This window comes from Miscanthus floridulus, chromosome 18, assembly GCF_019320115.1.
Source record: "Miscanthus floridulus cultivar M001 chromosome 18, ASM1932011v1, whole genome shotgun sequence".
Lineage (NCBI taxonomy): Eukaryota > Viridiplantae > Streptophyta > Magnoliopsida > Poales > Poaceae > Miscanthus > Miscanthus floridulus.
In genome coordinates this window covers 88093211-88164622 of record NC_089597.1, presented here as the reverse complement: position 1 = coordinate 88164622, position 71412 = coordinate 88093211, and the positions used below count along the sequence as shown (strand labels likewise).

At 44.9% G+C, this 71412-nt stretch overlaps 3 protein-coding genes and 1 pseudogene across 11 annotated transcripts; 3 read left to right on the top strand and 1 right to left on the bottom strand.

Annotated features, from left to right (window-relative positions):
- The first annotated feature begins 12782 nt into the window (after window positions 1–12782).
- LOC136521000 (uncharacterized) lies at window positions 12783–33914 on the top strand. Of its 7 annotated transcripts, XR_010775470.1 has the most exons (8): window positions 12786–12889; window positions 13027–13246; window positions 13814–13893; window positions 26442–26628; window positions 26772–26887; window positions 27524–27560; window positions 30118–31520; window positions 31590–31903. XR_010775470.1 is itself a non-coding variant. In XM_066514715.1 (4 exons), exons 1-3 carry the CDS (start codon window positions 29850–29852, stop codon window positions 30897–30899), a joined length of 474 nt encoding a protein of 157 aa, XP_066370812.1. In that variant the 5' UTR covers window positions 29303–29849; the 3' UTR covers window positions 30900–31520; window positions 31590–31903. The 7 variants fall into 7 exon arrangements, 1 of the variants encoding a protein (XP_066370812.1); XR_010775471.1 differs by having other exon boundaries at window positions 12783–13246; window positions 26783–26887; XR_010775469.1 differs by having other exon boundaries at window positions 12783–13246.
- A 1652-nt stretch (window positions 33915–35566) lies between these two features.
- Window positions 35567–43548, top strand: LOC136520013 (histone deacetylase 1-like). Its single transcript, XM_066513417.1, has 7 exons — window positions 35567–36222; window positions 36322–36762; window positions 37922–38152; window positions 39214–39305; window positions 39398–39461; window positions 43023–43103; window positions 43215–43548. Exons 1-7 carry the CDS (start codon window positions 35683–35685, stop codon window positions 43320–43322), a joined length of 1557 nt encoding a protein of 518 aa, XP_066369514.1. The 5' UTR covers window positions 35567–35682; the 3' UTR covers window positions 43323–43548.
- A 1359-nt stretch (window positions 43549–44907) lies between these two features.
- Window positions 44908–49247, top strand: LOC136524135 (uncharacterized; annotated as a pseudogene).
- Window positions 49248–52727: 3480 nt separating this feature from the next.
- Window positions 52728–59624, bottom strand: LOC136522006 (uncharacterized). 3 transcript variants are annotated; one of them, XM_066515785.1, is made up of 9 exons: window positions 59321–59624; window positions 58653–58704; window positions 57289–57362; window positions 57061–57150; window positions 56650–56793; window positions 55217–55268; window positions 54451–54524; window positions 53023–53159; window positions 52728–52942 (listed from the first exon to the last, which is right to left on the bottom strand). In XM_066515785.1, exons 1-8 carry the CDS (start codon window positions 59614–59616, stop codon window positions 53045–53047), a joined length of 897 nt encoding a protein of 298 aa, XP_066371882.1. In that variant the 5' UTR covers window positions 59617–59624; the 3' UTR covers window positions 52728–52942; window positions 53023–53044. The 3 variants fall into 3 exon arrangements, with proteins under 3 accessions (XP_066371882.1, XP_066371884.1, XP_066371885.1); XM_066515787.1 differs by having other exon boundaries at window positions 52728–52938; XM_066515788.1 differs by having other exon boundaries at window positions 53070–53159.
- Window positions 59625–71412: the final 11788 nt, after the last annotated feature.

Sequence of the window (71412 nt, the reverse complement as noted above, 5' to 3'; positions counted from 1 at the left end):
TTAAATTTAATACTTGTGCCATGCAAGCAAACATATGAAATGCACCATACAAGTTCATGAGCTTGCTCCCCCTACTTGTGTGCTCAAAATTTTAGTTGATCCCTTTCCTTTGTCATATCTCTCCCCCTATGTCATATCTCTCCCCCTATGTCATATATCCCCTTTTTCACTATCTTTGCTACTATCTTTTGTTTCTCTCCCCCTTTGTCATCAATGACCACAAAGGTTTTAAATATAGATAGTATTACTTGTAGGGTCGAGATTATCAATGCCAATCAATGGGGTGAGGATCATTTTCCCAAATTTGGTCTAATCTAGATCATTTGCCAAAGATATTTAACTCGGTTTGATCCAAGGACAAGCTTCTTCACACCTCCAAATAAGGGTTATCTTGTACCATGTTGAGTTAAACACTTATAGTTCATTTTCTAGATTAAACACTAGGTTTACAAGCCCTTAAACATGTCATATGCCATCACTAGATCAAGTCAAGCATAGAAGCAATAGTGATACCATATATACATCAAAATCATTTGATTTTCATGAATGAGCCTAATAAAATAGAACCACTTGAAAGGTCCTAATTAGATTGAAAATATGACTAGATGCACTAAACATGTCCTTAGCAAGGATGTATGTCATGCCAATCAACTTTTACCTTGGATTGCTCGAAGGAGAGGCATGTTATATGAGTGGGGGTGCATCAACACATATTTGAGAAATCCAATATGTTCAATTCATTCCTTAGCTTGCAAAACCTTTTCTTATCCAATGGCTTGGTGAATATATTGGCAAGTTGATCTTCGGTGCCTACACTCTCAATACAAATGTCCCCTTTTTGTTGGTGATCTCTTATGAAATGGTGGCGGACATCTATGTGCTTTGTTCTTGCATGTTGAACCGGATTGTTGGTCAACTTGATTGCACTTTCATTGTCACATAGCAATGGCACTTTCTTGAACTTGATTCCAAAGTCACTCAAAGTGGCCTTCATCCAAAGTACTTGTGCACAATAACTACCGGTGGATATGTATTTGGCTTCAGCGGTTGATGATGTAACACTATTTTGCTTCTTTGATGACCATGAAACAAGTGATCTTCCCAACAATTGACATGTGCCCGATGTGCTCTTCCTTTCAACCTTGCATCCCGCATAATCCGAGTCAGAGTAACCAACTAGCTCAAACTTTGCTACTTTGGGATACCACAAACCAACATTTGGTGTATGCTTCAAGTACCTTAATATTCTCTTTGTAGCCTTCAAATGACTTTCCCTTGGTGACGCTTGAAATCTTGCACACATGCATACACTAAACATGACATCCGGCCTTGATGCGGTCACATAGAGTAGGCTTCCAATCATGGACCGATATAATTTTTGATCTACCATGTTTCCACTTGCATCACTATCCAAGTTGCCATTGGTTCCCATTGGTGTGCTAATGACTTTGCTATCAATCATGCCAAACTTCTTGATCATGTCCTTGATGTACTTGCCTTGACTCACAAATGTACCATTCTTTAATTGCTTGATTTGAAGACCAAGGAAGTAACTCAACTCTCCAATCATGGACATTTCAAACTCATTAGCCATCATCTTTCCAAACTCATCACAAAATTCTTGATTTGTTGATCCAAATATGATGTCATCTACATAGATTTGCAAAACAAATAGATCTTTTCCAATCTTCTTGATGAATAGAGTGGTGTCAACCTTGCCCACTGTGAACCCTTTAGAGAGTAGGAAATCCCTCAATCTATCATACCATGCTCTAGGTGCTTGCTTCAAGTCATACAATGCCTTATTCAACTTGTACACATGGTTGGGCTTCTTGTCATCTTCAAAACCGGGAGGTTGCTCAATATATACTTCTTCATTGATGTAGCCATTGAGAAATGCACTCTTGACATCCATTTGATAGAGCTTGATGTTGTGGGCACAAGCATAGGCTAGCAAGATTCTAATTGCTTCCAATCTAGCAATAGGGGCATATGTTTCTCCAAAGTCAAGACCTTCAACTTGTGTATATCCTTGTGCTACCAATCTTGCTTTGTTCCTTACTACTATCCCATCTTGATCTTACTTGTTTCTAAAGACCCATTTGGTTCCAATCACATTGTGTCCCTTTGGTCTTTCTACTAACTCCCATACTTGATTTCTTGTGAAGTTATTGAATTCTTCATGCATAGCATTCACCCAATCAACATCCTTCAATGAATGACACAAATGAGAAGTGTTCACAAAATGATGCCAATCTTGATCTTGTTTGTACACCTCTTGAAATATCTCCAATTATAGTGTCCAAAGGATGATCTCTTGCAACATTGGTTGGTTGGAGGATTGGAACTTGATTGCTTGCACTTGCTTGATCATTGGGTTGAGATGATGTACTAGCCACTTGATCTTGTGCATTTTCATGAGATCCACTTGCACTAACTTGATTTGTATCATCTTGAAAATTTGAGTTAGAGAGCACTTGCACTTGATCATCTTCATCATCATTCACTTGTCTAAGCCTCAATTCACCAATATCCATGTTCTTCATGGCATTTGAAAGTTGAATGCCTCTAACATCTTCCAAGTTCTCATCTTCTACTTGTGAACCCTTGGTTTCATCAAATTCAACATCATGAACCTCCTCAAGAGTACCACTATCCAAATTCCAAACTCTATATGCTTTGCTTGTGGTGGAGTAACCAAGTAGGAATCCTTCATCACATTTCTTGTCAAACTTGCCCAATCTTGTGCCTTTCTTCAAGATATAGCTTTTGCAACCAGAGACCCAAAAATATGCAATGTTGGGCTTTCTACCATTCAAGAGCTCATATGGTGTCTTCTCTTTCAATCGGTGACAATAGAGGCGGTTGCTACAATAGCAAGCCATGTTGATAGCTTTGGCCCAAAAAGATTGACTCACACTGTACTCACTAAGCATAGACCTTGCCATATCAATGAGTGTTCTATTCTTCCTCTCAACAAGGCCATTTGATTGGGGTGTATACTTGGCCAAGAATTGATGTCTAATTCCAAATTCATCATATAACTCATCAATTCTAGTGTTCTTGAACTCACTACCATTGTCACTTCTAACTCTCTTGATGGTTGTTTCAAACTCATTATGAATGCCCATGACAAATGATTTGAATGTTGCAAACACATCACTTTTGTCCACTAGAAAGAATACCCATGTGTATCTAGTGTAGTCATCCACTATCACAAAGCCATATTTATTACCACCGATGCTAGTGTATTGTGTTGGCCCAAACAAATCCATGTGCAATAACTGAAATGTTTTACTAGTGCTCATCATGCTTTTCTTAGGATGGGTGTTTCCAACTTGTTTGCTGGCTTGACAAGAGCTACAAAGCTTATCCTTTTCAAACACAACATCTTTCAAGCCTTTAACTAAGTCATGCTTAATCAATCTATTTAATTGTTTCATTCCAACATGACCAAGCCTTCTATGCCATAACCAACCCATGCTAGACTTGGTGAACAAGCATGTAGATAATTTAGCTTCACTAGCATTGAAATCAACCAAGTATAGATTCTCATATCTAAAGCCTTTGAAGATCAAGTTAGAGCCATCTACACTTATGATCTCTACATCATCTACCCCGAATATGCATTTAAATCCAAGATCACACAATTGTGCCACAGATAGCAAATTGAAGTTCAAGCTCTCTACTAGCAACACATTGGATATGCTCATGTCATTGGATATTGCAATCTTACCAAGCCCTTTGACCTTGCCTTTGCCATTGTCGCCAAATGTGATACTATCATAACCATCATTGCCATTGGTGTTGATTGAGTTGAACATTCTTGCATCACCGGTCATGTGTTGAGTGCACCCACTATCAAGAACCCAATGCCTTCCTCTGGCTTTATAATTGACCAACAAAAGAAGATCAATTCTTTTTAGGTACCCAAACTTGCTTGGGTCCTTGAAGGTTAGTCACTAGGCTCTTTGGTACCCAAATGGCTTTCTTCTTTGAGCCCATCCATGGTTTACCAATGAACTTAGCCTTTACACCATTTGTACCCCTAGTAAGCATATAGCATGAATCAAGCTTAATGGAGGATACATTAGCATTTTTACTCTTGTTTTTGCATTCTTGCTCTTTATGACCAACTTGCTTGCAACTAGTGCAAAACCGACCATTGTTCTTCACAAAACTAGTCTTGTGAGGAGCAAAGGCCGCTTTGCCTTTCTTGGGGGTATAGCAAATCCCTCTTTGTAGAGAGAAGCTCTTTGGCTACCCAAGCACATAAGCAAGTGGTCCTCACCACCATAAGCCTTAGCTAAGGTGTGAGTGAGCTTAGTGACCTCCTTCTTGAGGTTCTCATTCTCAACCACTAGTGAGGTATCACAAGTGAGACCATCACTACTAGATGAGGTAGAAGTGGAAGTGCTACAAGAAGGGTTAGTAGGAGCAACAATGATAGGCATAGATAGTGATGTATCAATTATATCACAAGTTAAACCTACATTGCAAGTTTCAACATGCTTCTTTTTATTTTGCTCATCAAACAAAGAGGAATGAGCCTTTTCAAGCTTTTTGTGAGCTTTGCCAAGCTTCTCATTGGCTTCCTCTAGCCTCTCATGAGATGCATTGAGCTCATCAAAGGCTTGCTTAAGGGCTATAAGTTCCTTATGCAAGCTTTTGCATTCCCTTCTTTTGATGTCAAAGTGTTCTTTAGCATCTTCTAGCATGTCAATTAATTCATCCTTAGTAGGTTCATCATCATCACTATCACTATCATGTTCATTTTCATGTTCATTATCATCAACAAGTTCTTCATCACTTTCATCATCACAAGATTGTACCTTAGTGGCCTTAGCCATGAAGCATGATGAAGATTCAAAGAGAGAAGGCTTCTCATTAATGGCAATGCTTGTAAGAACCTTCTTCTTGGTGGTCTTCTGATCATCACTATCATCATCATCATCACTTGAGGAAGCAACACTATCCCAAGTGACTATATATGAACCATCCTTCTTCTTGAAGGCCATCTTGTCCTTCTTCTCTTTCCTTTCCTTCTTGTCCTTCTTCTTGATCTTCTTGTTGTCATCATCATTGTCACTATTGTATGGGCATTGAGTAACAAGATGATCTTTGCTTCCACACTTGAAGCACCTTCTTGACTCTTCTTTGTTCTTGGATGAAGACTTCTTTCTTCTAGCATGGTAGCCCTTCTTCACCATGAACTTGCCAAATCTCTTGACAAATAGAGCCATCTTCTCATCATCATCATCATCATCCCAAGATTCATCTTTTTCACTTGATGTTTCTTGCTTTGCTTTGCCCTTGGATGATGTGGCTTTGAATGCCACGCTCTTCTTCTTCTCATCTTTCTTCTCCTTCTTTTCTTCCTTCTCATCATCATCTCTATATGTATCATCGGTCATTATATCTCCCAACACTTGGTTTGGTGTCATAGTGTCCAAACCACTCCTTACTAGAATAGTGACCAATATGCCAAATCTTGAAGGTAAGCATCTCAAGAACTTATGGGGAAGTCCTTATCCTTCACTTCTTCTCCAAGTGCTTTGAGATCATTGATAAGCACTTGAAGCCTATGGAACATCTCTAGCACACTCTCATCATCCTTCATCTTGAAGCTTGCAAACTTTTCTTTGAGAATGTAAGCCTTTGCACCCTTCACGGCTTGGGTGCCCTCAAATAATTCTTCCAACTTCTTCCATGCCTCATGAGCCATCTCAATATTTTTGACTTGCTCAAATGTTCTTTCATCAATTGCATCATGAATAGCACTTAGAGCAATATCATTGTTTTGGAGAAGTACTTCTTCGGCCACGGTGGGATTCTCAGGATCTTCAATCTCAATTTTTGTTTCTACCACCTTCCAAACCTTCCTATTGATTGACTTGATATAAGTTGTCATCTTGGCCTTCCAATAGGGCTAGTTGGAGCCATCAAATTGGGGTGGCTTCTTGGTATTGTTGATTTGAGCCATTTTAACACCGTAGGTTGTTAAGCCTCAAATAACGGTGACCTCGGCTCTGATACCACTTGAAAGGTCCTAATGGCTAGAGGGGGGGTGAATAGCCTAATAAAAATTTCTACAACAACACTTAACAAAAAGGTTAGACAATTATGAGGCGAAGCAAGTGTTGCGCTAGCCTACTCAAAATGCAAGCCACCTACCACAATTCTAGTTTAGATAGTGTCTATTCACACAATAGCTATGACACTATCCTATGTTAGTGTGCTCTCAAAGGCTAACTAAAGAGCCACACCAACCAAGCAAGCAAGCTCTCACAACTAGCTACACTAAAGAGCTTGTCAACTAGTTTGCGGTAAAGTAAAGAGAGTGATCAAGAAGGTTATACCACCGTGTAGATGAAGAAACCAATCAATCACAAGGAGGAATAATAATGAAGACCAATCACCTCGGAATCAATGATGAACACAATGATTTTTTACCGAGGTTCACTTGCTTGCTGGCAAGCTACTCCTCGTTGTGACGATTCACTCACTTGGAGGTTCACGCGCTAATTGGCTTCACACGCCAAACCCTCAATAGGGTGCTGCACAACCAACACAAGATGAGGATCACACAAGCCACGAGCAATCCACTAGAGTACCTTTTGGCGCTCTGCCGGGGAAAGGTCAAGAACCCCTTACAATCACCACGATCGGAGCTGGAGACAATCACCACCCTCTGCTCAATGATCCTCGCTGCTCCAAGCCATCTAGGTGGCGGCAACCACCAAGAGTAAGAAGCGAAATCCATAGCGAAACATGAACACCAAGTGCCTCTAGATGCAAACACTCAAGCAATGCACTTGGATTCACTCCCAATCTCACTATGATGATGAATCAATGATGGAGATGAGTGGGAGGACTTTGGCTAGGCTCACAAGGTTGCTATGTCAATGAAAATGGCCAAAGATATGAGCCATAGCCGGCCATGGGGCTTAAATAGAAGCCCCCTCGAAATAGAGCCGCTATACCCCTTCACTGGGCAAAACACAGGCTAACCGGTCATGAATACCGAATGCGTCCGGTCCGCATACCGGACGTGTCCGGTAGCCCCCAGAATGCCATGTGTCCTGTTCAAACGAACTTAGCCATTGCTGCCCCTTCTGCTGATGACCGGACGCACACACCGGATGCAGAGTCACAAATGACCAGACGTTGAACCGCAGCGTCCGGTGGAGTACAGTAAGCACCCTAGCTCAACTGGCCGCGTCCGGTGGTACCGGACCGGACGCTGCCAGCGTCCGATCGGCTGTCCTCCGTATACTGTTGTTTCTGGATCACACCGGACATGTCCGGTGTGGCAACCGAGCGCGTCCGGTCGCTGAGTCTGTTGCTAAGATACCGAACGTGTCCGGTCACATACCGGACGTGTCCGGTCACTCTGTAACCAGCGCGACTAACTCTTCTTCGACTCTATCTTCTTCACCCTTGCTCAAATGTGCCAACCACCAAGTGTATCACCTTGTGCACATGTGTTAGCATATTTTCACAAACATTTTCAAGGGTGTTAGTACTCCACTAGATCCTAAATGCATATGCAATGAGTTAGAGCATCTAGTGGCACTTTGATAACCGCATTCCGATACGAGTTTCACCCCTCTTAATAGTACGGCTATCAAACCTAAATGTGATCACACTCTCTAAGTGTCTTGATCACCAAAACAAAATAGCTCCTATGGTTTATACCTTTGCCTTGAGCTTTTTGTTTTTCTCTTTCTTCTTTCCAAGTCCAAGCACTTGATCATCATCATGGTGTCATCATCATCATGCTATGATCTTTGTTTGCTTTGCAACTTGGAGTGTGCTACCTATCTCATGATCACTTGATAAACTAGGTTAGCACTTAGGGTTTCATCAATTCACCAAAACCAAACAAGAGCTTTCAAGCTTCTGATATGCCACGTCATAGCTGTGCTTAGCGCGAGGCTGCTCGATGGAGGTGATGACATTGTTTGGTCGATGGCAATGAAATTGCCCAGCCTTCGTGCTCTCCTGCCCATCTCGATAGTCGCGGCTATCATAGCGGTGGTCACAGTCATCATAGTGGTGGTCACGGTCATCATTGCGATGCGCTGGGAGGTCGGAGGGAGGAACTCAGGTGATGTCGTCCCTATGCCACTGATCGGCCTCTTCAGCATCAATGTATTGATTGGCCATCTATAGCATCTCACCAATCGTCTTCGGTAGCTTTTGAGTGAACTTGGAGTGGAGCTCATCGTGGTGATAGAGCCCTTAGATGAAAGTAGAGATGACTTTGACTTCACTGATGTTGGGGATTTGGTTCCTCGTTTCCTAGAAATGCCTAACGTAGCTGTGATGGAGTTCACTAGTTCTCTAGTATAATCTTTCTAGGTCATGCCTCATACCTGTTCGCTCATATGTAGCCATGTAGTTTTTGATGAACATCCTCTTGAGATTATCCCAAGATCCGATGGTGTTCGGCCCAAACTTGTGAGCTAGTTCATGGCAGTAGGTTTGAGCATGACAGGCAAATAATTTGCCATTATGTCGGTGCTTCCTCCAGCAGCACCCATAATAATGGTGTAACTTGTAAGCCATTGCTCAGGGTTGGCTTGGCCATCATAGGGTTCAACCCCAACGTTCTTGAAGCCAATAGGCCACTGGACAGCCCATAATCTTGCTATAAAAGCACATGGTCCCTTGAAATCACTAGCGACAGTGGCATTACTAGCAGTTGGAAGGATGGCATTACTAGTGGTAGGCTAGGCAGCGTTGTCGGCCGGAGCATCAACAGCTAGCAAAAGAGCATCATTGGGGTTGCCCCATTTGGCATCATACTCCTATTGGCATGCAACCTCTTGTTCATCTCAATAGTTGTGGTTTCTCTTGATACAGTTGCAAGCGTCGTAGAGATTGTTGAGGTGCTGACGAACGTCGCCACCGGGTTGATTGACCTCTTCATTAGCGTTTCTCGGATTGGGCTGAGCTAGGTGGGGAGCATGATACCCCAGTAGACTAGGGTTGACGGTGTAATTGCCATGCGAGCCCATCTGGATGTACTGACCATCGCCTTGGAGCGATTTAGGCATTGATAGGAGAAGTGACTCCCTCCCACATGATGAGAGTGGGCGGAGCAGCGGTGATTCATCGTGGTGAAGTGAAGGGAGCCAGGTCTCTATGGAAGTCATTGACTTGAACTTGGGCTGCTTTAAGCAACATGGTGACCTTGGCAATCTCTAGTGTCTGCTAGAGCCTAGATAGCTCAATGGCAGCCACAGCGAGGTTAGCGCTTCGTGTCTGCTGAATGTCATGGCCATCGACTTGGAGGAACTCATGATCAAGATTATGAGCGACTCATAGATTCCTTTGCTAGTCAGCCTTATTCCTGCTGGTGGCAGTGGCGTTTGCTTCATCTACACGGCGCTTGGTGCAGTCAATGTTTCTATTTTCCTGAGCAATGCACTAGGAGTTGGTCTCGTTGTCCTGGATGGCTCTATCATGGTTGACCATGAAGATTTCTCCACCAAAGCGCCTAGGGGCGATGGTGGAGCTATCAACAGTACCTATATAACCCTCTAATTCTGACCCAAGGTGCTCTTCCAAGATGGGGAGCAGGGAGTCATTGTCAAGCTAACGAATGTGCAACATGTTGACTGCTGGTGCAAACTGGTCGGCTTTAGGTAGATCAGGCTTGGTGAGCTTATAGATATGACCGATCTGGTCGGCGAAGCGGTCTCGCATGGCTTCCTAGTAGACAGTGGTCGTGTTGGTTAGCTCAAAAGGATGGGCGACCATGACATCTTTTGCCAGGGGCTCTCGATCAGCCTTAGGCAGATCGGATCTAGTGAGTGGTCGGCATTGAACTGTGCGCGCCTACAGAGTAGCCGTGATGATCAGATGTTGATCTTGCCTCCTCGGATGGCTTAAGCAAGCAAGGCGCTTAGCACTGGTTGCTTGGTGGTGCTGAAGTAGTGGAAATTTGTCGCTTGCGGTAGATCGATCTAAGACCGACTCCATAAGAGACAGATAATCGGCTAAGCCCTTGTCGACCTGATCGATAGATGCGATTAGATTGTCTTGAACGATGGGCTTCCTCGGTCGACGAGGCACCGAACAGCGAGCTCTTGGCGAGGAAGATGACCCTGGGCAGATCCTGAGATCGGACTTGCTAGCGCAAGTGTTGGCATGATTGGCATAGGATTACCTTGCATCAGCTCAATGATCTCCCCATCGTCGTTGGTGTTGTTGACCTAGGAGATGGATCCGACCGTGAAGGACTAACTGGGATTGGGGGAGAACAGAGAGCTTGAAAGACATACCATCTGGCTCACCATGGGATCAGCACGCATAACCCTACCTGGCGAGCCAACTGTCGATGGAATATCATCGATAGTCCACCGAGGGGTATACCTACGATGGTAGATTATATGGAGAGGTGCGCGTGAATAGGAACTAGATGGCAATAGAGACACAAGATTTAGACATGTTCAGGCCGTCAGCTTGACATAATACCCTAATCTTGTATTATGTTGGTTTGTATTGCTGGTTGTATGAGATTGAATATGTTTCAAGGGAGTCCTCTACCCACCTTATATAGATGAGGGGTAGGGTCATAGGTCGGTTAGATCTAAGTCTAATTGGGCAAGCAATAATCTTTACAAGGAATCTGATATTCGGCATATCCTAACAGATTGATCGCTATCTTCAGGATATCGCCTTGTTGTCTTGCGATGCATGCCAAGAAGTGTCATGCGCCACAAGTCTTCATCTTATGGGCTGGACTGCCCTTGATGGTGCGCCCTAAATCCCTTGCCATGGGTACCTAGGGTTATTCCCCCCACATAGTCTCTCTAGTAGCTTGTGTGACATAGTTGTTCTAGCTAAACCCGCTATTAGAATTATGTAGGAACACTTGCTTTGAAGTGAATAGGCTAGGCAAGTAGTGGATATTGGGATTGTCTCTTACACTTATCACCTTGCCTAGCATTGTTGTCTTTGTAAAAAATATAATAGGCTATTCAACCCCTCTAGCCATCCATAGATCCTTTCACACGGTCCATCAACGCTAAGCCCTCTAGCTTGCCCTTCACTCCGATAACCTGTTTCTTCCTAGCCAAGCCTTGCCTTGATCTTCACCTATATGGGACTATGCCATGTATCATATTCAACGAGCTCCTCCATCCTTTACTAGTTGAGCACTTGCATCAAATGCACAAGCCATCTCTCCTACATGGCTTCTATATCTTGCTCAACCTATTGTGTGTGGATTAAGTATCTGTTCATCTCGCATAAAATACTTTAGTCCACCTAAGGTTGTCACTCAATTACCAAAACCAAACCAGAACTTTTACATGTTCAAACACCTTTTTATTTAACATAGTTTGGAAGCTCAAATATCTATTTTAAATTATTTTATTTTGAAATTCAAATTTTTTATTTTTTAATGACTTTAGATGAAGAAAGATCTACACCAAAGCTCCACTAGTAAAAATATAAATTGTTTTGATATAAGAAACCAACGGTTATGGGCCCCACGAGGTAAAACCTCCACTAAAACCACCTAAGGGGTAGATTGTAGAGCAAACAATTTTTTGATAAATAAGGGGATACAATACCTAGTTTCTTTGGTTAGACGGTGGAGTAGCGACACTAATAAGGCCCTGTTTGACAAGGTTTTAGCTCTGGCTTCTTATGGTTCCTTGCAAGAAGTCCTACCAAACACCCATAGAAAAAATGGCTCCTCGCAAGGAGTAAAGAGGAGTCGAAGCCGTTTCTGTATAGAGGAGCTGGAGTTAGAAACACTGGTTTCTCCCAGCTACTTCTCACGAACCCAATACAAATTATTACAAAACTACCACTGCAGCTGTTTTTTAAACATTTTCCAAAACGGCTTCAACTCCACTAGATAACTACTCTACATGAGGAGTTAGAGTTGGAGTCTTTTTAGGAGGAGCCAAAACCCTACCAAATGAGGCTTAAATATCTTAGGGTTATAACTTTTTCAAACAAAATAAAGAAATTGTCTCTCTCAAATGATAAAAGTGTACCCTCTCTATCCCAAAATATAAGTTATTCTAACTTTTCTGGAGAGTCAAAGTATCTCAAATTTAACTAAATTTATATAATAAAATAATAACATTTATTATACCAAATAAATATCATTAGATTCTTTATTAATTATATTTTTATAGTATATCTATTTAAAGTCATAAATCTTTGTAATTTTCTATAATTTTGATCAAATTTGAGATGCTTTGACTCTCTGAAATTAATTATAATTTAGGATGGAGGGAGTAAAATTTTTAGAAGAGTTTGTCATTGCAGAACAAGTGTCATTGCGAAATGGCAATAAGTCTCTCACAACTAAAAAGAGTAAAGAGTGGACAAATTTTGGTGTGACAATCAAACGTCGCTACGTCATCCTGTCTCCGTGCGATCCCATGCGCGCCTCGCTCCGCTCCCTTGTGACTTGCGAGCGGCCTCTGCAAACCGACGCCTGCGCTCACCTCCCCTCCGTGAGGCAGGCCACCTATAGCCTATGTGGCTCCTCGGACGTGCGACCGCTCCGGGTGACAGACAGGTAGGGGCGCAGCCACGCAGGGCGTCTCCACCACCGCCATCCGCACTCTCCTCCATCCTCCCCACCATCGCCACCCCCGGCCCTCGCAATGCCTCCAACGACAGCGGCCATGATCTCCATCGCCGCCTCGATCCCTACCGCCCCTGTGCCATCGCTGAGTCCCATCGATGATGATCCCCACCGCTGTCGTGGTCGTGGAGGCCGGCCGGGCGGCAATGGAAGTCGGCAGGCTGCGTGTGCATCTCTCCCCGATCTGACTCATGTATTTTTCGGGCCCTTCACCGGTGATGAGCCCCGTGGCAGCGGAAGCCGGCAGGGCATGAGGAGCACCACCAGGTGTGCCAATCCCTTCTCTTCCCTTCCTGCTGTGCGAAACCGACCACCCAAACCCTACCTTAAGCTAATTGGCTATTTGTATTCGGATCTGATCTAATTACATGTATTATGCCTGCTAACTTGGATCCCTTTCAAAGGTTATCATCCGTACATGTGCACAGCCATGTCCTTTACTGGATCTGTGCCTGCAGATCTATGTTCTTGCACTGAACCGAGAACTTCTGCTCTTCATCCCCACCACCTTGGTGATATCTTTATTTTTAATATTTGTCATGTGCACTATGTTGCAGGTTAAGCAAATAGTTACTGTTTAATGTTTGGAAGCAAAGTTGGAAGCCATCCATGCTCCTGTTGTAGGTACCTCCCCGATCTTCTCTCCCTCTGTGTAATGTGTGGAAGGATTGGAATGGGTTATGACTAATATTTATTTCAGTTTATATTCTATTCGGTAGACTGTCTATGATTTGGCTCTTCCGGCATGGATGGCCAGGACGATGTTAGCATGAGTTAAAACATATTATTTTATCTTTTAACTTTGTACACCTTTTGGTTAATTGCCCAAGATACCTTTGTGTTTACAAACACGGAAGAAGTTTTTGTAATTCAGTGCATTGGAAATAAAAGAAGTCACATGTTTTCATGTATTTTCATATGTCCTCTTGGCGGCTTATGAATCTACATCTCATAGCCTTTCATTTAGCAAAGTTCTCCAGATATTATATTAGTTTTAGTGATTCAGTGATAAGATTCATAGGCTGCCTTTCATTTAGCAAAGGTGTCCAGTTATTACCTGATCCGTCCGCCCTTTGGTACTTATGCTGAAGTCTAAAGCAAGCATAGCAGATAAAAGTTCTTGCACTGAACCGAGAACTTCAGCTCTACATGTTTTTTTCTGATGGAATTTCTTTTGCACTTTGTGTTCAGTTGGACATTAGCCTAAGGAGCTGCACCAGATAAAGTAAGGGATTATGTTATATTAGTTTAAAGGGATTGCCTCTAGAAAGGTGAGGAAATAATGTAAGGTCAATGGACAGTAATGTGCTAGGCATATTATTTAACGAGAACATAAACAGTTTAGTCTTGCAATATGTCGGTGTTTTGGGTTCGGCGGGTCCTCAACCGACTAGTGAAAGTGTACTACGTGCCCCTAATCCTGGATGGTGATGCAAAGAGACACAAGGTTTATACTGGTTCAGGCAATAGGGGCCCTACGTACAGTCTGAGAGAGCGATCTTGTATTCCTTGCACCGAGGTGCTTGTAGTAAGGGCTTACAAGCTGAGCGAGAGAGGGAGCTAGTCCTAGGTCTCTGCGTGGAGTGGCGTGGGTTGCTTGAGATGTTGATCTCTTGCAGTGAGGAAGCGTGTGTTATAGAGCGTTGTGCGTTGCTTGCCCGTGTGTCTCCCCTCTCTAGAAGCGGCCCCGGTCACTCCCTTTTATAGTTGAAGGGAGGCACGGGGGCGGTACATGGATTTGCTACGTGGCATTTTGTGAGCAGAGGTGGTATGTCCAAGCCCTGCAGCTCGTTACTGTGGCGGCATGGTCGGTGGAGCGGCCTTGTCCTCGGTGCACTGGAGCGACGCGCCGGTCACGCCTGATGCTGTGCCACGTGGGAGCTCCTGTGGTGGCATGCGTGCCTTCTTTTGTTGGAGGCGTGCTGGTCACTGTATGTTTGACTGGCGTGGAGAGCCGAGGCTGGGTAGAAGCGACGGTGCGGGTGGGCTAATTTTGAGGCTACAGGAGCTTGGCCCTGTGCACGACGTGGGGGCTCCTGCAGCTTGACGCAGGGTATGGCGCGTACTGCAGACGACGTGCCGGTCCCAGAGTGCTGACAACATAGAGAGCCGAGGCCCAGTCGGTGCAGAGGTTGAACCATTGTGGGGGGGCTCGGCGAGCGCGAGTCCCGATGCTACAGGAGCCCGAAAGCGGGTAGCCGAGGCTCGGAAGGAGCAGTTGGTTTTGTACGTCGATTCTGAGGCTATAGGGACCCGGACTTGCCTTTCCACACCGTGCTGTCCTTGGAGCAGGGGTTAGGCAGTACAGTGCAGCACGGGTGTCAGCCGTGGGCACAGTGCCGAGCACAACGGCCGGTAACCCCTGCCCTATCTTGTCCCGGACGGCATGGCGTTGATGTGACTCTTGTCTCGTCGGCCACTCCGCTGCATCGTGCCATCGTTCGGCTGATGTCGTGGGGGTGGTTGGACGCGTTAGTTGGATATGATGTCCCATCAGAGAAGTCGGTCAAGGTGGTGGTGACGGGGTTGATGCCAAGCCAGCCTCGAGCGAGTCGGTAGCTAGGTGCTCATCCAAGGCCTCGTGTCGCGGGGCCTCGAGCGAGTCGGAGAATTGGTACCTTGTCTGAGGCCTTGCACGCGGGGCCTCGGGCAAGTCAGAGAATCGGTACCTCATCCGAGGCCTTGCGCGCGGGGCCTTGGGCGAGTCGAAGAATCGGTACCTCATCCGAGGCCTTGCGCGCGGGGCTTCGAGCGAGTCAAAGAATCGGTACCTCGTCCGAGGCCTTGCACGCGGGGCTTCGGGCGAGTCGGAGAATTGGTACCTCGTCTGAGGCCTTGCGTGCGGGGCCTCGGGCGAGTCGGAGAATTGGTACCTTGTCCGAGGCCTTGTGGTTTTGTTCTGGGCCGAGCCCGCTTCGAGTGAGCCCGGATACTGTTCGAGGTGGGCCGGGTGGTCTAGTCGGGCCTCGGATAAGGTGGGGGTTTGCCGGTGGTCGTCTCTTGGCTTCGATATTTACATGGTCTAAGCGATTTTTTCGGTTCTTGCTTAGGGGACCCCTTTTTATGGTACCCGACAGTAGCCCCCGAGCCTCGGGGAGAGTGTGAGCGCTCTCCCTAAGGTTTTGACGAGACTTGGCTGGTGGCAGCTCCTGGCGGGATGGTGTTTCATACTCGAGGCTTCAGGGGGTGCGCGTGAGCGCACCCGCCGGGTGTAGCCCCTGAGGCCCTAGAGGAGTGGATTTATTCCTCTAGGGGCTTCTTTCCTATTGAGTGAGGGGTTTTATTGCATTTGCCGAGCCCCTGGGTGCGAGTTCAGGTCGCTGGGCCTTGGCTTGGTTGCAGGAAGAGCCCTCGAGCCTCTGCTCAGAGCAAGAGGGCGATCAGGAGTTTCCTTATCTTTTTTATGCGACCCTCACGCATCCTTTTCATTCGGAAGGAGGGGTTGCCGGGCCTCGGCTTGGTTGTAGGAAGAGCCCCCGAGCCTCTGCTCGGAGCAAGAGGGCGATCAGGAGTTTCCCTATCTTTTTTGTGCAGCCCTCACGCATCCTTTTCGTTCAGAAGGAGGGGTTGCCGGGCCTCGACTTGGTTGCAGGAAGAGCCCCTGAGCCTCTGCTCGGAGCAAGAGGGCGATCAGGAGTTTCCCTATCTTTTTTGTGTGTCCCTCGCGCATCCTTTTCGTTCGGAAGGAGGGGTTGTCGGGCCTCGGCTTGGTTGCAGGAAGAGCCCCCGAGCCTCTGCTCGGAGCAAGAGGACGATCAGGAGTTTCCCTGTCTTTTTTGTGTGGCCCTCGCGCATCCTTTTTGTTTGGAAGGAGGGGTGGAGTATGCCAGGCTACCCTCGGTGGGCAAGCAGCGACACCTCCGGTGAGTTATTACCGGGTAAGTCCGAGTGGAGGCCCGTGCCCCATTCGATAGGGGTCGGCTAGCGGTCCAGAGACGCACTCCAAAAGTACCAGAGGGCTTCTCTAGTGGGTCCCAGGGCCATTCGATTGGCCCTGGGGGCTCGGTGCCTCCCTACGGTGGGATCCCATTCAGAGACCTCCCTGCCGGTCTTGGACATGACTTAGGGCATCCCAAGCAATTGCTTGCTTGGGCCTCAGCCATGTACGGGCTCGCCCATAGTCATCCCTAACTCTATTTGTCCTGGGGCGGCTGTCGAGACTCTCGGGGGCCTAGCCTTCGAACCCCTAGACCGTAATGGGCTCGGTGCCTAGTTCCTTAGTCTGAAAGGAATCGGGTGGGGGATATTCCCTTCCCATCGACTGGCGACGGTGGGTGCGCCTTTTGAGGCAGTTCCTCGGGGAGACGGAACGGCGCCTGCCGTTGCTGTGGTCGAATGTGATGTGACGTCTGCGGATGGGATGTTACTGTGTGCGCGTAGTTAATAAGGAAAAGGTGGATGCGTGGGCGGTTTGGTCGGATCCGGATTAACTGTGCTGGATCTAAGGGAAACTTTCCTAGTTTCATCGCCCATCCATTTTGCCCTCTTTCCTCCCTCATAAATACGTGATGAGCCACGCCCCGCCCCTCCTTACCTTACCTGCGTTCACCCTTTCTGCCCTTGAGCGGTTGCTAAGAATAGAGGAAGAGAGCGCCGGGGAGGAGAAGGGAGAAGGGGGAGGAAAGGAGAGAGAGAGAGAGAGAGAGATAGCGAGAGCACGCCTTACCGTCGTAGCCACATTTTCCACCACACCCATGGTCAGCGGCGCTGTTGTCCTCTAGGCAGATCCTTGGGGTTCGTCTGATGTGTCCACGGCAACGCTGCAATCGCTCGTCGACGATGGTCTCCTTCGCCCAGTCATCGACCCCAATAGACTAGAGTGGATTGCTCTGGGGGAGGAGTCGGAGCCAAGGCCACGCGATGGCTACATCGTGAGCTTCGTGTCCTTCCATGAGCATGGCCTCGGCTTGCCGGTGGACCGGTTCATGCGGGTGCTCCCACATTACTACAACGTGGAGCTCCACAACTTCAACCCCAACTCCATCGCGTAGGTGGCCATCTTCGTCGCCATCTACGAGGGGTACCTGGGCATCGCTCCCCACTAGGAGCTGTGGCTCCACTTCTTTCGGACGGGGCTTAACACCAAGCCGGCGGGTACGATGGGCACATGGAAGGCATTGAGGGCCGGCGGCTGCACTCTCTAAGTGTGCTAAGACAGGCAACCCTTGTACATCCTGGCCCAGCTCACGTCGTCCAACCGCCGCTGGTACAATAGCTGGTTCTACCTCCACAATGATGACGGCGGGCTTCCCCCCTATATCGGGCGAGTCGTGGAGAGCTAGCCAAAGAGGTGGAGGTACGGCGTCCCGTTGGCTGATCAGTCCAAGCTACAGCCGCTCCTGAAGGCGCTGGAGAGGCTGCGCAGCCGCGGCCTTACAGTGGCCGTGGTCATGGCGGCCTTCCACCACTGGAGGGTGCTACCGCTGATGGCTTGGCGGCAGCGCCTGTTCAAGATGACACCGGGTGAGCTGATCAATGGCATCTGGTTGTCTGCCGTCACCCTTTCCGATGAGGAGATTCTATGTCGGGTGAGAGAGACAGTGGAGGGGCGGTAGAGGAGCAGTGATCTGACCCCATTCCCGATGTGCCCATCATAGGGGTACATCTCTCTAGTGAGTCACGCGTCGCTGTGGCCCTCGAGGCCTCCTTGCTCCTTACGTTTTCAATCTGTTCCCTTATTTGCGTTTGCCATTCCTATAGGGGATGAGAGATGTGCGAGCCTCCCCACCACCCGTTCCCGAGGACGCAGAGCGGCGGGTGGAGAATAGGGCACACGTTGAGGCGTACAAGGAGCGGAAGGACGCCGAGGAGGCAAGGTGCAAGAGGAAGAGCCTCGAGCACGACGAACTAGAGAAACATCACCGGCAACAGAGGCACGACGGTCTCTCGGAGGAGCCATCTCCGTCATCGTCGTTGATGGATTCTTCGAGCGATGACGACGAGAGCGAGGCGGAGCGAGGTCCCCTAGACCATCTCCCTAATGTTAGGGAGATGGCGCCCGAGGCATTGGTGAGCGGCCTGGCATCTCCAGGAGGAGGAGGAGAGGATGCCTTGGGGCTGGCGATCGCCCACCCCGAGGCCAAAGCGCACCGTTAGCCCGATGGGCACGACGGTGGAGGTGGAGCGGGCGATGGTAGGGGCGACCCAACCGCCTTCGTAGAGGGTCGAAGAGGCGTTGGAGTCTGGCGAGGGCCGGCCAGTATCGGCGGACACGGGGGCTGTGCCACCGCTGCCGCCACCACCATTGTCGAGGACGAGGGACACGGTGCGGAAGCTATTGCTTCCTTGTTCGAGGTAAGTGTTTTGTCAGTAGAGTTTGCAGCATCTCCCACTCGTTCTTTGGTCATACGCAGACCTCGTGAGTGTTTTGTCTTCAGCCGGAAGCATCAGGCGGAAGCGCCCACCCTAGTGCTAATTAAGGCACTCAAGGTGAGCACCAGCTCCACCGCCCGATGGGTGGTGGACGCATAGGCCGCCATACAGCGTGGTGCGGCATCGACTAGGGCTGACCCAAAGGAGCCGGTCACCTAAGGAGAGACTACCGAGGCGGCCATGAAGCAGGCGGGGGAGGAGGCGCTAATGCCCCGTGAGGCCGAGGCCCTCAAGTCAGGTGAAGCCAAGGCGCCTTCAATTGCTGAGGCCACCGAGGGCGAGGTCGAGGCCCCTAGGACCTCCGAGGCCGAGGTGGCAGAGGTTGGGGCTTCCAGGGCTTCCGAAGCTGAGGTGGCGGATGCTGGGGCTCCCGGGACCACTGAGGCCGAGGTGGCAGAGGCTGGCCTAGGCGCGACGGAGCCGGCGGCCTAGGATGCAGAGACGGAGGTGGGGCAAGCTTCGGTACCACCCCCAGTCCAAGACCCGCCGCCGTCGCAAGAGAGCGCCTAGGAGGTGGAGGTTCATTCGATCTCCTCTAACGATACTTCCTAGGGGAAGGAGGTGGTGGACACCGAGGCAGCTAGCACCATGGAGCAGCCAGCTCTGACTTCTGGCCAGGGAAGCTCGGCCCTCATCCAGGTACAACCCGAGCCCCACGGGTGGGATAGCCCGCGTGTCTTATGGCAGAGCTAGGATGACCCTGAGGGGGAACCTCTATTAACCCTCGAGGACATGGACAAGGGGAGGCACTGGGGCTCCTTCAAGCAATTCCATCGGCTGGCAGAGCGATCGCTGTGGACAACGATGTCCGTCGTGGCCAACAACCTGCCCGGCGTTGCCTAGGTACGTGCTTTCTTTTCTCGTGTTGTGTCGTCTTTTTCCTGAGTTTTCTTGCAGTGCTTAACATTTGTTCTGCCTATCCAGGAGCTCGAGGCCCGGTCCCTCGAGAAGTCAATGTTCCTTCGGTGGGAGAGGGACGTCTGGGACCAACTCCGGTAGCAGAAAGACCTGCTCGCTAATGCTAATGAGCTTCTGTTGGCGCGGAGCACGGAGGTAGAGGACCTTCGCCTTCGTTGTACTGACATGAAGGCCGAGGCGGCCACGGCCCAGGAGCAGGCCGTCCCTTTGGCGGCACGGATCAAGGAGCTAGAGGAGGAGCTGACTCGGGTGGCCGGTGAGCGGGACACCTTCAGGTCCCGGGCCAAACAAGAGGTGGCCTCTGCCAAGGCCATGGCCAAGCAGCTGGAGGTGGAGCAGGGCGCGCACCTACTGACGAAAGGTGCCCTGGTGGAGGCTATCAAGGTGGCCGAGGCCTCTTAGGTCGAGGCCTTAGCTTGGAAAGAAAAGGCTGAGGGTGAGTCCTGTTGAGCCGTGCCCCTTGTTTTATTTGTTCTTATTGCGTTCGACCCCTAACTCCCTGATGTGATGTAGAGCTAGAGAGGGAGGCTTCCAGGGCGACCGAGGCCTCTTGGGTCGAGGTCCAAAACTAGAGGGAGAAAGCCGAGGGTAAGTCTCATAGGCTTGTGCCCCTGTTCGGCTTATTTTCTTTCGTGCTTAACCCTATCCCGCTTGTCTTGGCACAGGGTTGAAGAAGGAGGCCTCCCGGGCAGCTGAGGCCTTCGTCGTAGTGTAGGTGGTGCTCGAGGCCGACATCCAGGAGCACAATGCACTGCAGAGCGCCATCCATACCGCCTATGAGGCCCTGGAGGTCAGGGATCGAGTCAGGCAGCTTCCTCAGGAGTCGCTTGATCACGTTGAGCGGCTGAGTCCATGAGCGGCTCTAGGGGGCGCTGCATACGGGCGTCAAGTGCGCCCTGGCCGTTGTCTCCTCGCACTACACTAGCATCAACCTCGAGGCCGTCAGCGATGGTTACGTCATGGCTGATGATGACGAGAAGGCCGAGGAGGAGGTCATGAAGCTGGTGGAGGCGGCTGAGGCCCCTAGCATGGCACTGGCTAGGTTGTTCGAAGAGGAGGTGGTTCCTCCTACGCCGACGCTGGCGACCCTGAGTTTTGACCTGGGCCAAAGGGGCCATGTAAATAGATTAGGACTTTTATCATTGTACCATGACACTTATGGCCGTCGAGGCCTTTTAAAGTACTCGTGCGTATATGCTTTTTAATCATTTTTATTGTATTTCTGAGCCTCTACCCTCTGTCTCGTCTTTGAACATATCTCTTGCAAAAACTTCCTTAGAGCCTAAGCTGCCTTTTGGGCAAAAGGTGGTGAGGGAGTTGTCGTAGCCCAGAGGCATAGGCCGTCTCGCGGCTCGGTCGGCCTTTTAGCCCTGAGACAGACTTTCGGTCCTTAGGTTTTTTACAATCGATTTGTTAGAGTACGCGAGAGAGCTTGGCGTAGAAATTTTTTCGAAAAACGACTAAAAACAGTGTCTGGGACTTAGGGGGGTCCCCCCTTCTAGCCCCTGAGGGAGGCTCGGTTCTACAGAGGCAGAGCCGAGTCTTGTTCGAGCCCTGCGGTGGGCACCTCTATAGAGGTAGAGCCGAGTCTCCCTTATAGTGTTATCGTAATGCTGATCCCCCATCGATGGGCTAGGGGGTTTCTCAAAAAATTAGAACAACTAAAGAATGCTTCTTTATTGTATTTCGAGAAACAATGTATACAATGCTTGGAAATTTAAGGGTAGAAGCGACGTAGTTGTTCTATGTTCCAAGCGTTGGTGAGGATTTTGCCCTTCTCATTGGCTAGCTTGTAGGTCCCGGGCTTTAGCACTTGGGTGACGATGTATGGCCCTTCCCATGGCGGGGTCAGCTTGTGGCGGCCCTTATTGCTCTGCCTCAGTCTCAACACCAGGTCGCCCACTTTCAGGTCTTGGCTTTGAATGCGCCGAGCTTGATAGTGTCATAGGGCTTGCTGGTACTTGGTCGAGTGTAGCAGCGCAATGTCTTGGGCTTCCTCTAGTTGGTCAAGGGTGTCCTCGCGGGTAGTGCGGTTGCTTTGCTCGTTGTAGGCCTGTAGCCTCGAGGAACCATACTCCAAGTCAGTGGGGAGGATGGCCTCGGCTCCATAGACCAAGAAGAATGGTGTGAACCCCGTGGCTCGGCTCGGAGTGTTCCTCAGGCTCCAGATGACCGACGGGAGTTCGGCAAGCAATTTCTTGCCAAATTTCTTCAACCGGTTGTATATTCTTGGCTTGAGGCCTAGTAGGATCATGCCGTTGGCACGTTCTACTTGGCCATTTGTCCTAGGGTGTCCTACGGCCGACCAAGCCACACAGATGTGGTGGTCGTCGCAGAACGTCAGGAACTTGTGGCCGGTGAATTGTGTCCCATTATTAGTGATGATGGTGTTTGGAACCCCAAACCTGTGGATGATATCAGTGCCTAGACAATTTCCAAGTCACCGACGCTGGGCAACTCGGTGCATTGCTTAGAGAAGCATCGGATGAAGTCCCGGAGAGACTCGTCCGGCCTCTAGCGACAACTCTTGAGGTCCCAGGAGTTCCCAGGGCGCACGTATGTGCCCTGGAAATTCCCAACGAAGACCTTTACCAAGTCACGCCAGTTGTTGATCTGCAAGGGAGGGAGGTGTTCGAGCCAGGCTCACGCTGAGTCTGATAGGAACAAGGGGAGGTTGCGGATGATGAGCAAATCATCGTCCGCGCCGCCTAGCTGACAAGCCAGGCGGTAATCGGCCAGCCATAGCTCAGGGTTGGTCTCGCCGCTGTACTTTGAGAGGTTGGCCGGTTGCTGAAACCGGGCCAGGAAGTGGGCACCGTGGATGGCCTTGCTGAAGACTTAAGGGCCAGGTGGCCCAGGAGAAGGACTGCGGTCCTCCCCACTATCGTAGTGACCACCTCGGTGCGGGTGGTAGCCTCAGGCGGACCCATCGTTGTCATGGCACCGTCGCCTGCTGACCACATCGTGGTCGCCTTGTGCCTCACGTTGGTCGCTAAGGCGGTCGTGCACCGAGGGGGCCTTGTTGGCTGTCGGTGCCCGAGCTGGCTCGGGATGAACCGAGGCCTCTCTATCCTGCCGAGGTGGTGCCACGGGTAGTTCCGAGGCGCCCCTGCACCGTCGAGAGGCAGAACTTTCAGCCTGCTGTACCGCGGCGGTCTCGAGGAGGTCTCGGAGCTCGCCATGGACCCATCGCCCCTCCGAGGTAGAGGGCTCGGGAATTGTCCGGAGTAGCATCGCTGCTGCCGTGACATTCTGGCTAGCACGATTGAAGATAGGGGGTTGCTCGCCCCCTTCATTGTTGTTGATGCAGTGGTTGACGTCGCGAGCCCTCCGCCGGGCTGCTCCGCCATCACCGCGACCCCGCTGCTCTTACTCGAGAGTGTCTCGAAGCTGCTGCAAAAGGAGTCGGTCTTGTTTGACCTTGGCCTGAAGCTCACGGAGCTGCTCCAGGTCTAGGCATCGAAGTTCCTCGGGGGCAAGGTTCTTGTTTCGCGCTACCCGGGGCTCGACGCGTGGAGGTGTGGCATCGCCTACCCCCTCGTGGGGCGGGGAGTGATTGCCTGCCCCTTTGTCCTCATCGCTCGCGCTCGGCACCCCGAGCTCGATGTTGAAGCACTCACGAGTGGGATCATAAGTGTCTTCGTCATCGGAGTTGGAGTAGCCGAAGCAGTAGTCGCTCATGGCTATGAAGCGACGCATGGCTTCAGGGTCGCGAAGCCCGGAGAAGTCTGCTCCAGCCCACGCCTCGTCCTCCTCCGAGGAGTCAGCGTGGGTGTAGGTTGGGCTTGTGGCGATGAGGTCAAGGGCAAAACGTTGGTAGGCGGTGGCATTGCCCAACCCGAAGGGGTACGGGGATGATGTCATCGCCGGGCTCCGCTCCGCCGGAGTCGACTCCTCGGGAGGTGGCGGGGAAGAGCTTGATGATGGGGCGTTGCTACGCGCCACCGGCATCTTTCCCATGCCCAGGCTTAAGCTAGACAAGTCCCCAGCAAGGGACTCTGTACCAATAGCCAGGTATGGGATACTGGCGGAGCGCGGTGCGTCGCCCTGAGCTCGTGCGGTGTTGGGGTGGTCCCGCCCGCGTCGTGCCTGGCGAGCGTGACAAGAGCGGCGGCCTGGGCGCCGCCTACGCCTAGGCTACTGGTGCGTAATGTCGTTGTTGGTCGATGGGGCTCTGGGTGGGAGGAGTACCATATCGTACTCATATCCTAGAGACATGAACTCTAGGCTCCCAAAATAGATCACCGTGCCGAGACGTAGTGGTCGCACGGGGTCTGCCATCCGGAACTTGTTGGGATGACTAAGCTGACATGCAGTATGCCCCTACCTGGCGCGCCAACTGTCGGTGTTTTGGGTCCGGCGGGTCCTCAACTGACTAGTGAAGTGTACTGCGTGCCCTTAATTCCGGATGGTGATGCAAAGAGACACAAGGTATATACTGGTTCAGGCAATAGGTGCCCTACGTCTAGTCTGAGAGAGCGATCTTATATTCCTTGCACCGAGGTGCTTGTAGTAGGGGCTTACAAGCTGAGCGAGAGAGGGAGCTAGTCCTAGGTCTCTGCGTGGAGTGGTGTGGGTTGCTTGAGATGTTGATCTCTTGTAGTGAGGAAGCATGTGTTACAGAGCATTGTGCGTTGCTTGCCCGTGTGTCTCCCCTCTCTAGAAGTGGCCCTGGTCACTCCCTTTTATAGTCGAAGGGAGGCACGGGGGGCGGTACATGGATTTGCTACGTGGCGTTTTGTGAGCAGAGGCGGTATGTCCGAGCCCTGCAGCTCGTCACTGTGGCGGCATGGTCGGTGGAGCGGCCTTGTCCTCGGCACACTGGAGCGACACGCCGGTCACGCCTGATCCTATGCGACGTGGGAGCTCCTGTGGTGGCATGCGCGCCTTCTTCTGTTGGAGGCGTGCTAGTCACTGTATGTTTGACCAACGCGGAGAGCCGAGGCTGCGTAGAAGCGACGGCGCGGGTGCGTTGATTCCGAGGCTACAGGAGCTTGGCCCTGTGCACGACGTGGGGGCTCCTGCAGCTTGACGCAGGGCATGGCGCGTACTGTAGATGACGTGTCGGTCCCAGAGTGCTAACAACATAGAGAGCCGAGGCCCAGTCGGTGCCGAGGCTAAACCATTGTGGGGGGCTCGGTGGGCGCGAGTCCCGAGGCTACAGGAGCCCAGAAGCGGGTAGTCGAGGCTCGGAAGGAGCAGTTGGTTTTGTACGTCGATTCCGAGGCTACAGGGACCCGGACTTGACTTTCCACGTCGCGCTATCCTTGGAGCAGGGGTTAGGCAGCATGGGTGTCAGCCGTGGGCATAGTGCCGAGCACAGCGGCCGGTAACCCCTGCCCCGTCCTGTCCCGGACGGCATGGCGTCGATGTGACTCCTGTCTCGTCGGCCACTCCGCTGCATCGTGCCGTCGTTCGGCTGACGTCGCGGGAGTGGTTGGACGCGTTAGTTGGATATGATGTCCCATCAGAGAAGTCGGTCAAGGCGGCGGTGACGGGGTTGATGCCGAGCCGGCCTCAAGCGAGTCGGTAGCTGGGTGCTCGTCCGAGGCCTCGTGGCACGGGGCCTCGGGCGAGTTGGAGAATTGGTACCTCGTCCGAGGCCTTGCGCACGGGGCCTCGGGCGAGTCGGAGAATCAGTACCTCGTCCGAGGCCTTGCGCGCGGGGCTTCGGGCGAGTCGGAAAATCGGTACCTCGTCCGAGGCCTTGCGCGCGGGGCCTCGGGCGAGTCAGAGAATCGGTACCTCGTCCGAGGCCTTGCGCGCGGGGCCTCGGGCGAGTCAGAGAATCGGTACCTCGTCCGAGGCCTCGCGGTTTCGTTCTGGGCCGAGCCCGCTTCGGGTGAGCCCGGATACTGTTCGAGGTGGACCAGGTGGTCTAGGCGGGCCTCGGATAAGGTGAGGGTTTGCCGGTGGTCGTCTCTTGGCTTCGATATTTACAAGGTCTAAGCGATTTTTTCGGTTCTTGCTTAGGGGACGCTTTTTTATGATACCCGACACAATACATTATGTTGTCCAGTCCAACACTCATATCGTGTGTTTAATAGACAATGCTTATGTTGCACTACATTAAGGAGAGAAAAATAGGTGACTGGGTCATCTCTAAAATTGCCATCCCTTGTCTTGTTTTCGTATTGTCCCCCATTGTTGGTCATATACCTCCTAATAATTAGTTCACATTTCGATAGTTGTTTAATTAAAAGATTTGCTATCTGAGAATACAAACGGTTCGCTCCAGTTTTATCAAAGTAGGCAGACTGCAGTCGACATTTATTATTTTGTCTCCTGTGAAATAATTTCTCACCATTCTGATCACGCTGTCCATGGTCAGTTTTTTCCTGACATCATTTTCGTCATGTTGTTTTTTACTGTAAGTGTTAACATTAAGGTCATAAAAAGTTTTAAATGATACACTTTAGCTTGAACAAAATTGCTCTGATGTTTTCTTTAAGTTCAAGGATGAAACAAGAAAATCCCATTATTGTGTTTGTGGTTATATCTTCTTACTTCATTTTCTCTGTTAATGTAGATTCACCATACTTTCTTGTTTCTGGCGCCAACGCCGTACATTCTCTTGCCCCCGCACGCCTTCATAAACATCGTGCACCCGGAGGCCTCGTGCCGCGCCGCCAGGTCCGTCCTGCTCAGGTCTTCGTTGGGCCCTTCGCCATCGCCAGGTCGTAACCTAGCACTTTGCCGGTGAGGAGAACCACCAGGTGTGCCAACCCCTTCTCTTCCCTTCGTGCTGTGCGAAACGGAGAACCCAAACCCTGAAACTAATTAGCTATTTGTCTTTGGATCTGATCTAATTACATGATCCTACATGTATTATGCCTGCTAACTTTGATCCCTTTCAAAGACGCTGCACAGCCACCACGACACCTGATCCGCGGCACCAATCTATGAAGGGGGGCCTGCTTGTGTTGCCGCACGTCCACGACGCTCACCAGAGGCCAGAGCTGCAGGCATCGCCAGGTCTGTAGTTTGCAGAGTCAGGCACTGAGTTGCCATTTGCAATTTGCTATAGAAGAGTACTACTGTTTTTTGTGGCTTAATGCAATTTGTGCTACGGTTTTCACGCGCTTCAGCCAAATTAAGGTTTCAAAAAATTCGGTCCAGGCATAAGTTATCTGAAAATTATCAGTGTTCTAATTTATCACTTCTGTAGGTTCAAATTTAGACATATGTAAAAGTAGTGCCAAGCAGGTTAACCAATTTGCTTTCTGAGCACTATACTGCAAATGTAACCGAACTTGTTTTGTTGTCGGATATACCTTTGCATGCACCCCCATATCGAGCTCTCGTAGGTTGTACCAATTCAATCCACAGGGACGTTTGTTAACTGAATCTCTATATTGCTATGATTCTATATCTTTTTAGAGAATTATAATTTTTTGGTCAAATTTGAGCTATCTCAAAATTGATGTCATCAGCCATATGTAACATGTGCAAACTTATTCCTTTTGGGAAAACAATTTCATGAGGTTTTTATCCATTTATGTCTATGCATAATTCACTTATGCCTACATTCCTCTCTTGTCTTGTTTATGCAGACTGACAAGTCCTTGGTAATATTCACTTAACGTATTCTTCAATTTTTAATCTGTGCAGACCACTCTTCGTAAATACAGATCTCAAGCTTGTGCAGGTGCGTATTGAAACTTGACACTATTATATAAACATCTTTCAAATTCTTGATATATGACCAGTCATATGTGTGTGTTTGACCATCAACGATAGGCTTAGCTCTTTTAATCATGATGCCTTTTCACTGAATATTCCTATTAACTGAATGTGTGTGTGACCTTCTCACTGAATGTATAAGTATGCCTCATCTTACAGTAATCGCAACTTCACATATGTAGGAACACCTCTGTTTTAAGTTTCTTTTACCAGAGTGCGGCATGGTTATGCACAATCTTATTTAGGTTATGGTAGAGTCAAAAACTGAGTTTAAGTAATTTTATTCATTTGCCTGAAACTGCGCCTTTCTCATTCCTGTATGGGCTAGGTTGTTGTATATATATGTGCAAATTAGTTACTGGATCAATCTTAGATTTGTCATGGCTGCACATTTGATGAATTAGTGGATGTCTTGAGTTTTCCTAGATAAACAGAAGAACATCAGCTACTTAAAAGCATATCGGAGAAAGAAAGCTCATCCATCAGTTACTTAACGATATGGTCTGGTAGAGAAAACTCAGAGTTGTTTTTTCCTATGCTTACCTGTTTCTGAATCCACTATGCAGTAGCAGATAAGTTTGATGAGGTTCAGGTGCTTAGGAACATCCAGTAATTGGACAACAAGGCACTGCTTGTGCACTTGAAATAAGATTTTTTTAATAGGAAAAAACCACGAATTATTACTGTTCATAACCCTAGCTGATCTTGTAGTATCTTTCTGACACTACAAAATGTTTAGTGCACAAGCAATTAGATTCCCTTGATATAACCCCATTTCTGCTGCCACAGTGTCAGAGTTACTGTAGTTAGAGCATTCCCTTGATACAACCACCTTTCTGTTGCTTGTTGTAGTTTCAGAGTTACTGTAATATGCTAATTACAGTATGTGCTTGACGTATTCATTGTCCAATGTCAAGGCTGCGAGAATATCCTTAGTTCTGGAAGAAAACAACTTCAACCAGTCTTGTGCACTACTTTTGCTTCTGACAGTTTACTTCCAGTGTGGGGTTCCTTGCAAAACTGAGTAGGATATTAGTATGGTTTTGTCATAGGTCATGTCAGCCTGAACATATGGAAATAAAATATTTTCTGCAACCAGAACATATAAAATATTTGTATGATTTTGCACATTCTCAAATAGCCTGAAATATTTGTATGATTTTGTCGTCAGTTGCTGCTGTCAAATGAAATAGCAAGCAGCTGCATTAGGATGGTTTCACACTATTATTTTACATAACCGGGCTTTTTGGAATTCGACCATTATGAAAACTGGGCTTCGGTGATTTGTCATCCCGCAACGGGGCTTCGCCAGATTGCTATTATAAAACGCGACCCATCTGCCAGAATGCCATCCGAGAGCTTTGGAACCCTTTTCTTCTTCTTCTGCCCCTGTCCGTTTCCTCTTTCGGTCTCCGGTGCTCGCACAGACAGAACGGAGGGGCGCAGAAACGGATCGGCTGCTGCTGCTTCGCTGAGCACCGAGCGAGGCACCCCCACAACGAGCACCCCCCATCCACGGTAAGCCCCCCCCCCCCCCCCCCCCCCCACAGCGAGCACCCACCCCCACCCACGGCGAGCTGCCCCCCCCACGGCGAGCCCACCCAGTGCCCCCACGCCCCTAGCGCCCAGCGCCCCCACCCACGGCGAGCGGCCCCCCACGGCAAGCCCACCCATGGTGATTTGCTAGGGTAACAAAGAGCAATCAAAATCCCCATGGACTGTAGATGGAGTGATCTTATTCGGTATGATTCCTCTTTCTTGCAGTGTTTGTATTCCCGTAACTCAGTTTGGGAAGCCAATACAGTGACCTTGCCAAAAAAATTTCCAATTTCTCTAGGCTCGATGCGGAGCCTGAGGTTAGTGTAGATGCAGTAGAACAAATTGGAGATGTTGGTAGCAATGATAAGCCTATAGAACATGAAACATGTGATGTCCTTGCAGTTCACAGGCTGTAGAATGTTATGGAGGTGTTGATTGGGACAGACTGCAAATTGCTGATACAGTTGATGAAGAGGGTGAGGGTGTGCTAGATATAATTGATGAGGATCAGTTGTTCTGTCTTTTAGGTTAGAGAACTGATGATGATCAGCATGATAGGCCTAGTGAGACTGAGGCTCAGGCTGCTGCTAAGAGGGACAGCCCAGCTAGAAATAGAACTGCTGACATTGACATTGACACAACTGGTGCTGCAATTCCTGTTGATGATCATGTACCAGGGGAAAGACTCTATGCTTATGATCCTAACAAGGCTTGTATGGATATTGGCACCGTGTATCCAAACATGAAGGAGTTTAGACTGGCTATGAAGCAATTTGCAATAAATGAGGAGTTTGAACTGCACTTGGTCAAAATAGATAAGAAGAGATACATTGCTGATTGCAATGCAGATGATTGCCCTTGGCATATTAATGGGCAAACACAACCTGATGGGATAACCGTCAAGGTGTATAACTTTTATTTACTTTATGTCACCATTTTTTTTGTTGTAAATATCTAATATTTTGGCTATTGGCTTGTTGCAGGTTATAGCTTTGATTGCTCTGCATACCTATACTTCTAGCACAAGGAGGAGGACCACCACTCCATCAAGTGCTTGGGTGGCATCAAAGGCCATTCATCACCTCATGAAGGATTCCACCATAGGCACCAAAAACATGCAGAAACTGCTACAAGATGAGCACAAGTGTCAGATTCACTATGACACCGTATGGAAGGGAAGACAAATTGCCTTGGAGGAGTTGTTTGGCAGCTGGCAACAGAACTTCGAAATGTTCTTCAATTGGAGGGCAGAGGTACATAAGGCCACTTGCTTTTGGGTTCATAGATGGTGAGACAATAGATAACTAGACATGGTTTATGAGTCAGCTACATAAGGCCATAGGACACCTACCAGTACTTACTATTTGCACTGATGCATGTAAAGGGTTAGAAAAAGCAGTAAAAGATGTGTTCCCTCAAGCTGAACATAGAGAATGTTTTAGGCATTTAATACAGAATTTTATTAAAAGATTTGGGGGAGATATTTTTTCAAAGATGTATCCTGCAGCAAGAACATATAGGCCTCAAGTATTCAGATATTTCTTGAACCAAATTGTATAGTGGCAGCACACTGGAAAACCTTGTCAGCATGCCTTGGTCCTCATAACAGCACAACAAAGTTCTAAAGTTAAGATGAAAGACTTTGTTCATGATTATTACTCAGTGGAAAGGTTCAAGAATGCTTATAAGAGACTGATAGAGCCACTTCCAGATAAGACCCAGTGGCCTAAAGTTGTGCTTGAATTTGCAGTTCACGCCCCTTTAGCTAAAAGACCTGCTGGAAAGCCCAGAAAACTGAGAATCAAAGGATGTCGGGAGGGGGGGAGTGGTGGCATGAGCAAAAAAGATGCAAAGGATGCTGCCAATCAGGCCGATAAGGATGCAGAAATTGAAGCTGCTAAGGGAAAGAGGCAACTAATTGCAGGGAAAAGGAAGTGCAAGCGGTGCGGTGAACTAGGTCATGGAGAAACTAGCTACAAGTGCAAGCTAAATGGGACAAAGAAAAGATAACATCTTTTATTCTTCATTTTATTGATTGAATGCACCATGTTGTTTTATTGATTGATTGCAGGCAACTAATATTTTTTTCTCCCTGCAAGAAAAGAAAGCCCAGGAAAAATACTACTAAATATGGGCCAAATGCTAAAGTCCCAACAAAAAGGGCAAAGAAGCAAGACAAGGAGCCTGAAAACCCTATTGTGCAACCTGAGAATGCAACTGTGGAAGCTGAGAATGCAATTGTGCAAGCTGAGAATGCAACTGTGCAAGTCTTGAATGAAACTGCTATAGTCCCATTTGTTGCAGAAGATTCAATTGTAGTAACCAGCCCCACCAAACCGAATAATGAAGCAATCTTGCAAGACAGCCCAATTAGGCTGACAAGAAGGTAAACACAACCATGTATACTTCCTGAAACTTGATTGTATAGTTACTTAATTTTCTTCCTTTTTTTCAGCCGCTTGGCATTGTTGATTGGAGAAGGCGCAGATGGCCAACCTACTGAGACTGATGGGTCTCCTAGCACTACTCAAGGAACACCAAGAAAGAAGAGAACGACACCGAAGAAGTTGGTCCCAAGGAAAAAAAAACTGAGAAGCTATCATTTTCGTAACCTGTGTGTTTCTGAAACTGTGTCTTGTATGAAACTTGAAGAACCTGTGTCCTATATGAGTTGTATGTGTTACTGAAACTTGTGTGTCCTGTATGAGTTGTATGTGTTACTGAAACTTGAAGAACTTGTGTCCTGTATGAAACTACTACTGCACTGGAATATATGAAAAATCTGTGCTTTATGTTGGTGGAAAATCTGAAACTTGATGAATGACAGATAAATAACAGAAAAATCTATGCTTTATGTTGGTGGAAAAACTGAGAAACTTGATTGTATGCAGCTTAGTTGTATTCTGGGCTTTATTCTGAAACTTGATGAAAATCTGAAACTTGATGAATGACAGAGAAATGACAGAAAAATCTGGGCTTTAGCTGTTTGTGGTTTCCTGCACCTGGTTGCAACTGGTGAAGATTGGTTGCACTTCTCATCTTTATCTGTTCTTCTGACCTGCAGAGGGAATCACTGATTCACAGAGATGGGAAATAATTTGCAAGCTTCACACAGCATCGCAGAAACCAATCATTCACGGTAATCTCAAAACAAATAACAATATGCTTGACGCTGATTTGCAGCCCAGGATATCAGACTTCGACAGAACAGAGAATCTCATTTATTTACCAAATACACTTCGATAGACAAAATTTCATACATCAAGTGCTACATTCTGTTCATCTGACAGTTTACTACTACTGCAAACTTGATACATTGGCACACAAAATTGCTAATGTATACAAGTACACAAGATTCACTCACTCTTGACAATTGCATACAAATTGCTAATTAACAAAGTCCACAAACAAAAATCAAACATTTCAGCAGCATTACTATCTCCCTTAAGCTGCTTAAGTTGTTCTTCCTGGCTTGATTCTCCACAATTCGCCTTGTTTTCGACAATTAGGACTTGTTGCGGCAACTTAGTAGACTCGAAAACAGATTGATAATCTAAAGACACCAATTTATTGTCAACCAAGTATTGCTCATACCCCTCTTCCCACTCCCAAAATGGACAACCAGCACCTTCTCTCTGTCGCCAAATAAAGGGAAACCAATGAAATCAACTCAATCATCAAATCACACAAATACATCACACAAAATTTACAGCTAACTATTCTCACCGTTCGAGTTGGACAAATGTAGAACCGACGGCCGTAGTTCTTGTCCGTCTTCGCTGTCAAGACCTTGAGAAACCGGCACTTACAGCACTCGCAATGAACAAGAGGGAGTTCATTGTTTGAAATCCTTCGGCTTCGAGGTACTGAGTACCTGCTGTTCTCCATGGCCGACCTTGGAGGCGTTGTTGCCATGTTGTACTCCATGGCCCGCGTGGGGGAGGGCGGCGGGGGGCGCTGGGTGGGCTCGCCGTGGGGGGTAGCTCGCCGTGGGTGGGGGTGGGTGCTCGCTGTGGTGGGGGTGGACGCGGGGGCTCGCCGTGGATGGGGGGGTGCTCGCCATGGGGGTGCCTCGCTCGGTGCTCGGCGAAGCAGCAGCAACCGATCCATTTCTACGCCCCTCCGTTCCGTCTGTGCGAGCACCGGAGACCGAAAGAGGAAACGGACAGGGGCAAAAGAGGAAGAAAAGGGTTCCAAAGCTCTCGGATGGCATTCTAGCGAATGGGTCGCGTTTCATAATGGCAATCTGGCGAAGCCCCGTTGCGGGATGGCAAATCACCGAAGCCCAGTTTTCATAATGGTCGAATTCCAAAATGCACTACATAACCATATTCAAGCGCGTGTATAGAGGCTAAAACACATAGTTCCTCAAGTTGTCCCTTCCACTGGAGCCCACCAACTTGGAATAACACAGTCCAACACAAGAGATATATATAAGCCAATAGTTTGACATTGTTTTGACAGATTTTATTTTCTATGATTGGCAATGCAGAGATCATTAGACTTTGCTTAACAAGTAAAACGGCAAGCAGCAGAATGCCTTGCCTGATCTAGCCCTGATGTTTCATTTGCAGGTGATTTAACCTTACATGCTCAGTGTCATTTTCTCAGGTGTCCCTTGCACTGGAACCCTGGTACAACACTTCGATCAGTGGTCTATGACATATTGCTCTCAGATTCTCACTACGATCAATCAAAAATAATATCAGCACTTAAATTGACGTAAAGGGCAAATGAGTTAGCGTAGATAAATGTTTACAATGCTAGAAAGAAGCATAGATAAAAAGCTGCTTGACCTCGTGCTACCTTTTGCAGCGACGATGATGGTGCTATCCTAATTTTTAGTAGTACATAGGAGCACATAACCTTATTAGTTAGTGCTTGTAACCTTGTACTATTATTCTGCTACTTTGTAGAATTAGTTTGTTAGTACAAAGTGTACTACTCTCTGATCGTTATGCAATTGGCATGTTATAGTTCTTATTTTTGATAACTCATATGCTATACTGACTATGAAGTGCTTTCGCTCTAGAACTGGTGGTTGTCGGTTCCTAAGTCTTTATTCAGCACATTTGCTTTTTTTTTTTGTATCTTTCCGTCAGAAAAGCGGAAGCATAAATTGTTAGCTCAGTTGGCAGCAGCAGAATATGGGAGGCTTAATCTAGAGATGGCAAGTCACATGGAGCAACTAAAGGTTTAGTTTGATCCTTGATATTGATCAGGTAATAATTATTTTGGTCCATGGAGGCATAAGCTAATAGGCAAAATTTGTACGGGCAAATGCAAGTATTTTAAAATGTCTTCTCTGTATACTACTGATATTATTGACATTCACAAATATTTACACGGTGTTCCGTGGAGTGAACATTGTATCCATTTACCCAATCATAGCTCAATTATTGGACACCAGCCCCTCTTCTGTATTGTTACATATTTCTTGCTTGATTAAATGCCATCGTAGCAAGTTAGTTTACACCAGCCCCTCAGATGATGCTACCATATAATTACTTATGCACTCCTTTTTTATTTGCATGTGAGATTATTGATATGATTTTTTTAATAATATTAGAACACTTAATTCCATAAATATTTGTAGCTGATCAGCGACCTGTTCGTCCAAGATAGCAGCAGTGGTGGTGCAGCAGCAAGAGGATTGGTACCAGAGGGTCGACTTTCATTGTTGTACGTTGTTGTGAAGGTCTTGCCCCTGGAGCAGCTGCACGGGGGGCAGTGCAAGGGTCCTAGACGTCTTGTCCTTCGATTCTTGCAGGTTGATATTGCTTTCATTTTGTTCAACCAAAAAAAACACCTTCCTGTGCCTCCTCTTGGTAGATGCCTACATGCTGTTTGCTTGTTCATATACGATCGTAGATTATAAGCTAAAATAGTATTTTTTTCTCACACCAAACCAGCCAGCAGTAAATAATCCACAATCATTTACTGAACAGACCGAGTAGTTAATCTAAGCACTCAGTGTTCTAATTTATCACTTATCTCAATATATTACTATTTGCTTGTACCGACTAATATTGTTCTTTCATTTCTTCCGGATCCTATTCAATTGCAAGAGGTAGTGAGAGAGTAGATTGCATGAGACGAGGATCCTGAATGCAAGTCACCTTTTGTGAAATTTTGTATTCACTTAGCACTACTCTGTCACGGCAGTTTCGTGACTGCAGAAGGATTTAGTGAGGACTCCCTTTTTCAGTCCATAAAATTTATTGTCATATAATGAAATATCACCATAGTTTGGTAGTTTGGTTCTTTAGATTAAATATTGCTTTAATGTTGATATTTATTTTCACAGTGTTGTTATTTTATTATATCATCCGTATAGTTTTATTATAAAAGTTTAGTCGTTTCGTAGCCACTATGCTACAGTTAAATATATATGCCCGTACCCCATCGGATCCTACGGTCAGTCCCCAAGTCCCAACTCACACGCCGCCACCGAGCGCCTAGCGCCTAGCGCCTAGTGCCCGACGAAAAAAATATCCAACCCGAAAGTGCCGGCGGTAAGCGAAGAGAGCGCCGGCGCTAATCCGGCGATGGATGCGGCTGCCGGCGGCGGCGGCAACTCCCTGCCGACCACTGGTGCGGACGGGTCGAAGCGCCGCGTCTGCTACTTCTACGACGCGGAGGTGGGCAACTACTACTACGGGCAGGGCCACCCGATGAAGCCGCACCGCATCCGCATGACCCACGCGCTGCTCGGCCGCTACGGCCTCCTCGACCAGATGCAAGTGCTCCGCCCTCACCCTGCCCGCGACCGCGACCTCTGCCGCTTCCACGCCGACGACTACGTCGCCTTCCTCCGCTCCGTCACCCCCGAGACGCAACAGGACCAGATCCGCGCGCTCAAGCGCTTCAACGTCGGCGAGGACTGCCCCGTCTTCGACGGTCTCTACAGTTTCTGCCAGACCTACGCGGGGGGCTCCGTTGGCAGCGCCGTCAAGCTCAACCACGGCCATGACATCGCCATCAACTGGGCCGGCGGACTCCACCACGCCAAGAAGTGCGAGGCCTCCGGGTTCTGCTATGTTAATGACATCGTCCTCGCCATCCTCGAGCTACTCAAGTACCACCAGGTATTCCAAACCTCTACGAATTTTTGAATTTTTTTGAATCTGTAGTTGTATTGGATGGATAGAATTACCCATGTTTTGTGAACTGTAATTGCATTGTAGCGCGTTCTGTACGTGGATATTGATATCCACCACGGGGACGGCGTGGAGGAGGCTTTTTACACCACAGACCGGGTGATGACGGTCTCATTCCACAAGTTTGGGGATTATTTCCCTGGGACAGGGGACATTCGTGATGTTGGGCACTCAAAGGGTAAATATTACTCCCTGAATGTTCCGCTGGACGATGGTATTGATGATGAGAGCTACCAGTCGTTGTTCAAGCCAATAATGGGTAAGGTGATGGAGGTCTTCAACCCTGGTGCAGTTGTGCTCCAGTGTGGTGCAGATTCATTGTCGGGTGACAGATTGGGCTGTTTCAACCTCTCTATTAAGGGTCACGCAGAATGTGTAAGATTTATGAGGTCCTTCAACGTCCCGCTGTTGCTGCTTGGTGGCGGTGGGTATACCATAAGGAACGTTGCACGGTGTTGGTGCTATGAGGTATGTAACAGGGGAGTTTCCTTCATGGGAGAAAACCCACATTTGTTATGCCTTTCCACTTTTCTGTTCTTCTATTAATTCCAATAACCTTGTCTGATTAATTATTTGATGTTAAGTATACTGTGAGTGTAACACTTTGTAAGACTTCTTCCCCCTTACTGCAATGAAGTTATTGTAATTAATAGAATAACAAACAACAGTTGTAGCACTCACTGCCTAGAATATGCAGGGCGATTGGTACAGTGGTTGGAGTTTTTGAATACTCACATAAAAGTAATATTTCAAAGACAAATAAATATCCTTCTAAATCATGTTAGGCATGTGTGATACAAATGCCGTATTCTCCAACTTCATATGTAAGGTTTTTTTAGTACATGTGTGTTGTTGATTTGTAACTTTATCGGTAACTGATTTGCTAGCATTCCCTTTTTTTTAGTACATGTGTGTTGTTGATTTGTAACTTTTTTGCTGTCCATGTCTCCCCTTGTGTTTGTGCTATGAACCCAGTAAACACAATCTACCTTCTGTTTGTAAAAGTAATCTACATATTATGTTTGCTAGCTGTGTTCCAAATTCAGTTTCTTATTAGGATATTTTAATTTACCCTAATATGTTTTTGATTTTTAGGATATATCAGAGCAATATTTGAAATACCAGGATGATATTTTTTAAATTAGTTATCTATGCAGTACAATAGTTTCTGTAAAATTTTTTTGGCATGCATCTTCTTGCTTTAAAAAATTTATTCGTACCATGCCGTTGTCTACTTTGTACTTTCTGAGTGCTGACTAGTGTTGTTACCTAATTTTGTAAATAGTTTTCATGATGTGTTTTAAATTTAGTAATTTACTAAGATGTCACAAAAAATATTTTTTGCTATTTACTGCGTTATAGGCTCTTTGTATTTTTAACTATATATGAATAGGTTATGTGTTAACCAAACACTTATTTTTTTCTTCAAAGATTATCTCTTCCAAGTTCCAACTCATGCAGTCACTGCTCTAGACAAGACAATTAAACTTCTGCACAGTCCATTATATTTTTTTAGTGTTGTTGAGTGATTGAGGCCACTATTGTTATTTCTGATATGCTTTTTAATGTCACCAATTCAAAGTCTTTGAATAACTGTTCTTACTGTTTTATCATATTTCTTGAGCAGACAGGAGTTGCCCTTGGTCATGAGCTCACTGACAAGATGCCACCTAATGAGTACTATGAGTATTTTGGTCCAGATTACACTCTACATGTCGCTCCAAGTAACATGGAGAATAAAAACACACGGCATCAATTGGATGATATAAAATCAAAACTTCTAGATAATCTTTCAAAACTCCGACATGCTCCTAGTGTTCAATTTCAAGAGCGACCTCCTGAGGCTGAGTTACCTGAGGTGAGGATTCTGTTACATGCGAGAAATTAATTGGATGATGTTTCTTTATCCTTTAAAATAAATCAGGCACAAAGATAAGGCCATCTTTAGTAGAGTTGTTGTGGACAGGACTGAATAATTGCACAGACTAAACTCTATTGAATAGAATTAGTAAGAAAATCTGGAAATGTAGTGGAAGATTTATAGCTAAAAAGAAAAGAAATTTGCGCCATGGCAAAAATGAAAGCCCCCCAGGATAACTTGGACAGCAACTCCCAAGTAACTAGTGATGGGGAAATGGCTATTGACAATTGTGACTAATATATAGCACCACACTGTTTAAATTATATGGAGAATGACATTGCTTTCTTCTGCTTTCTTTCTGGGCAAATAACAAAAAATACTCTGGTCAAACAATCCTGGTCCTAAGGCCAGTATAGTTTTGTCCTGCTCATGCTGGCATAGTTTTGCAGGCATTTCTTTTTCTGCTATTTTCTTGCCTATTGTTGTATAGTTCTGTTTGTATGCCTGGAACTGCATTAGAAACCGGACTGGGCGTCTGGACCACCAGTTGAACTGCAAAAACTGGAAGAAAATGAGAAAAGGGGGCAGTGTAAAGAACATGTACTCTACCATGTCTACCCACAACGCAAACAGATGGAGGACAGATGAAGTCCGGTGTCATTCTAAAAGTGCAGTCCCTGCTGCAAAGGTGCAACTGTGTGGAGAAACTACACAACACCTTTGAAAGCAAAAATTACAACTCTGAAAAAGAAGGGAAAGATAAAAGAACCCTTAACATATGTGCAACACACACCCAAAGATAATCGAATTGCCATGAAGTGCATCTACAAAATTGGAACAACTTAAAAGTTTGGATATTGCAACCCAATAAATACAAAAAAATATAGCCTAATGAAATATGTAATTCCTTGGTGCATACAAATGAAAAATTCTACAAAAGCTTCATCCCATCTCCATGGCTGCCACTAGGAGTCTACGACCCAAGGAGCATTCTATATGTAACTCGCAAATAATTAAGTCAACATATTGTGACTCATTTGTGTTAATGTTTGGTATAGCAAGATGAAGACAAAGAGAATCCTGATGAAAGACGTGATGCTGATTCTGATGTGGAAATGAATGATGCCAAGCCTTTGGACGACTCTGGGAGGTATTTATTATTGTTTGGTCATGTAATTTGTAGCAGCAATTGCTTCAGGTGGTTATATTGTGTGTTCTATTTTGTGCACTTCTCTATCATAGGAGGGGCGGTATACAGAATTTAAGGATGAAGAAAGAATCTGCTGAGACAGAGGCAATTGATCAGGTACCTCTCTAATTTAACTCATGTTAATTTAATGATGTATCCATGAAGTTTCAAATGATTTTTTTTGGTATGTAAGGTGTACTTGAACTAGAAGGCATGTAAGAACTTCTTTTAGCCTGTGTTTGTTTTTGGGGACATTGTGGGATGGGACGGACTCAACCCAATTTCTAGGGATGGGCGGTCCCTGTTTTTGTTTGGTTGAGGGGATAGGACAATCCCTATTTGGGCGCATGTGTCAATCTCTTTTCTTTTTTATATAAAAAAAATCTTCCTCCCAACCCCACGGTCCTGAGCGGCATCGCCGCTACGCGACCCCCATGGACCCAAGCGGCATCGCCGCCATGCCCCCACACCGCGCATGCCTCCCACATAGAGCTTGAGGATGAGGACGCACACGCAAGATTGGGCTTCCCTTGCGAATTCCAGTCGCTGTGAGCTCGGGACCTGTGAGCTCGTCGAGGAAGGGGTGTGGGAGAGCTTGGGACCAATGAGCTCACACGGGGAGGCTTCCGCCCGCGCCGCTCGTCGAGTGCGCGGGCGCGACTGTGAGATGGACAAGGACACCGTCCAAAGAAGACATGCCCATCTGGTCGTTTTTTGGGGATGGGGATGCCTCCCGCATCTGAGGGGAATATTCCCCTTAGGGACGGTCCCGTCCCGAGTCGTCCCAGAACTAAACACCATCAAATTGGGAATCAACCCATCCCGTCCCCAGTCGTCCCCCCAACCAAACACATAGATCTGTGTGTAAGGGTCTAATTGATATGGATATTTCCTAACCGTTCCACTATTCGAATAGGGTAGAATAATGAATTGGATACCTTTCTCGGGTATCTAGATATTTTCTCAGGTACTAGATATGAATTTGGATAGTTTTCTTCAAATATCAGATTCAGATATAAGAAGGGTTATTGGATATATGATTAGATAATCCGGATAGCTAGGTGGACATTGGATTTCGGTAGTTGTATCACATATCCATTAGGTGCGGCTATGTGGGGTGCCATTTTATTAAAGCCCAAGAAGAATTTCATCTGAAGAGATTAAGAAAGTGGAATTGACTCTTCTTTCTCCTTCATTCTACACTGTAGCAGCTAAAAGGGGAACTCTCAGATTTAGCGCATCCTTGCCGGTTCCCTGCACTTCTGGTGGCATTCTTGGCTCCTGGGGTGTGGGGAATCGGGATCTGAAGTCTGGTTGTATGTACCCTCTCCTAATGAGTAGCTTTATATGTAAGTTAGGGTTAGTTCTACCCATGGCAGTGCAGACAAAACGTTCCCATGGGATTTCTGCTCCTTCCTCTGCTTCTACGGTGAGGATGTGGCATCTATCGTCTTCTTTGACGAAGTTGTAGTAAGGTATGGTTTGCTTCCCCTAATCATGGGCGGGGTGGTGGTCAATCTGCTCCCCTGGTTAAGGTTACTCTCCGATCTGCCGGAGGTGCTGTTGCTCATACTTCCTCAAAAAGGGAAGGTTTCTTCTACCACATCTAGTGAACGTGTTTTCAACTTTGAGGCGCTGCTGGTAGTGGCTTCAAAAATTGTGATGGCCCTTCATTGCCGTGCGTTGTCAGCTGAGGATGTCTCAGCTCCGCTTCCTTCGACCTAGCTTGTCGATGGTGATCGGAGAGGAAGTACTGGGGTGTTGTTGGACAAGTCCTGTGGTAGCACCAATGTAATTTTATTTTTTATAAGGTTCCTATACGTAATTTGTACTCGTTATGGGTATTAATGAATGAAATCACCCCTTATCAAAAAAGTGGAATTGCTTATCTTTTTTTTAAACTATTGTGTGAATTACAAAATAAGTTCAAATTCTAACTTCACTAAAACGTTCTACAACAACAAAGCCTTTAAGTCCCAAACAAGTTGGGGTAGGCTAGAGTTGAAACCCAACAGAAGCAATCAAGGTTCAGGCACGTGAATAGCTGTCTTCCAAGCACTCCTATCTAAGGCTAAGTCTTTGGGTATATTCCATCATTTCAAGTCTCCTTTTATTGCCTCTACCCAAGTCAACTTCGGTCTTCCTCTGCCTCTCTTCACGTTACTATCCTGACTTAGGATTCCACTACGCACCGGTGCATCTGGAGGTCTCCGTTGCACATGTCCAAACCATCTTCACTAAAACGTTCTAATAAACTTAAATAAATCTAACAATATAAATGGTCAGTTAATACAAAAAATCTTTTTTTAAACAAGTTTCAAATTTGAGATGTTTGACTAAGAATTAATCATGTTTTCTTAATATGAGAGATTTTATATAATTTTTTATATTTTAGTGCTTTTCAACCAATTGGTTTGCCATTCCTTTATGCGACTATCAAAGAATATTTTTGTAACGTGTTAAAATGTCATGAACAGATGTTGCTCTGATCTTTAAGTATGATCCTGAAGTTAGCGTGAACAAGTTCTATTTGGCACATTTGTTTATATTTCCTGCCTCTGTGTCCTGGCTTTTCATTCAAGTGTTGTACAACCCTAGGAAAGAGGTATTGGAAATATACTTGGCTGAAAAAAATTGAAAATGTGTGACATGTAATTATATAGGGTTGTCTATTTTACTCAATGTCAAGAAATATCCGTGACCAACATTGTCCGCGTCTGTCTCATCTAGTATTCCACACACAAATATAACTGAGACAATCCGAATTCGCATTCATATTTGTATCCAACGTGACCATGTATGACTCTGATTTTGAAGAAAAATGTGAAAACAGATATGGAGCGAGTAATATCTGTTTGTATACTATATTGCACCACTATGCTGGTGTAACATATACCAATGCACATGGTACAGTTCTACCTTTGACTGTTGGGATCAGGTACCCTGAAGATTATGCAGGGTACAATGTGTTCATGTAGTATGACTTGACATGAAACCTGACTTGAGAGACAAAAATGCTGTGCCAGGACCAAACGGGATTGGAATCAGCTCCTTTGTGGCAAACTGGGGCCAGTACTATGCCAAATACCCTTATGACTTGATGACCAAACTGTAGGGCAGCATCTTTGCCTTGTTTTGCATTGCCCATGTAGTTATGAATCTGGAGATGACTTAGATATTAGTAGAGATGAAAGTGGAGATCGTCCAGTATCTACCCCTACCATGTTGCTTTCTCTCATGTACAGTGTAGCAGCATCTGATATAGGCGCTGGGCAACTTATGCTTTGCTAATTAGGTTTCTGAGATTGATAGGGCTATGCCTATGCAGTAAAAGAGTTACAGTAAAGAGTAGTTTCTGTTGTGATGCTTGAGATTGATCGAAGTTTTTTGCAAGTTAAATTTCTCGAATATTTGATGCTAGTAATATGCTTTACATAGGATGTGGTGTAATGGTCTCTAACATCTTTAGGTTAGTGTTTTCTCCCCATGTGCTTTAGCAATTCCTATGTTTCCTGGCAGATCATGACTCCATTTTTCATTCATCTATTTTACTGATTCTTGTTGGAGCAATTATAGGCTTGTAGCAAGAACATTATCCTAATTAACTTTTCTTTTTCTCTAGTTATATATCATTCTCCATTACTGACTTTCTTGTTTTCTTGTTTTTGTACTCTGCAGGATGTCAATAGTGTAGCCGCAGAACATTCTAGAGGTACTGGACCTGTGGCTGATGGAGTTGATCCCTGGAAACAAATCTTTGTAAGTGCCATTTATCAGAACATTAAATATATCAACAGCTTCATGCTCATATTACTTAGTGTGGTCCGGTGTACCAAAGCATATTTCTTATGAAGTTATTGTTGCATGCAGCCGAATGACACTAGTCCGATGGCCATAGATGAACCAAACGCTCTGAAAGTTGAGCAAGAGAGTCCAAACAAATTGCAGGACCAACCAACGATGCACCAGAAGCCATGATTAGTCACCTTAACTTAGTAGCTAATGTCATCTGTAGCCTGTCGATTCTTTTGTGCAAATTCATTTGACTGTAGGCAAACCATGCATGTCACAAGGCTGAAGCAGGGAGCAGAAGCAAGTGCTAGACCAAGAAGTTGTGCATCTGAAATCTCTAGTGTTTTGCGCGTTACATTTGTATTACAGACAGTTGCAAACGATGGTTTAATCATGAAAATTTTGTCTTCCACACTTTGCTTCTGCAGAGGAAGGAATTGATATTGTAGTATGGATCAATTAAGCAGTGCTTTTGTCGCAGATGCCCATGTGATTGTAATGTGCAGGAACTAGAGCAACTCCAGCAATAGCTCATAAAGTTGGGGCCTTTACTCTCCAACTCTAGCAACAATCCTTAATTATGAGCCCCATACTTTCTAATGACATGTGGGACTCTTGTTATTAGTGATACATTTTTCCTTTTCCTTTTCCTTTTCTTCTCTTTTATTTTCTCCCATCTTTCTTCCACCGGTTCGACCATCTCCTCTTCCTGTACCTTGCCATTACCGACACCGCCTCTCTACCTGGCTTTTGTTATATCACCTCTTCTTGTCTCTGGAGTGAGAGCTACGGGAACCTGCTGCTGTGAGAGCTCTGCCCTGTACAACCATCAGAGACGGTTGTGCAGCTAGGGGGTGAGTGATCATAACAAAACGTTCCGGAGTGCCTTTTCATGCGCTGCTGGGCCTCGAATCTGGAAGAAAAAAAAAAGGGTGTAGCCTCCCTGCACCGGCGCCTCTGTGCAGGCCCATTGGGCTGAAAAAAATTGGGTGCAGCCTCCCTGCACCACCTTGCAGGCCCACTCGGATGGATGCCACGTATCCTAGCAAATCCATCACACGACCAGGAGGTTAAGTTTTCAGTTGCATATTTTTAGAGTATACTGAGGAGTTTTTAGTTGCCTATTTCTAGAGTATTTCTTGACCGTGTGATGGATTTTCTGGGACACGTGGCATCCATCAGAGTGGGTAGGCGTCCGTGTAGAGAGGCCGCACCTAATTTTTTTTACCGTAATCTCTGCCTGCTCCTTCTACTGCGTGCTGACCGTATGACTCAGAGATTATATTTGGGTCTAACCATTTTATTGGGATTTTTATTCTACTGTTAACCACAAACATGTTTGAGATACCACAGATGAGTGCAACTTTCAGGATTTTTGTCTGGGTTTTCTAGCTTTCGTCTACCTACTCTTGAGAGACTTGTCTGCCCTGTCCACAGCCCCAGGTGATTTTGTCTACGCTTCCCAGAGCTCATTAGACGTTCGGAGAGAGTTGTCTGTGTTAGACAATAGGATTAGTATCCTTGATACTTGTATATGACGCAAGGTCCAGAGATGTTGGGCAGGCGTGTTAGTTGAGATATTCTCTCTTGTACATGCATTAGGATAGATACGATCTCCTTGTTTATTGTAACAAACCCAATTTGATGTAACGCCACATAGGGGCTGTTCCCTATCCTATTTAACATGCACCGAGAGACCCAAGATCGGGTCATCTCGTTCCCACTACGTTTTCATGGTATTCAGAGCCACTCTCCTCATGGAAACAAATCCATGGCGCACTCTACCGCCGCCGCAGCAACTTTCTCCTTCGGCTTTCTCCCTCCCGTGACAGAGAAGCTCACCCGTGGCAACTATGGCATGTGGTACGCCCAGGTGTCGTCCACATTGAAGGGAGCTCAACTCGCTGGGTACATCAAACCCTCGGCGAAACCTCCGTCTCCGTTTCTCGAAGACTGGACGAGCGATGACAAGAAGGTGGAGCCGGTCCCAAATCCGGAGTATGAGAAGTGGGAGGCAAAAGACCAACAGGTTCTGAGCTACCTGTTTGGATCTCTCTCCAAAGAGATCTTTGCTCAAGTGTCGACATGCACAACCATAGCCGAATTGTGGGCTGCAATCCAGGCACTTCAGGTGTCGCAATCTCGTGCACGCGTGATCTCCACGCGCATGGCGCTTGCAACCGCGACCAAGGGGACGTCGTCCGTTGCGGATTACTTCGTCAAGATGAAGGGACTTGCCGATGATATGGCCTCAGCAGGTCGGAAGCTGGAGGATGAAGAGCTGGTCTCGTACATTCTCACGGACTCGGTGAGGACTCCGACGCCGTCGTCACATCGGTGTCAGCAAGAGTTGAGCCAATCACCGTCCAGGAACTCTACGCCCAGCTCACCTCATTCGAGCAACGAAAGGAGCTGCACGGTGGAGGCGTCCAATCCTCTGCCAACGTTGCCTCGAAGGAAGGTCATGGTGGTGGAAATTCCAACAATCCTCGCGGCCGTAGAGGTGGAAACCGCGAAGGCTTTGGACGAGGACAGAAGGGTGGTCGTGGCGGTGGCAGCAGTGGCGGCCGAAATTTCCTTCAAGGTGTGTTATGCCAAGTTTGTGGCAAGGAAGGACACATGGCGTATCGTTGCTATAAGAGATTCGACCGTGACTTCTCCGGGCCACCGCAAAAGACTGCTTCCTCAGCGACAACTTCATACGGGGTTGATACAAATTGGTACGTGGACTCTGGAGCCACGGACCATATCACTGGAAATCTTGAGAAGCTCACGTTGCGTGAGAAATACAACGGAGGTGATCAAGTCCACGCGGCAAATGGCATAGGTACGGAGATTGATTATATTGGTCATAGCACTTTGCATTCCCCAAATAGTGTTCTCCGTCTAAACAATGTTCTCCATGTTCCCGCTACTTCAAAAGATCTTATTTCTGTTAATCGTCTTGCACGTGATAACAATGCTTTCCTTGAATTTCATCCAAATCATTTTTTGATCAAGGAGCAGGGGACAAAGAAAATCCTCCACAAAGGCACATGTGAAAAGGGGCTTTATCCATTCAGGTCTTCCACCAATAAGCAAGTGCTTGGAGTCACCAAGCCATCGAGTTCCTTGTGGCATCATAGACTACGTCATCCATCTAGTCGTGTAGTGCAACAAGTCCTTAGTCGTCATCAGTTGCCTTTTATTCATTCTAATAATGATACTATCTGTGATGCCTGTCAGCAAGGCAAAAGTCATCAGTTTCCTTACCCTAAATCAACAAGTGTATCATCGAGTCCTATGGACCTTATTTTTTCAGATGTGTGGGGGCCTGCTCCAACCTCCATTGGGAAGCATGAGTACTATGTTTCTTTTATTGATGATCACAGTAAATATACTTGGATCTATCTTCTGCGTAGAAAGTCTAAAGTTTTTTAGTGTTTTCATGACTTTAAGAATCTTGTTGAAAGGCAATTTAATCGCAAGATCTGTGTAGTTCAAACTGATTGGGGTGGGGAGTATCAATCTTTGAACTCCTTCTTTAAACGCATAGGCATAGAACATCATGTTTCTTGTCCTCATGCACATCAACAAAATGGGTCTGCAGAAAGGAAACATCGCCACATAGTAGAGATGGCACGTACACTTCTTGCCCATGCTTCAGTCCCTTTAAAATTTTGGGATGAAGCTTGCCTCACAACAGTTTTTCTAATTAACCGTCTTCCTTCTAAGGTTATCAATGATCAAACCCCATTTGAGCGCCTATTTGGTCATCAACCAGATTATTCTTTTTTACGCACTTTTGGCTGTGCGGTATGGCCAAACTTGCGTCCCTACAATAGTAAGAAACTCCAGTTTCGTTCCAAGCGATGTGTTTTTCTAGGCTACAGCAATTTACATAAGGGTTTCAAGTGTTTGGAACCGAATGAAGGGCGTGTCTATATATCTAGAGATGTAATCTTTGATGAGAATGTTTTTCCTTTTGTGGCCATGCATCCAAACGCTGGAGCTCGCCTATGGGCTGCAATTTCCTTGTTGCCAAACTCTCTTTATAGTCCTAATGCCACTTTTGGGGATGCGATTTTGCATGATCAATATTCTTCTCCATTAACCACTAATGCTTTGCCAAGCTCGTCATGTGAAGGAACAAACACAGGAAGAAAATCGGGGCTAAGTCAAGCAGACAACGGTGCTGGAACGCCCTCAACAATCTCATCTCATATGATGGAAGAAGACGACAACCGTGGTGCTGACTCTGAGGTGGATCCTCCGGCAGATCATCCTCGGACTGACACTGCATCCACTTCGAGTTCAGCGTCGCCCGCGTCCTCTCCACTGCGTATCTCCGTTAGCTCTGGCAGATCTTCTACGCCCATGCCAAGCGGATCTTCGTCAGCTCCGAGCTCAACCATGTCACAGTTGGATCCCGCACCAGACGCTGCACCTGCAAGCGGATCCTCTGTGGACGGTGCACCTGCAGCATCACCTGCACCCTCACGACCGACAACCCGACTCCAACACGGTATATCTAAACCAAAAATATATACTGATGGCACTGTTCGTTGGAGTACCCTCGCTAGTTCCTCTACAGGAGAACCTACCTCAGTTGCCGATGCACTATGTGACACACGGTGGGTGGAGGTGATGCACAATGAGTATCAAGCCTTGATAAGGAACAAAACATGGTGGCTAGTACCACCTCCATCCAAAGACAAGAATGTGATCGGTTGTAAGTGGGTTTATAAAATTAAGCACAAATCTGATGGATCTATTGATAGATATAAAGCAAGGCTTGTGACGAAGGGATTCAAGCAACGCTATGGCATTGATTATGAGGACACGTTTAGTCCAGTGGTCAAGGCGACCACTATACGACTTATCTTGTCTATTGCAGTCTCCAGGGGATGGTCATTATGACAACTAGATGTGCAGAATGCTTTTCTCCATAGAGTACTAGATGAAGAGGTGTATATGCAACAACCACTGGGTTATGTTGACAGTGCTCATCCTAACTATGTCTGCAAGTTAGACAAAGCACTCTATGGGCTGAAACAAGCTCCGCGTGCCTGGTATGCTCGGCTTTGCAACAAGCTTATTCAGCTTGGCTTTGTTCCTTCAAAGGCGGACACTTCTTTGTTCTATTATAACAAGGGTGGATATACTCTATTTGTTCTTGTGCATGTTGACGATATTATTGTTGCTAGCTCATCTCCTACAGCCACAACAGCTCTATTGAAGGATTTGCAGGCGGGCTTTGCTCTCAAAGATCTTGGTGATCTTCATTACTTTCTTGGTATTGAGGTCAAGCGGGTGGAGGACGGCTTAATTATGTCACAACAAAAGTATGCCTCGGATATTTTGTTGAGGGCAGGTATGAGTAACTGTAAGCCTGTTAGTACACCTATATCTATTTTAGATCGGCTCAGTGTCAATGATGGAGATAAGCTAGGGCCTGATGATTCCTCCAAGTACCGTAGTCTAGTAGGGGCACTACAATACCTGACATTGACTCGTCCGGATATATGTTTCGCTGTGAACAAGGTTTGTCAGTTCCTGCATGCTCCTACTACGGTACACATGAGTGTGGTCAAGAGAATCCTACGGTATTTAAAAGGATCTTGGAATACTGGGCTTAAAATTTGCAAATCACAGTCTATGCTGGTTAGTGCCTTCTCAGATGCAGACTGGGCAGGATGTATAGATGACAGGCGTTCAACAGGTGGCTTCGCTGTGTTCTTGGGCAAAAACTTAATCTCGTGGAGTGCCAAGAAGCAGGCCACTGTCTCACGATCGTCCACTGAAACTGAGTACAAGGCACTAGCAAATGCTACGGCTGAGTTAATGTGGGTGCAAAAACTGCTACATGAGCTTGGCATCTCTCATCCTCCGTCTGCAAGACTATGGTGTGATAATCTTGGGGCTAAATATCTCACCACAAATCCAGTATTCCATGCCAGGACAAAACACATTGAGATTGACTTTCACTTTGTGAGAGAACGTGTCGCTCAGAGACTCTTGGATGTTCGGTTCATCAGTTCTGGAGATCAGTTAGCAGATGGTTTCACTAAGCCGGTCATGGCTGGGAAGATCAAGCAGTTTTGTGCCAATCTCAACCTTGTTAGTGGCTGAGATTGAGAGGGGATGTTAGACAATAGGATTAGTATCCTTGATACTTGTACATGACGCAAGGTCCAGAGATGTTGGACAGGCGTGTTAGTTGAGATATTCTCTCTTGTACATGCATTAGGATAGATATGATCTCCTTGTTTATTGTAACAAACCCTATCTAATGTAACGCCACATAGGGGGCTGTTCCATATCCTATTTAACATGCACCGAGAGACCCAAGATCGGGTCATCTCGTTCCCACTACGTTTTCAGTCTGACCTCTTCAGAGAATTCAGTCCGGGCTGCACAGAGTCCTGCCACTGGGCTGTGTGCGGTGGAATCTGTTTGGTACTCGAAGATGGAGTTCACTTGCAAGCAGCTTTGCTGATGTCGTCCAGGGAAAACAGAATGGATTTGTTTAATAGCCAATGCTGATTTGACCATGGTGTAGGTGAACGAGGCAACATCAAGGTGTATGTGGCGTACTTGGCTGGGAGTTTCACCGAGCCCGAATACATTTCTACAAAATTGATAATATGGCCGGTTTGGCGTAGGAAGTTCTATTAGACTTTGGAGTCTTACGTAGAAAGCGACGACCGATTGACATAACACATAGTTGTACTCCATCCGTCCAGAAACAAGTGACGTGTTTAACTTTTTATATCATGTTTGTCCATTTGTCTTATTCAACTTTTTTATGCACATTCTAAAATAAATAAATTATTATTAAGTATCTCTAATGTTAAAATAAGTCATAACTAAACAGATAATATTTATACAATTTTTTTGAATAAAACGAATGGTCAAACAAGACATCTAAAAGTAAAAAACATAACTTATTTTGGATGGAGGGAGTACAAGTCAATCTATTACGTTATTTTACATCTACTATTTTCTCTCTAGTTTTTGCTTCTTATTTTTCGTTGCCATCTACTTAGTTGCTACAGCAAGCATAAAGTCATAGGAATGATCAGCCCAATCTGGGCAGCCCATCGTTATAGGTAATGCTTGGTTGAGGGCGTCGGTCGGTCCGAACGGATTGACCCGCACGACGTGATGATCAAGAAAAAAAAAGAGGGGCACGTGTTGCAGGCCTGCGCCCGTCTTTTCACGTTGGCAAAGTGGAGACGGACGACCCATGGGAGCACGTGCGACCACTCGCTCGGCATGGGGTGTATGCGACGCGTTGGGCCGTGCATGCGTGGTGACCAAAGAGAGCTGGGAGTTCATGAGAGGGGTGCGGGGTCTGCATGTGCATGCACCATTTGCTGCTCTCGTGACGGGTGACTGTGGGTATCGAGCTCCGCGCCGACGTATGCGTTTCATATGTATGTTTCATGTTGCATATGTTTCATCTGAATATTTATATCTCTTATAAAGTTAAACCCCACTACAAATTTATCTCAACATGTAAGACATTCACAACATTTCTCACTACCTATCCACATCACCTCCCACTAATAGTGGTGTCATCCGCTAATTTTCAATCTCTCCACTACAAGTTTATCTCAACATGCAAGACATTCACATCATTTCTCACTACCTATCCACATCACCTCCCACTAATAGCCATGTCATCCACTAATTTTCAATCCCTTAATGTAAGCTGTTCACACCATCTCCACTAAGCGCAACTTAATTTTAATGTATAAGAAATATATAGGGCATTCATATATTGTTATTTGTTTTGCCATTCCATCCTCTTATAATTTGATCTAATTCCGTTAGTTTTTTTATTGGATTCTTTCATTGTTCACTCCATTTCCACTAAGCATAATTTAATTTCAATATATAAGAGATATAGGTATTCATATATTGTTATTTGTTTTGCCATCCCATCATCTTATAATTTGATCTGATTCTATTAGTTTTTCATTGGATTCTTTCATTGCCCTGTCTAATTTTGGTTAGAATGGAACATATATGTTTAACTTATACATGCAACAATTTTATTTCTAAGAAAGTTTCATAGCAACGCACGGTGTATCCTTCTAGTTGCATATGTTACAATGGCTATACACGTATGTTGCAAGTATATCTTTCAAATATTTCAACTGTTTCATTTGGATGTTGCATGTTTTATCTGGATGTTGCATATATTGCAGTGATTATACGCGTAAGTTGCAAATGTATGTTCCAAATGTTTCAGACGTATGTTCCAAGTGTTTTAACTGAATGTTGCATATGTTGCAGTGGCTATACACATATATTGCAAAGCGTATGTTTCAATTTGTTTCACCTTGTTTCAGTATATTGCAGCAAATGCTACTCCCCATGCGCTTTGACTCGTGGGCACGCACGGGCTGCACGTACCCAGCCAGCGTTGTTTATCTTTGTCATGTCAGACAACTCCAACAGTCAGATGTGGCTCACGCAACGGGCGGTCAGTGCCCAAACGGCCGAGCACTCCCTAGTCAAAGTGTATGCACACATGTAGATCGCCAGAGCGGGCCAGCACGCAACGGACGCAGAACCAAGCACCCTTCCCCCAAGAGTGCAGCATGCAGCCAGATCAACACATGAGTACAGCATCCAGAGGAGGTACTGTGCCACCTGTGAGGGCACAACAACCTTGTGTCTGGCACCAAAGGAACTCCAAGAGCTATTGATATTTGCCCTCTAGTCAGCTGGGTGAGACTCACCGGAAAACATAAACTGAATGGAAGACCGGTCTTGAGGAATCCAAAGAGTAGCAAAGAAAATTCTCACCCAGTCTGCAATATATCTGAGACCTCAGGCAAGCAAGGCATGTAATGTGTGCCCTAATTTCTTCCTCACTTACTCCTACAGATGTTGCCAGGATCTCAACAGTCATATCCCTATTGAAGAGGGCCTGCAAATCAGTCCAGAAGGGTACACGTGCTGTCTTCCTTGGTTTTGTGAATCATTCGTCTTGTGACACAAATCTTAAGTTCTGAATTTTGTTTCCTCTAAGATCTAGAAGCCGAGCAACTATGGGTAGAGGAGATCCGGCTGGCTCTGGCTCTCTCCTGCTCCTGCTCCTGCTCCTGCCGCCTCTAACGCTCCCTCTGTTGAGCCCATTGAGTGCCCTCCTCACCAATCACCTCAAACTCGGTGCTCTGCTACTGCTACTGCTGCTTGTACTGCCATACGAGTTTCTCTAGAGATCTTTGGTTTCTTGATTTTCTTTTGAGGCACAACAACCTTCCCTGTCCCTTTCCTGTCCCCTGGAGGGGGCCTCTCACCTCCTGATCCTCCTGCTGCTGATCTGATCATTGCTGACACTGATCCTGGCATGCCAAGCTGAAGATAGTGCCCTGCTAGAGACTACTGAACCTTTAGATGCTTGACCTCAGTCCATTCTCAAAGGGCTTGGCCCTGAGCTAATCTGCCCAAATGACTGCTGACACCGAGCTGCTGACTCCTAGTGCATCATCAAGTGTCTAGTGCATCATTCAAAATAAAACCGTCACTTGATTTTCTAAATTGTTTGCATTCAGGACCACGACAATGATGACAACAAAAGGAGATTACTGTCCAAGCAATTTAAATCAGAAATACAATAAAGAACTTCAGGTTACAGTTTCATTTTGCAGAGAAGTCAGCACATGAGTTATTTTATTCAAAGCAAAATAACTTCTCTAATTGCTATCCTGCTGTCCCCTTAATTGTGGTACCTTACATATAGACAGAAGGAACATTTTAATATTGCCAGCCAAGCTGCACATACAACTTCAATGAATTTTCAAATCTTCCTACATTTCAAACAAGTGAATTATGAATGGAAAATCAATGACCAGATGACAAGCTGAAGTTTAGACAGCTGTAAGCTAACCAGGATCATAGAAGATGAATTATCACAGTGAAGTTGAAATTCCATACTTGCTGTGAGAGTTCAATAGCACGTGGTAGATTGGATCTTGATATGACACTTTGAAAAGTTGGAGGACAATGTAGCCGCATGTTGTGATGCTAATGCACAGAAGGGGGAAAAAGAATGAAGGTCAATAAATTACTTGAATAAAATCATCAATATGGCTCACAACTTTGTGTAACATGTCACTGATATGAATGCATAATAACCAAAAGGAAACAAAATATGCACCCCAAATGCACAACTGATCCTTCACATACTTCAGTTGACAGGGTTAAAGCAGCTTTATATATTGTACTATATCAAATTGTTTCAAGGAAAGCACCACCCACATATATGAATCGGGCATAACCCTGTGGGAAGATATTCCTAGAGAGAAGTATTACATAATATTACAGTACTTAACGTATGAAAACATATACATATCATGATAACAAACTAATTACAGACATCAACAAAACAATGCTGGTTAACACATAACAATTAATTACAGCATTTAAGTGATATAAATTGAATAGTTACAGCTTATGTTAAGATTTGCAATTAGAAGTATTCTGACAATCTCTTTGCAAACATGGGACTCTCCAGAAATAATATTGCAGGGCAATTACTAGTACTATTTATTCACAACTAGATTTGCTAGCGACTATATCAATTTGGTTAGTTTCTGTAAGCAAGATATCACACGGAAGGTACACATATATGTAGGCAAAGTGTTGCTGGCAAAGTCCCACATCTACAATAGGCCCACCTTGCATGCATGCAAGAGCAGACCCAATTATGATACTGTCATGGGTGTGTGCACAAGCTGTGCCAAGATGGCAGCAAGAGCAGGCGGACAAGGGCGGTGGGCAGTTGTCCATCTGGCCGGCCACATGGGACCAAGGTGCTGGCACAAAAACAGCAATATTTTCTCTCTATAAACGCTAGTACCTGAACACCTTCCAGATGAAGGGCACCCGGTAGGGAGGAGAGAACTCAGGAAAGAATGATACTATATTAGAGGACAACTTCGTTTCTATCATTACCTGCCATGAATGACATGGCCATTGCTCTTAAATAAAGATTACTTCTAACAGAATGAGATATGCTACACCAATTGACAAACTGAAGATAAGATAGAAACGACTTGGCTAACGAAGTGTTGCATCAAAATCAGCACACAGTAAATGGATTCTACTCCCTCCGTTCAAAATTGTAAGTCGTTATAGCTAATTCTAGGTACATAGCTTTTACTAGGTATCTAGATATAATGTATATCTTAGGTGCATAGAAAATCTATGAACTTAGAAAAGCCAGAATGACTTACAATTTGGAACGGAAGGAGTATTAAAGTAAAAAAAGTGGTAAGAAGTTGGTGCTTGGAGCCCCAAAAAGAGATTTATATACCTTCCTAAGCATATCAACAAGACAATCCAAATGGTAGTTGATATCCAAGACGACTCCTTGTGAGTAACCCAGACCTGTAGGCATATTATATTATCAAATATTAACACTTGGCCATAATGCCTATTAGGGAGCAAAATATTAATGTCAAAGTGTATCCCAATCTAGAATAATCTTCGCCCGGTAAGAATTCAGAAACCATAAATAAGCCGTATATATAATGACCATTAAGTTAAAACACAATTGTTGCCGAACATTTTCTATCAGGGTCTACAAGAGAGAAGTGCAGACCAGGATATCAAATGTAAATATTATGAACAAACTCTACTGATTACATTTCCAGTGAAAATACATGCTCTCTATGATCAAAATGAAACTAATAACACTATCAGAAAATTTCAAATAAAATTCATGTAATCGTTATAAAAATGTGTTCTCCATCCTTTTGGACAAAGTAAACATAAGCAGTAAATTTTCACAGCTCATCCATGCACACAAATTATTTTAAACAAATACAAAAAGTTAAGTATGATTGCATCTATCTCATGACTTGTACTCCCTCTGTCCCAAAATATAAGGCGTAACCTTTTTTTATTCATGTCCCATAATATAAGGCGTGCTCTCTCTAGACGCACGTATATCGATGCAATAGTACTAGTATTGTGAGAGAATTAAATACGTTCTTTGGTCTTTGAACCAGAGGTGGTTACGCCTTATATACTGGGACGGAGGGAGTACTACATAGGAGCCAAAGTTTAAGTTGTCTTACCGATATTGCAAAGATATTTATGTAGAAATCAATTAAGGTTGCCGCCATCCACCTGAGTGCACAATTGAAACATTAAACTTGATATTTATGTTTGATAAATGATAAGTATGCTTTGAGTAGAACTATGCATCTAAACCATCCAACACATGTATGAGCTTTCCATTTTAATTGTTGGATACTGAGTTGTACTAACTCTTGCTTTTAGTACACATGATGAACAGAAATCTATTCACTTGCCACCCTAAATTGTTAAATCAAGTAAATATTTACAGATTTTTTGTCATAACTTTTAAAAATACTAACAGGCAAATACCAAAAAATTAGTTGTCTGACTTGTTTTTTTGGGAAAAAACATTTGTTAAATTCATCACAACTTTCAACCCCCCCCCCCCCCCCCCCCCCCCCTCCCCGCCGTGCCAAAAAAAAATTCTCTCTCTTTAATCCAGCTGTTATGCCCTGGTGGAGGAATTGGCGGTGGAGAGCCAAGGCTTCTTAGGTGGTAGTGGTGATCAGCCGGCTGCCGAGGCTCCTTGCCTCATCGCTACCAATCTATGTTGGCCCTGAGAGGTAGAGAGAGGATAGGAGGAAGATTGTTTCATTGCTAGATTTCCAGAGTACAACGTCCGGGATTACATAGGCAAACAAGTCAACCAGTTCTCCTAACTTTTCTCCCAATCTAACTAATCAGTTGACTAAACCGATCAACTTCCTTTTCTCAACCAATCACTAATCAATCTAAGATTATGCTGCCCTCTTGTTCCGGCAGCTGTAGGTGACAGCCCCACATGACAGCAGCACTCTCTCGTAAAGAAACCACCATAGTCATCTAGGTTGCCACAAGCCCACAACCTATCGCCATGGCTTGCAACTGCTGCAGCAGAAAGGAGTGAATGAGGCCAAGGTTGTGTAGCGGTGTGGGAGAGACTGAAGCTCACATGTCAATACATTGGGACATGGTACCTCCTAGTCAGATTACACACTAGTATTAATACATTGGGACATGGTTTTTTTTTTTTGGGGGGGGGGGGGGGGGGGGGGGGGGGGGGGGGGGGGGGGGGGGGAGGGTGCGTAGACCAAGTTAACTGGAATATCTGTGAAACTTAACCTTTTTTTGAGGGATCTGCGAAACTTAACTAGGACATGCAGTTTTTTGTTTATCGTTCTGAAATCCTACAGTTTCATAAAAAATAACTCGATATAAAAGTTTAGCAATTAAAAAATCTTGACTATAACTTCAGTGTATAGCACGATTCCCATATGTCACATTTACTCCATATTTGGAAAGTTAAAACAACCTAGAACTGTGCGGTTATTGTTATTGTGATGCTGCAATCTTATAATTAGTTACTCTTTTCACACTTGCATCAGTTACATTGAGCTCAATGGGCTTCAGAAATCAGCAAAGCAACAAAGTATGAACTGTATTCACTTACGGTGTCAACAATTCCTTCCTAAAAGGTAGTCCATCAGTGATGACAGTATATGTGACAACCGCAGCCATGAATATTCCCAAAATGCTGAAAATAACCCTTCCAATTACAATATAAGAGCACTTTCTTTGGGATAGATTACCTTGCCTGAAAATGTTTCAAGAATACATGTCAAGACAAACTAGTATCAACTTAATTTTATTGGATATCTCATTCGATCAACAAAGTCAGCATGTGGGGCTACAATATGCAGAGTAGCAGAAAGGAATTTGGTGGAATGAAATTTGCGGCTTCAGTATATTAGATAACATCTAGATTCTAGAATGCAACTAACCCGGGGCTTTAAGTATGCTGGTTAAGTAGCCAAAGGTATAGAAATCTAAAGAACTAGTCGCAAAGATTTTGGCACTCTACCTGATAAACAGAAGATCAAGTGGATCTTGGGATGACCCCACAGATGTTACTTCAAAAAGTTTCTTAACAATATAAGCGCAAGTAGCAGCACTGAAAAGATAAAAGAATAAAAAAAATGTGGATACCATCAAGTCAATAAGACTCATCCAGTCAAAGAGAAGTATAGAAGCACAAAAAGAAGCTACAAAACTAAGAGATATAAAATATTAAAGATAAGGAGTCAAATACCTGCCAAAGCAACACAACAGAACCACCCACACAGCAGAACTAATCCAGTTTGCTTCCTTGTAGACAACCCAAGCCTGAAACACCACACAAGAAGCATCTCTAACTTAAGTCAAGTTAGAAATGAAATTGGATCTCCATAAATGTACCAAAAATAATAAGATCTTGTAAATAGGTAAGAATTAAATTATTCAACATTCTAAGGCTCAATCCCCAGACCTATTTGGCCAAGTTTAACAGGAGCATTTACTCTTCAGGAATTATTCAAGCTAATCAGAGGATAAGATTCACTTGGGATATGACAGAAAAAATGATTTGCATGATAACTTTCTAGTCAGTATGGACAAAGGTCAGAACTGGGGTTCAGGTATCTGCAAAACTCAAAATAGAAAGTTTCAACACAAACTGACAAAGGATAATATATCTAAGACAGATAATGGCACAGAGAATTCCTTATTATTTGGACACTCATTTCTGAGATGCAAGTATGCAACCAACATGCAATCATGAGTTCACGATGACCTGAACAAAAATGAACTAATGCAAGTTAGGCATGTATTTGGTTTGAGTAGTAGGATGGTGATGGATCATCCAATCTAACTCCCGAACCTAACATTGTTGTTTAATTTGAGGAATGGAATGGGTCAATCCATCACCACCTCATCTGTCAAAAGCAAATGATTAGTAAAATGGTGAGGAATGGGTAGATCCCACCAAAATTCATGGGATGACCACATGATCGTAGATAGGTTGATCCCTCAAATTAAACATTCTATTAGTTAATCATGTCATACAGATCCCACCAAAATTCATGGGATGACCACATGATCGTAGATAGGTTGATCCCTCAAATTAAACATTCTATTAGTTAATCATGTCATACAGATAAAGGGGAAATGCCAAATAACTGGTAGAAAAAATAGTTTAAAATTTTAAATACAAGTATGCTACAAAAATCATGTGAACTTAATAATGCACAAAGCATAGAGTTCAAACATTCTATTCGAAACAGTAAGTCATAAGACTGATAGCTCCATAATCTATTATTCCACCTTATGTCAAATATATTGTCAATGGTATAGCTCAAAATGAATAGACTAGTAGCTGCTTTGCTTCACTTTCCACAAGGAGTCATTTTTCCAACCCTAGGAGGTACCATCAGATTGTACTTCCAGAAGTACCAAGGCACCTCCCCAAGGCCCAAGTAATAATTTGACAGTGTCTCTTGTTACCTACCAAGGATTATAAAAAAAAGCCCTACCAGCAAAATCATCCTCATAAAGATGGTAACTTAACAAGTTTTCGGTGAAAACCATTGTAAAAAAAAGTGTCTGCTTAAGAATCAGTCATAAAAATCAAGGCATTACCGAGATTGCAATTACATTCACATAAAAATCAATCAGTGTTGCCACCATCCACCTACACACAGCAAAGAATTACAATTTTAAATGAATGTATTTTGCATACATGTAAGCATGAGGAAGAGCTATGAAATGCATGCTCTGAAGCAACACATAGTTTGGTTGTTATGAATGTATCAATCTCTCAAGAACAAACTTCATTGCGTATAGCAAAACAACCAACACAATTTGCACCAATGAGCAAGACTATGTTTCTACGATAACATATTGGTAAAACACCGACAGCACCTTGCAACTTTGCAAGATAAACAGACTGATGGGACTATAAAACACTCATTGCATAGTATATACATAAAACTAAGGTTAATTAACAAACTGAACTTCAGAACACAACATAGACGGCCTTGCAAGACCTACACCATCACCAGTTCATCACGTCTCCTTAGCATTTCAAAATGAGAACGCCACTTAAATATGCAGCTCAGCAGCTGACTGCCTACCACCAGAGAACGTAAGGTAATAGGACTGTAAGAGTGGCTCTGTGGCTCGTTGTTGCTTTGAAATGATCAACGGACAGACAAGTTCCACAATCCACAACCCTCTCCAATACTCATTTCCACAAAATCGCAATAGCTTCCTACCAATCCGCAAGCGAGCACATGGGCAGTACTTACGGCGTAAGCAGCTCGGGGCGGAACGGCGAGCCGTCGGTGGCCGAGGTGTACACCAGCGTGGCCACCATGAGCACGCCCAGCGCCGCGAAGACCGCCCTCCACATGACGAGGGATCCCTGCGCCGCCATGACCACGCTCGAGAGGAAACGGCCGCGGATTTTGTGGGGAGGGGCGAATAGTTGCCGGCGGGGCAAGTAATAGGAGGGAATGGGGAGTGAACGGGAAGCTGACACGTCGGCCCGGAGGAAGCGGAGGCGGAGACGCGGCCACGTAGGATGTGGACGCCGCCGCCGCATCCTGCGACTTGGAAGCCGCGTAGGGTGACGAGGTCGTGGTTGAGAGCAGGTGAGTTGCGGGAGTGACTCAAATACCATATTATATTACATGTTCACTGTAGATCGTGGAGTCCAATAAAATTAGATTTTTTTATTGTATGATTTTTTATGATTTTACTATAATTTTTTTAAAGATTTAGCCAAAATAAGTAAAAAAGAAAAAAAAACAAAAGTGTTTTTGAAAACCGTTTATAACCGGTCAGGACGATTTTAAAAGTTCAGAGAGGTGGTTTTTCCGGTTTTAGAGTTTAAAAAGAAAAATTAGATTTTTTTAAAAGTTGAGGAGATAATGTGAACTTTTTTCGTCAGGAAATGACTCTATTGCTCATTTGGTAGCCCAAAGCAAATTCGGCCGAGTCCCTAGTCCAAGGGAATGGGTATTTGAGTAGGAGGCCCATGAAAGAAACGGGCTGCATTGGTTTCAAACTCCTTATATATAGAACATAAAATATGTTTTGTGTTTGTTTTTGTGATTAAATCTGAGATACTATCATTTACCCCTTCATTTCTATATTGTTTGATTCATTTTCCTAAAACCTGTGACACATATGGTCTATTTTTACCTGCATAGCTAAAGATGAATTCCCCGTCGGGTTTTGCCTCTCCATCCCCGTCCTCGCCAAGGCTCGCGGGGGACGATCTCTCCCCATCCCCAAACCCGAGCGGGGAAACATACCCGACAGGGTCCCTGTCCCCGCTATACAAAGATTTATAGTACTCGAATCAATTATACAGGGATTATTTATATATTTACCATCATTATGATGTGAGTGGTATAAAAAGTACCATGTCAGTGACTCATGTGTCAGTGACACAGTGTAAGATGTCATCCGTAATAATGGTAAATATGTAAATGCCCATTATACAAAAGAAGAAATGTCGACCATAGAACGCATCTTGCAACAAGAAATAAGATGCTTAGTTTAGAGACCACTTGCTTACAAAATTTGCAAAGAAATCGCACACAAGATCTCACAAATCCATTAAATCCACTCGTGCTTGTGTCAGGATGAAAAGTAGACACAAGATGACAAGAGCCACCTGCTGCTGTCCACTATCAAGAATTCAAGATGAGAAATACTCCCTCCGTCCCAATTTATCTGTCGTTTTCGGTGTCCGTGCTACGACTTTGACTCAATTTGTACAAAATATGTGTAACATTTGTGTCTCCAAATAAATTTGTTAAAAAACTAGATTCAAAGATCTTTCCAATGATACTAACTATGTATCATAAATAATAATATTTTTAATATATATTTTGTTAAAGTTGTTTCTCGGGAAACGAGAACCACAGATATTCTGGGACGGAGGGAGTAGGAGATGCAAGATCCATCTTTCCTACAGATTGAAGCACCGAGCAGTAGACTGTAGACGCCACCTGCTGCTGCTGGTGTGGCTGGTCTCCTGCATCGGGACCGTGGCCACGGTCTGGTCGAGCCGCTGGGAGCACCGAGCGTGCCACGAGCAAGGGAGGGGCGTGGGAAGATGGCCGGCGTAGACTCATGGTGGCGCTCAGCACGACGCGAATAAGTCGAAGCTGCTTGTGGCGGCGCGCCTGGTGCTCTGGCGGCTGTGGGAGTGGTTGAGGTGGACGAGGAAGCTAGGAAGTCAAGGGATTAGGGTTAGATTTTGTATATATATATACTTGAACCGTTGCTGGGCCTTCATGGGCCGTTTTGAACGGATCTGAAGCCTGCGACTGCAACACTTCTATATGCTCTAAGCGGGGCGGGTTTGCGGGGATCGAGTTCGGAGGATGGATCCCCATCCCCGTCCCCGCCAGCCCCAACGGGGATTGTTTTCCTACCATTTGGATCCCTGTGGGGGAGAAATTGGCCCTGTCGCCGTCCCCTAATAGGGGAATTCCCCGTGGGGAATCGGGGCCGTTGCCATCTTTATGCATAGCCCTCTGTTTTTTTTTGCGTGGTACCCCTGTGGGTTTAACACTGTGACCAAAATGTTCTGCATTGAGTATGTAACAAAACAATAAATCTATAAAGTTCGGGAAACCCATCAAGTTAAGTGCTATCTCCTAGTCCTAGATGGAAATGGAGAGCTCACCGCCTGATTTCATTTGCTTGAGTATATGATGTCTACCCCCATAGGGCCTTCTTGCTTAGATTTGTGACCAGAGCGACTGAGCGAGTGATAATCAGATTTCACTCCTTGTCCTTTCTGTCATATAATATAAGCAAAAGACACTGAAGTTGTTTTCTCTACGTCCAACATTTTAAAAAAGTATGGTGTGGATCTATTTCCTCTAATTTGTAATACAAATTCATCTAGATTTCTCTTGTGCCTATTTTCACATTCACTATAAATAAATAAAAGCTTAAACAACTTGACAACTCAAAGATTACCATTCCTAGAGTTTCATAATGTGTAACTCTTTCAATTTAAGTATTTATAATAATAATAAATGCATTGTCTTAGTGTCTGAATCCAATGGTAATTATCAAAGCCTACAAATTGTCACATTAATCGAAGTTAAATCAAATTGCCTCTATACATGATGGTAAATTACCCACTATTACCATTACATTAAAAATAACCAAAAATTCTGCTACACATGTTTTGATATAACTCATCCGCACCATTATTAAATAACATGAGGCCAACCACATATGTCGTATTTAACGTATTTACTTTTAGAAATGAAATTAAAATAATATAAAATATTATATATAGAAAAATACTTCAATAGTTAAGAGAAATACAATAAAAAAAATCTCCAATACAAAAAAATAGTCGATCTACTAGTACTCTAGAAAAACACAAGCATTTCTATATTCCGGAGGTTCGCTTAATGAAAAACAAACAATGTAACTTATCTCCCTTCTTCTTGATAGATGCATATGGTTTATCGGTCTTGATAGTCCAAAGCTATTGTCCCTCGTAACAGTGGAAGGGACGACTCTATGTGAGGGCGGCAAGGCATCGACACTTAGGATATTCATATATCGGTATCAAGTGGTAGCTAATCTTAGGGCCTATTTGGTTTTTCCCTTCTAAAGTTTAGCTATTAAACTTTAGTCACTTTAACTATTAAAGTGCCAAATAAACTTACTAAAAAGAGACTAAAGTACTTTAGTCATATTAGTACTCCAAGAGTGACTAAAGTGGGCTAAAATGGAGAGTGGACACGAGCTGCCCCTCATTATTGACGGCCCTCCACCCTTATTTGTGCATTTATTAGGGGTAGTTTGGTCTTTGCTGAACTGCTTTAATGACCTTTAGTCACTAGAACCAAACATGGGTAACAGAAGTTTAGTCATTGATTTTAGTAGCTCAATTTTAATCACGGGAAACCAAATTGGGCTTTAATTAGAATGCATGTCCTAGAGGATGCCCGAGATGAATGCAATTAGAGAGAAAACGATATGCCCAATTAGTAACATTATGATCGATATAGGTGGAACCACAATGAGTATGAGAGGGTACATGTGTTTCATTTCCATAATAAGCACCCATACCTTTAGGCTACAACATTAGTAGGCATCCAGATATACGAAGCGTTCGACATATTTGCTAGTGGAATCACAATCTCTAGCAGCAACAAGAAATGCCAATGAAGTGACCAACCGATGAGAATGACATAAGGTTTAATGGTGCTATCGCCTCTTGGTCTCCAATATTTGGGAGGAAATTATTTCCTTGGTCCTAAAAAAAGTGCTGCTTAGTTTCTTAGTCCTTTTTTTTCCCTAACTTGCTTATTTGGCTCTAAAACAAATTTCCTTTGATTTCTTGGTTCTTCTGTTAGTTTGATGGGGTAACGGTGTTAAGTTGTACACGAAATGACTCTTTTACCCCTCATCGAAGGCTACAACTCATAGGTCTTTCGGGCTACCTCTATCAATAATTTCCCAAAATAAGTTTGGTACAATATTTTTTCAAGCATGAAATCATTATTTTTTATTTTTTCAATAATTATTTTTCAAGCCCAGGGTAAAAGAGTCATTTCGCGTACAGCTTAACACCGTTAGCCCATCAAACTAACGAAAGGGCCAAGAAAACTAAGGAAATTCGTTTTAGGGCCAAATAACACTACTACACAAATGATTTTGCAAGATAGTACCTAAACATTAACAGAGGCGGTCACAAAATTTGACCGCCTCCAAAAATATCGGACGATTGGTGGAGGCGGTCATTTTCATTTACGGAGACGGTCAAACTTGCCCGCCTCGTAAAATCGATTAATGGAGGCGGTTAATACATAACTACCTCCTAAAATTGATTTACAAAGGCGGACCTCTTTAAACAACCGCCTCCAAAAAACACTACTAGAAATATTCACTTCTATGATGAAAATCTTAATGACGAATCCAAAACCGTCATAGAAGAGTGCTTTTTATGATGAATATTTCCATTTCGTCATAGATCGGTGGTGACGATCCTGCAACCCTCCATTTCTATGATGAAATCAGACATCGTCATAAAAAACGTCATAGAAGAGCATATGATTTCGTCATAGATCACCCACGTGACTCATGTGTGATGATCTCCTTTAAAACTGTGACGAACAAGGCTTCGTCATTGAACTAATTACACATGTGTGATGAACAATATTTGATCTGAACGACTTCGTCATAGATCTCCACACGGTACTTTCTCCATCCGATGTGTACCTGTGGGACCTATAGTTACTCATCTGTGACGCTTGCAATTCGTCCTAAAAGTCTCCGCTCGATCCTTTCTCCATGCGATGTGTACCTGTGGGACCCTTCTCCATTCGACGTGTACCTGTGGGACCTGTAGTTACTCATCCGTGACACTTGCAATTCATCATAAAAGTCTCCGCTCGGTGCTTTCTCCATCCGACGTGTACCTGTGGGACCCTTCAGCATCTGACTTGTGGACCCGATGGCTTACGTGTCATGTGTACCTATGGGACCGTTCTCCATCCCCATCCAACGTGTGGGACCCGATGGCTTGCATGTCATGTGTACATGTGGGACCATCTGACCTATGGGACCCGACGGCTCACGTGTCACGTGTACCTATGGGACCATTCTCCATCTCCATCTAACCTATGGGACCCGACAGCTTGCGTGTCACTTGTATCTTTTGTGCCGCCGGGGTCTAATAAATTCAAAAAAACCTCAATGCCTGGGAGTCGAACCCGGGACCCGGAGGAAGGAACACACGGTCTTTACCATTGCGCTAGATGCCTGGTTGTATTGACATGTCTTTAGAGTTGTTATAGTATTATATTCTCTGTGTGGATGCCCTATAGGTTGACCTATATTAGATATTTCCCCTTCAAGTGAAAACAAATATGTGCCTATTAGACTAGCGGCGGCGGTGAAGGAGGATCCCCGGTGTGCTGTGGTGGCTCCAGCGTCCTTTTGGAGGCTAGGCGGCGGGGCTTGCCGGTGGAGCACGGTGGCATTGGCGTTCGTGTCTGTTGTGTGCCGCGGCAGAGGCGACAGATCCGATCCGTAGGTCTCCTTTCTCGCATTTTCCTGTTCACTTCACTGTTTTGGTCCTTGCTTGAACATGAGGTATATAAGAATCATTCTAGCATTAGAGATCTGGTTAGGCTGATGATATGATGATGAAAAGAATTAGAAGGTGGCACTGGTTGGTTTTCTGCTGATGTCTTGGTTTTCTGCATATGTTTAGTTTTATTACTGTAAATGCCTATGTGCAACTAGGCCTGTTAATTGTCAAGTGCTTGCTTGATTATACCTATCTGTCTAGTCAAACAAACAGGCCCATTGCTTCTGCCTTCAAAACTGTTGTAATTGTCGTCCTCTTAATCTTTGTCTGCCTCCTAAGCTCTGAGCTCATGTACTGATTGTAAGTGTGATGGATAGACTTAATTTAGCTGGAATTATAATGGTTACAGCTCTATTAATTGCTACTCTAGTTTGAGTTATATATATCTATGTGGTGCTACTCTAAATTTGTTTGAGGTCGTACCATAAAAATTGTTAATGGTTGTTAAGTTGCACTTTGGTATGAGTTGTAGACTTCACTGATGGATCTTTGTTAGATTATTTTCATCTTTAGTGATCTTATTACTGACCAAGCTCTCATCTTACTGCACATAGACAAAATGGAGGAGGCCCCCCAACAAGAGGAACACACTAGCTAGCCTCACAGATGATGTCATTGTTGAGATCCTCTGCCACCTCCCTGCCCTACTCCTTGTGCTGCAAATATGTCTGTCGCTCCTAGAACCGCCTCATCTCGGACTACAACAACCATAAGGTGTTGCCCCAGACTCTAGCCAGGTTCTTCTACGACATTGACCAAGACATCGATGCTACACCAAAATCACTAGTGAACACCCCTTCTTGTCCTTGCCCTTCACCTTACCCAATGCAGCTGTTGTTGATGGTAGTGAACAACCATTACAAACGTCAATTAAACATGTATAAGGGCATAAATGTAATCACCAATGAAGGTTTAGGGGTTTAAACTAATGAATTCCATGAGCTTTGGTGATTTCATGATTGCAGGAGGATTTATCTAGAAAATAGCTCCTGGGACCACTATCATACACTCCAAACAAGCAAACCGACGACAACAAGTGACTCAACCTATGAAACTTGTGAAAGACGATTCAATTTCTTGACCCCTACTCCTCCTAGAGTCCTTGCCCATTACTCCACCTCGATTCCTTGGCCGCTACTCTACCTCTGTCCTATATATAGCAACCCATACCCCCTCTCTCACCAGATCCTAAAACCCTAATTCATATTCTCCTCATCAGGATCAGAGCCAGCTCTCAAGATGTAGAAGTAGAATAGCTCTAGTTGAGAGTTAGGGAGAGTTGAGCCATGCTCAGGTTCTAGAGAAATCTTTGGAGGTCGGGTAAATTTTTGTATCTTACCTTTGCAATACTTATGCTTTAATATAGTTATCTTCTCTATTCACATTTATGCCTTTCATATGTATGGCAAGTATAGTTATCATATCTTAGCATGGGATCTTCGCTCGCATGGAGTGCTCTAGTTATTATATGTGATTAGAGTAGTAATTAATAGTGTAGACGCGGTGTCTAGACTATGAGTTACCTAAGATTGCACCCAACCCTGCGGATAGTTGTGGTAGCCCCAAGTGGTGACAGCCCTGATGGCCGATGTAGTCCACCATGTTTGGGTTGGTGTTTGTAGAACCATAGTCGGAGCTTCCTAGTCCCTTTCTCATCCCTTTCTGTGGCTAGTGTTCCAATGTCCCAAAGTGCTATTGTGTGTGATCGCTATATCTACCCATGCTTTAGTTATATCCTCTAGTCTAAACTAGAATAAAACCAAAGTAATAGAGAAGTATTTAAGAACCTTGAACTCAACCTTGTCCACTCAATTTAGCTAGACTACTCATTTATATACCATGGAATTCTCTTATGTGTGTTATTATTCATAACTCTTATCATAAACAACACTTACCCCCACTTTAGTTTAGTTAGTATACTAGTTAGTAGATACATGATAGTGAACTATCAACTTCTTTAACCATTGTTTCCCTATAGATAAATACGATACTCTAGAATACTCTCAGGTGAAAGCTACAACGGTATCCGTGCGCTTGTGGATTTATCTGTGTGCGTTTAAAAATACCAACAAGCTCTTTGGCGCCGTTGCCGGAAAAACAATTGGCGTAAAGATTTTGATACTAGCTTGATATCTGCTAATCTAGTTATAACTAGCTTTTGTGGGATTACCCCTGTTCTGTTGAATTGTAGAAAAGACAGGACAACAGACGCCATTGCGACCTTTTGGCAAGTTTCAACAAAGAAAGAAGAAACATTGAAGAACCTAGGGTGCCTGAACATTCAAGATCCTTCAATATTGGAACCCTGTTATCTCATAGGTTTGTATAAACATATATATATTATTCTTACCATGTGTAGATTGGAGAAAAAGGTCGATGTCACAAGAATTCAAATCACATCTCAAGTGATGAATACAGACGCTGCACTACTCACAAATTCCATCATGTGAGTCATGGTAAGTATGATCGAGAAAGATGAGATAGTCTTGCTCATGGACTTTAAACTTAATGAGTAGTTATCACTAAATTTTTGTATTCCACTGTACGTTTACTTTGAATAATCCATGCATCCACTTCAATTAGTTTAAATTCTCTCATATCAAATCCACAGCATATTTAGTTCCTTTCATACATTCATGCCACTTGCATCTTTTATTAAAAAAAATCTCTCACCATGATCATGCTCTTTCATCTCTATTTGAATAAATCTCTATAATGCTTTAATATTACCTTTTGTTTACTATAGTATGTTTAGGTTTGGAAGTATCTTTATACATCTTTTAAAGGAAGCATGGTGCTTAGTTTAAATCAAGAGGTGTGTGACCTTATTTCCAAAGTCTTTTTAAATTAAGCATGGTGCTTAGGTTAAAATGTCTTCCTTAATCAAATTAGAATGGAGTTTAGTTTGGTTATTGAACTAAAACTTGCTGTAGTAGATACTGGTTATTTTATTGGACTAACCCTAGTAGAAAACTCTCAAACTAAAATTGGGGAAGTCCTAAGATAAATTCACACCGAAGATGAAGCAAGGCATATGAATTCCAAAAACTTTGCACAAAGAAGACCCAGCTCATTCTTCATGGAAGGAAGAACTACGAGTATCAAGGTTTATTCACTTATCTTTGTTGTAAGTTATCTTAAGCCTTGAACCAAGCTAGAATGCAGCCAACACATAAAGTCTGTTAATAAAAAATCTATGCTAAAGCAATCCTAAAACTATCCTTTCATTAGCATAGACGAAAACTACAAAAGTTATGGACAACAACCCATAATGCAACTTTGTTTTATTCCCTCGGGTATGTGTCCACTAACATTTTGCAGAAAAAATGAGCATAAGCTATGCCTGTTCATGGTATGAACCTACAAATCCAGAAATCACCACTATAGCTGTAGAAGTGGACGAACAAATCGACAGGCTATGAGCAACATCAAAGACAACCTAGCATTGAGCCTTTGCAAGACTCAAGCTAGGATGTTGATGAGAAGCAGGATGAAACCCACCTTGTATTAGCCAGAATATGCCTGCTTTCATCATCTTTGAAGGGACCAGCTCGCACGTTGGCAACAAGGATCAAGACAATGAGATGCCACTACATCATGGCGTGCATCATTGTGTCAGCAAGCATCGGTAATCAATGAGGTCTGTTGACGGTGTCTCGTAAGGCCGCAAATGACCATGGACGCTGAAGGGACCGTGACGCCTAAGAGGGGGGGGGGTTGAATTAGGCAACTTAAAAATTATGACTTCTAAAATTATGGCCTCTTTTTCTAACCTTAGCAAAACCTATGCAAAAGACAAACTATCTAAATGTGAACTACGGTTTTGCTAGTGTGTTGCTATCTCTACCACAAAAGGAGTAATATGATCAATGTAAATGCAAAAGCTAAAGAGTAAGGTAGAGATATGCAAACTCCCATCGACGACTTCAGTATTTTTACCGAGGTATCGAGAAGCGCGCAAGCTTCCCCCTAGTCCTCGTTGGAGCCCCTCGTAAGGAATCCCTCTCAAGGGCCAAGCTCCTGGTCGGGTAACTTCGTGGATAGCCTCGGGCCTTCCCCACGCGCAAGTGGGTCTCCGACATGCCTTCCGGCAAGCCTCTCCTGAATGCTCCCCGCCGTCTTCACTATCAAGCTTCCGGCCAAAATGCCATGGGCCTTGTTCCCTCTGGTACACGGTGGCGACCACACCACAACCGTGGTTGGTGTGATCTCGCAAGACTACAAGCCCCGCCGATGTACAACAATGGTGCGCACAAGCACCGAGTGGTAAGAAGTATGCAAACCTCACTAAACTCTAGGCCTAAACCTAGAGCAAGCGCATAAGCGGTGGTCTAATCAACCTAAGCACTTCACAAAGCACCTATGCCAAATCACCTAATAAAACATTAAGCACTATGCAAGTGGAGATCACTAAAATAGGGTATCAACACCCTTGGTATGTTTCCTCAACTCCACATGGCTCATTTGGCCGGTTGGGGGTTGTATTTATAAGCCCCACTGAGAAAGTAGCCGTTGGGGATGAAATCCCGCTTTTCTGCTACTGACCGAATGCTGAACTCGTCCTAACCGGACGCGTCCGGTCATCCCGATCGTTGGAGCCGCGAACACTTGATCGGACATTGCCAGCGTCCGGTCACCTACCACTGAACATGTCCGGTCGTAGTTTCGCCGCTCTGGAACCTCTCTGTACTCGATCAGACGCTACTGCCCTATGTCTGGTTAGTTACCGTCAGTGTCCGATTGCTGCTGATGACGCCAGTCTACCGAGCCTCTGATCCAGCGTTCGGTCGCTTCTTCTAGCGTCCGGTCGCCTCTGCGAGCTCGTTTCTTCACGATCTTGCGTACGGCTTGGTTCCTATCTTCATGCTTTTACTTTGTTGATATCTTGAGTCTTCTCTTGTGCTCCTAAGGTCTTGGTTATGGTGTTGATCATTGGATCATCACGTCACCTTTGTCCAAGTCACGTCTTGCACCCTATTGAACTACAAAACAATCACTTGCAAATTCATTAGTCCAATTTGGTTGTGTTGATCATCAAACACCAAAATCCAAAGTAAATGGGCCAAGGGTCCATTTTCCTTACAATCTCCCTCTTTTTGGTGATTGATGACAACACGACCAAAGCAAGCAAATAATAGAATTTTGAAATTTAAAAACTACCTACTTGCTAGGATGCAATGCAAGGGGCAAGATTATATGATGCTAAAAGATACTACTTGTAAGACTATATAGAAACTTATCTTGCCCTTGCAAATGTCCCCATGTGGTATTATGGATTTAAGCCTTGCTTCCTGCAAGTTTTCCCATTACTTAGGCTAATCCATAATCCACTATCCTCCCTTTCTCGGACCATTATTATAAATTAATGCTTGCTTTTGGTCCTCTAAATTCCCCCCTTTGAAATCAAACACCAAAAAGGAAGATATTAGTAGCACAAGGGAGGGTCAAACTTTATGATCCTTTATGTGTAGAGTGGAATAGATCACAAAATTTGACTCTTACATTATATAGACAAAACTCCCCCTAAATATATGCATACATGTGATAGAAGGCAAAGCATATGCATAATTGGCAAATTTTTGCTCGCGGGAATTTAATCTATATAATGCATGGAGAAAGCATATAAATATCAAAATGAAATCAACATGATGATATTGGTTTAGAAATACCACATGCGGAAACCAATTTGATTTCTATCACTTGCAACCGGGGGTGGATCTTTAAAGTATGATGCTTAACTCTGGGTACTCCATTTTCCTTGCAATGAGACTACTATACACATGATAAGCTTGAAAAGGTGTTAGTCTCAAAGCATCCAACTTGTAGAGTAACCTCCCCCTAAATTTGTGCACACAAGTATGGAATACTTGTTGGAAACATGCACATTGATTTTAGAATAAAAAATACCACTTGAAAGATGACATCACATGAGTGAGAATCATTTTCGAAGATGATATTCGGGAGAAATTATCTACAATTTGAACTTCGGCACATATTAGATGAACAATTGAAGGACAAGCTATGTGTCGTGCTCCTAAACAATTTTTAACCATGTAGGATTGCTCCAAGGAATAAGAATGAAACCGAGCAAGCCTACCATATTAAATACCTAGTGTATGCATGACAAAAGATATAAGCATGCAAATGCAAACCTAGGCATAAATAGTAACTAGATGCTAAAAGATACCAATTGTAGGAAAATTTAAATCTAATACCAATTGAAGTAAATTGAATCTAGTTACCTAACATGGGAGGGGA

Bases quoted from the DNA above. Each gene is read 5' to 3' on its own strand.
- LOC136520013 (XM_066513417.1), top strand. From the start codon at position 35,683: ATGGATGCGGCTGCCGGCGGCGGCGGCAACTCCCTGCCGACCACTGGT. The intron at 36,223-36,321 runs GTATTCCAAACC...ATTGCATTGTAG, and splicing joins AGCTACTCAAGTACCACCAG to CGCGTTCTGTACGTGGATAT. The intron at 39,462-43,022 runs GTACCTCTCTAA...TGTACTCTGCAG, and splicing joins AGACAGAGGCAATTGATCAG to GATGTCAATAGTGTAGCCGC.
- LOC136521000 (XM_066514715.1), top strand. From the start codon at position 29,850: ATGGATATTGGCACCGTGTATCCAAACATGAAGGAGTTTAGACTGGCT. The intron at 30,039-30,117 runs GTGTATAACTTT...GGCTTGTTGCAG, and splicing joins CTGATGGGATAACCGTCAAG to GTTATAGCTTTGATTGCTCT.
- LOC136522006 (XM_066515785.1), bottom strand. From the start codon at position 59,616: ATGCGGCGGCGGCGTCCACATCCTACGTGGCCGCGTCTCCGCCTCCGC. The intron at 58,705-59,320 runs GTAAGTACTGCC...TGCTGTGTGTAG, and splicing joins CGCCCCGAGCTGCTTACGCC to GTGGATGGTGGCAACACTGA. The intron at 57,363-58,652 runs GTAATGCCTTGA...GTGGTGTTTCAG, and splicing joins TGAATGTAATTGCAATCTCG to GCTTGGGTTGTCTACAAGGA.